At 39.7% G+C, this 72,089-nt stretch overlaps 1 protein-coding gene and 1 pseudogene across 1 annotated transcript; one reads left to right on the top strand and one right to left on the bottom strand.

Annotated features, from left to right (window-relative positions):
* Nucleotides 1-11,453: 11,453 nt before the first annotated feature.
* On the top strand, nucleotides 11,454-47,596 carry LOC114270267 (uncharacterized; annotated as a pseudogene).
* Nucleotides 47,597-59,394: 11,798 nt separating this feature from the next.
* On the bottom strand, nucleotides 59,395-59,706 carry LOC145819363 (uncharacterized). Its single transcript, XM_082913346.1, has one exon. It carries the CDS (start codon nucleotides 59,704-59,706, stop codon nucleotides 59,395-59,397), a length of 312 nt encoding a protein of 103 aa, XP_082769472.1.
* Nucleotides 59,707-72,089: the final 12,383 nt, after the last annotated feature.

The raw sequence follows: 72,089 nt of genomic DNA on the forward strand, positions 1-72,089 counted from the left end.
AGCTAGACCTACTTAAGCTTTTCATATAACCAAGCATGTACACTTGGTCATCACAGGTCTGACAGTGTTCTGCACAGGCGTAATTTGGCTCACCCACTTTCATCTCGAGCTCCTATCCCACTCTTCTACTAGACTCTACAATGTCTGTTTCACTCCTCCCTTGCATCTCTTTGTCTACCTCCATTCTGTTTAGTGGTCCATTTGTCATGTCCCCTGTTGCTGTGCCATCACTTTTTCCCAGCACCTTAGCTAACTCATCTGCCCTGTCAACATCATCATCTCATTCTCTGTTTCTTTCCTCCATAGGCTGATATACCTGCTCATTTGCACTGTAAACATCATCCAAGTGCATATGCTTCTTATAAACACATGTGTCTTTAATTGTTTGAATGACCACCCTCTATTCTTCACAAACTCTAACTGGGTAGATCACTCATTTACACCCCATATTTATCACTTGATTGATTGGCTCCATGCACTTAGTGGAGATCTTCATTTTTCCACAGGTGAACGATTGTGGGTGGAATAACTCTTTGTCAGTGCAGATAATCTCCTTCCATAAATTCCCAATTCGATTTAGATTGGTTCTATTCCACAAGTTTAAAGGGATTCCATAACAACTTATCCACACACACCGTTGTTGCTCCTGCACCTTCCTTGCATCCCCTATGACTATCTCTTCACACCAGTCCCAAAATCTTTCCTTTACAACTTTCACTTTTAAGTTCATCTCCTCTTTTGAATTGAAAGACAATATCATGTCCCGTCCTCCACTCTTCCTCACCACAACTTCCTTCATTCCTCTAGTTTCAAGCTCCATCTTCAGGTTAACATTTGCATACTTCACTTTCAAACGCAGGATCAAACTCTCATATAGCCATTCATTTCCTATTTCTTCAGCCTTTACTGTAACAGTCCCCATTCCATCAGTTTTCCCCCTTTTATTGCCTCCACATACGATCTCTGACCCATGTACTAATTCATTCCTTTACTTGATTCATGCCATTGTGGTCTTTGTACTACTTGTCTCTTTGTCTGTGGCTGCATATAGCCTTTCTCTTGCCTCTCCCTTCCAAAGTCAGCACTTTTTACCACTAGTACCTTGTCATCCACCCACAGACCATTAGCTTTTTGCATGGCAACATTTGCTGCTACTTGACAACTAAATCTCACAACACCAAATATTGAGGCAGTTATTCTTCTTCGCTTTTGTGGTATGATGACATCATTCACCACTCCAAACTTCTTAAACACATTAAACATGCCCTTAGGATCCATACTTTGTGGCAGATTATCCACAAACAGTGTGTATATACCTGGATGATTATCCTCTCTCCTTGATCCTTGCCCCCCTCTTCGCTTCACAATGGGGATCCAACCTCCTCAATCTCTTGACTCTATCCTATTCTTTTACTCTTACTCCTTAGTTGTTGAACAAGTGATGTCTTCCCTACTCCTTAATCTCTAACATTTACTACAATTATTGTTGGATAACCTAATAATTAAGAAAAAACAATTTTTGTTTCGATAACTACCCTAAATGTGAGGTGTATGGAGTAGATTTAAAGTTTGTGTGATGTGAGCTACACCCAGAGTGTTGTGGTCTATAAGTATACTTTTTTGGGTAATTTTTTAAAATATGTAATATTGTCACTACAAGAAATGCCACATTTAGTGACTAAAAAATTAGTTGCTAAAAGTATTATTTTAATCGCCAAAACCTTTTGCCGACTAAAAACATTAATTGCCAACACTTTGACGACAAAAGTATTTAATATTTGCCGACTAACATATTTTTACTAGCTAAAGTACAACCTTTAGCGACTAAATATTTAGTCACCATATATTTTTTAAAAAGTTAAATAAATTTTTATTTAAACTTTTAGCAACTAAATATGTAGTAGGTAAAAATTAAAATTTAAACCTTTGGCAATTAAAAATTTAGGAGATAAAAATCAAAACTTAAACCTTTGGTGACTAAGAGTTTAGTAAGCAAAAATCAAAATTTAAACCTATATCGGCGACTAAAAATTTTGAAGGCAAAAGTCAAAATTTAAATTTTTGACAACTAAAAATTCAGTAGACATTTGCCGACTAAAAATTTAATCGCCAAAAAATCTCTCTCTGTTTTTTTTCCCCCTAGACAATCACTACAACAAAAGTAACCTATGGTGACGAAAACTAGTGAAGAAAATAAATTTCGTCACTAAATAAGAATAATTTGTGAGGAATTTATAATTTTTTTTACATATAATAAAAAAATAAAAATAATAGGTGGTGAAATTTATTTTCGTCAATAAACACTTCCTTTTAGGTGAGAAAAAAATGAAGTTTCATCATCAAAAAGTTTCCCACTAATCTTTTTAGGTGGTGCCAAAATTTTTAGACTTTTGGTGAGAAAAAAATTTGTCACTAATTATAAAATTATTTGTGAGGGATATATTTTCATCACCAATAATTTTTAATATTTTTGAGATCTTTTGGTGAGGAAATAATGTTGTCACCAATTTTGGTGGGAAAATTTTGATATATTGAGCGGCAATGAAAAAACAATTGGGTATTAGTTTTTTATCCCCTTTTCTGTTTATCATCTCTCTCTCTCTCTCTCTCTCTCTCTCTCTCTCAAAATAGGGTATTAATTTTTTTGCCCGTTTTTTGTTTATCAACCTTCTCTCTCTCTCTCTTTCTCTCTCTCTCTCTCTCTCTCAAAACACACGCACTTTACCTCTCCGCCATCCCTCTTTGCCCTCGCTACTCCACCTTCAATGCCTACACTAATATTGGCCCTTTTTGTATACACAGGACCCCACTCTCTGCATCAAATGCAGGTTCTTTTTTCTTTATTTTTTTTCTTGTATTGCACCAATTTAATTGAGTTGTTTCAAAATTTTTATGGGTTTTCAATCTTCAAAATTTTTTTAGCTTATACTTTGTTGTTGATTTGGTAAATAAATTAGTGAAGAAAACAAATTTCGTCACTGAATAAGAATAATCCGTGAGGAAATATAAATTTTGTCATGTATAATAAAAAAATAAAAATAATAGGTGACGAAATTTATTTTCGTCAATAAATAATTCCTTTTAGGTGAGAAAAAAATTAAGTTTCATCACCGAAACTTTTCCTGCTAATTGTTTTGAATGGCACCAAAATTTTGGCACTTTTGGTGAGAAAAAAAAATTGTCACCAATTATAAACTAATTTATGAGGAATATATTTTTGTCACCAATAATTTTAAATATATATATTTTTTAGAAACTTGATTTTAAATAATTTAAGACCATTTGGTCAGGATTATATTTTTGTCACTAACCCTTTTTAATATTATAAGACCTTTTGGTGAGAATTATTTTGTCACTAATTTTGAAGGAAAATTTTTTAACATATTGGGCGGTAATGAAAAAAATAGACTACAATTTCCCCCCTAATTTTTTTTTTAAAATTTTGTGTTTATCAGTTTTTCTCTTATCTTTGTCTTTCTCTTTGTCAAAACGAAACATGGGTTAGCCCCTTGTCCTTCTCCTTCAGCGTGTTCTTTTCCAGTGCCGTCACCGACGTCGCCCGTTCTCCTCATTCAGTGGCGTCACCGACGTCGTATCTCCGAGCTCGTCTGCCCATCTCCTTTAGTGTCGTGTGTTCTCTTCCATTAGCGCCTCTTATTATTCGATTTCTCTATTTTGTATATTCAAGTATGGTCCCTCTCTCTCTCTCTCTCTCTCTCTCTCTCACACACACACACACACACACACACACACACACACACACTTAATTTCTCTATTTTTCTATCTATGTTTTCCTTAATTATCAGAATTAATGTTTTCCCTAATTTTCGAAACTAATGAGACACGTAGTGTCCTATATGTGATTTGTTAGGATTGTATTTTGCATTTAAAGGTTGTGATTTCTTCAGATTGAATGTTGGAGACATGATTCATTTGATTGTTAATGTTTATCTGTGGTAGGTAGGTAGACAATTACTTATTTGCTTGGTTGTTTTATGTGTATTCAACAAATGACTACCCAGTCGTATATAGATTCATGGAGATCACTTCAATCTCTTTGAAAATAGAGGGATTATTTAGAGTTAATCAATGCATGTTAATGTGCATGGGTTTCACCAAAAATGGATCTTTTAGCATGTTAAACATTCAAAATTCACTTTCAAATTCAATATAAGATCCCTTAATCATAGGCTATTAACTTTACCGGTTCAATTTTTGACATAGAACATTGTCATATTTCTAAATTGCCAGGAATTTCACTGAACTTTGGCAATATTGTCAAAATAGTGATAACCACCCAGGTCATAAACATAATAAACCTATTTACTAGTGTGAATGTGTGGTACAAATAATAGTTGAGGGAAGTGTTTCTCTATTGCAACCCTGTTTTCTTTCATTAGGAATAATGAGCTTCTGCATCTTTTCATTCAATCCAGAGGACATCCATTGGATACATTATCGCAGCTTTGTGTTAAATATGGTTTATACACTTCATTTTTGACCGCCCTTAAGACTTGGGCGCTACTGATTGATCACTCGATGATGAAAGTTATGCTATCCAATTGCTTAATTTCTTCAACAAGAAGAGCTTCTAACTCCCAACCTTACACCCTATTTTGGACAAAAATTATTTAAGACCTCAAAACCCTCTTTTTTCAAAATATTTTTCCTAAAAGTTTCTACGATGTACCGAGGCTTACATTTCGTTAAATATTGCACTTTTCGGTAAACTGAGTAAGGACAAAGTGGAAATAAATGAAAGGGAGGTTAACTCTTTGAAAAAACTTCAAAATATCTTATTTTGAGGTTTGGAGTTGAAGAAAATAGGAGGGGAGGGAGGAAAACTAGTTAGGGGAAAAGTTACGCATCAATCCGTTAGGACAAAACTGAGCAGCCTTCCCTTAAATAGGCATATCTCTTTTCACACTTAGAATTTAGATGTGAGGCCACCACCATTATAAATTATATTTCTGGGGCTTCAATTTAGGCTCAAGAATGACCTAAAACCGAGTTCGGATGAGGGAGATATGCTGATTTGAAATCGGATCTGGAAACAGATTTTTGGGGCCGGCCACTAATGGTGGCCTGCCGGCTAGTTGTGAACATTTTGGCCATTTTGAGTGTTTTGGCCTTCCAAGTGTCCCCCACTAGTGGCTTGTCGGCCACTTGTGTCAAAAGTCAATTTTTTTGCAGATATTTGTGCCAGCTGTTTCCACATTGCTCCACCTGTCTCTATATAGATATTTTCGATTGAAGCTCATATATTTTTATATGTAGAGGTCCTTCTCTCTTGGTTTTAAGGTTAGAAAAATTTAGGAGTGAGAAAATATTTTTGAAGAGCAAATTTTGAAAAATTCCTCTCTCTACAACTCTCTCTTTCTCTTGCAACTTGCCTAAACACTCTAAACTAAACCTAGAGAGCTTCTTGCTGAGGTGATTTGAGCTTGAATTTGAGCTCTTAAGGCACTTGAGAATGTAAAATTGGTGGTTTGTAACTCAAAGAAGTATTCCTTTTCAAGAGGTATACCTTCTAGTGTTTTTGCACCATCTCTACACCACTTGTTCTCAATATTTTCTTGTTGTTTTTGGACTGTTTTGGGACTTTTATTTTGGGCTGAAACTTGTGGTTTAAAGCCATTAAAGGTAGAGGTGTGGATCACCCTTCTTTGAACCTTGTTTCATAGACTTTTACCCTTGTGTTTCCCACCTTGTTATCAACTTTTTTTGAGCTTTTTACGACTGAATTCCAGAGTTTTTCAGAGGCTAAAAATCATGTTTTAAGGTCCCAAAAATGGAGGGGTTAGCCACCCCTCCTTTGGCTTGTTTACTAGCTTAAATTCTCTATTATTTTTGCTTAGTCTTTTAGCTATTTTAACCTAAATTCCAGCACTTTTTTTGCTTACTTTAGGACTATTTTGGGCTGGTTATGTCATTTATGCTTTATATTACATGCTTGTAGTGTAATGGTCCTCATAGGTTTGGTGGTTTAGGCCTTAGCTACCAACCTATTTGAGTTGATAATGTTTATTTTTGACTTTCCATACTTGTTTTCACCCCTAATCACTTCTGCAACCTTTCTCCATTCGTGGCTTTTTCTTTGCTTTGAAAGCTGGTTCAAACTAGTTTCTTGTTTAAAGCATGAGATTGAGGTCTTGTGCTTAATGGTTTAATCCCTTTGGGGATTCATTACCAACGGCATAACACTTCTCTCATGCCTAAAACAACTCTTGGTTTGGTGCTTCTTTCCATTAGAGGACTTAAAGCTCACTTTTGGACTCAATTGGTTAAAGAATGGAAAGGTAATTAAAATGGAATAATAAAACTTGGACTAAAATGATACAAGATAATAACTTGGTTTGGGTTCAATTGGACGTTAATTGAACCATTGAGTCTTGAGTTGTTTCATACTTGTTAGTGATGCAAATGGTTCAAGAGTCATTGTCAACCACTTCCCTTGATCAATCCATGATATGGAGGGGGTTTGAGAGTCTTTATTTTTTGCATTTATTGAACTTGCACCCTTGGGTTCATAGGCTATCATGCAATGAAATTGCATCGATTGATGGTTGTGAATCAAGTTTACTACTCCTTTGGGCTGTTTGATGATAAGGAGGGGTAGGTTGTGCAAACAACCCTTGAGAATACCCTATGCTTTCTCTATTTGCTTTCTGTTGTAGCATGAAAAACCAGGCATCAGTGGCCCACAAGCCACCTTTTATAGTCGGCAGGCCACCTCTTTTGGCCGACCAGCCACCTTTGTAAAACCCTGCAGTGTGCTTTTCTAACAGAACAGGGTTGGGTTTTGAGGTGAAAAAACAGTGCAAGTGTTCTAACTGTGCAACAAAGGCTTCCTGGCAGCAGAACAGTGGCTTTTTCGGGTGGGAATCTGTGCGCATGCATGAGCACTTCTCGCTTCCTGGGGTTGTTTAATCTAATTACTTAGCTTAGTTATTTGTTGTAATTAATTAGTTGTAGCTAGTTAATTTTGTCTTGTAAATATTTAGTTAGTTTTGTGTTCTAATTATTTCTAGACTAGTTATTTAATTTGTTGTAATAATTAACTAGCTAGTTTAGTTAATTATTTCATTCAGTTTGTAATTGTTAGTTAATTCAAAGTAATTAGCTTAGCTAGCCAGTTTATTCAGACCCTCTTGCGCGAGGGTATAATTGTAATAATGTGTATGTCTTCCAACCTCACGCCTTTCTCCTTTTTATTTACCTGCTTATGATGGTTAGTTTAAGGTATCATATTTCATTTAGCATCTCTCACGCCTTGCATCCATTATCTTGCATGCATTGGGCTCGACACATCATTCTAACTTGCATTGTTAGTTAAATACTTCTTTGAATACGTGCTTAGACCGCATGCTATCAAATTGATTCACATGTTATGTTGAGTAACTGAGCCTATTTAGATTGCATATTGTATGCGTTGAATTAATAATATTGCATAGTTGAGATCATGCATTTTTCTAACTCTTTTATCTCTTTTGGCTTGCCTCGGAGACCAGGTGAGCATTTCTATGTTTTAGCATATTGCATGAATGTGGTTGTTGCCATATCAAAGCATGTTCACCATGAGGCTAAGTACTTAAATGATAAATTGCTTGAATGCCTATGGATGAAGGTTAATCGCTTGAATTGAAATAATTTGAATAATGTACATATGCGATCACTCTTTCAAGTAGTACATATTCGAAATAATTTTCAAAACAAACATGAAATCAAAGTATTTCAATTTTTGCAAATTAGTCTATACTTGTGTGCGCATCACATAGTAAGTTAGTTTACACTACTACAAATATAGATAAAGATCACACTTTTTTGGTGTGATGTATGTTTTTTAATCACAGCTTTTAAGTTTTATTAAAGTGTGGTCTTTAGGAGTATGATTAAAAATGGTCATTTTTAATCACACTTTTTAAGTGTCATTAAAAAATGTTTTCATCACATCTTTTAAGTGTGATTAATAATATTTAGATCACACCTTTTAAGTGTGATTAAAAACATTTAGATCACACCTTTTAAGTGTGATTAAAAACTTTAGATCACACCTTTTAAGTGTGATTAAAAACATTTAGATCACACCTTTTAAGTGTGATTAATAACTAAAACCTGTGATAAAAAAAAAAAATTGACATATTTAAAGAATAATCAATATTATTTTTGCACGCGCATTTGAATAATATAATACACACTATATACTATATTTTGAATCACAACCATATATTGAATGAAATAATATTATATATTTCATAAATGAAAGTTAAATGTTTAAAAGTATATACAAAGAAATTAATAAAAAAAAAATTAGCTGTGATTACATACATTAAAAAATAAGAAACTTGAAAAAAGTAAGTTCTTGAATTCTTTGACCATATTTTGCATCTCTCCAAGAAATTGCTGACCTGAAAAATAAAAAAATAAATTAATTTAAAAACCGCCAGAAGCATATGAATAAACTTACTAATTAATTTATAAACTTACATTTAAATCACACCAAAAATAATGTAATTTATCCAGTTGTTAAACTGCCCCCAATCCTTTCCCCACAGCCACCAAAAATGACATAATTATTTTGATTCTCCACACAAATATCAGTAAAACAGCACCACAAAAGAAGACAATATGCAACAATGCAGAAAGGATCACATAAATGATAAAATGGAGTATTATATGGACAATCAAATCATATGATATCAACATATAACTCACTAAAAACTATAAAACAAATAAGGATCAATAAAGCTTATTGGTCTTAAAAGCAGAAACCACATAGCCTGAATAATTACAAATTGGTATGGGAGCAATCCAAGTAGAGGAAATAATAAGAGCCCAGTACACTAAATTAAAAAGAAACAACTTGCATACAACCCCCTTATCTAAACCTTCAGCTCCCTAATTTAATAACTTGAGATGAAGCACATCTTTATAAGAATAGGATCAGCCACAGATAGATACTTTGAAGATTGTAACTGTCAAAAATACGAGAATTATATGATTTTCAACCATGACAAAATACTCTATTGAAATAGCAAATTCTCCACAATTAAAGTTTGTCCATGTAAGTGACAAACAATAACAGGTCCTCACTATCCAGCACTTCTCTCTGTGCATGTCAATGAAATCCATCACATACAACATATAAAAGCAATTCGCAAAAATTGAAGTAGGAGACTTGTAATTATCAATTCATTCAATTAGTATATCTTAACTCTTATATAACCCAATTTTCTGTTGGACCATGACATTATTTGCTGAAATCATATTTTTTTAGGCAGAAAAAGTAGCTCATACGGATCTCATCAACGATATCATATCTTAGATTCTGCACCATGCACCTCAAATACAACTTAGGCCCATTTGTGAAACCAACTTTGGAAGTATACCAATGTCAAGAATTAACAATTATCTTGCTATGTTTTAATAGTCTTAGACCATGCAACCTTGCCCTTCAGTGGGGGCAGGATGGTTAAAATAGTATCCAAATTCACATGTTTTGAGCTCCTATGCTGCCTTGACAAATTCGCACTGCAGCTATGATGTGGTCAAATAGCTATACCTCTGGATGATTTGTTATGACATCAATTGGTCCAACAGTTTAAAGTATAGAAATACTGAAGCTCAAATTCCAGCAAAATTATAGTTTGCTTTTGAATTTGAGCCCTATCAAATTCTCGTCAGATCAATACAGCTAGTGCCTAGCCTTAACACTGAACAGATTTTAGGTAGGCATGCCAAACCAGCCATTTAAATAACTTATCTCAAAAGAAGAAAAATAGACATTCAAAGACTTTAATATATATATATATATATCTAGAACTTATTATTTGTGTTAATTTTCAGTTCAATGAGTTAAGGAGGCAACCTGAATCAAAACCTATTATGTTCAAAAGTGAGTAGAAGATTACTTGAATGCAGCCCACCCAAAAAAAAAGGTCAAACTACATGCTTACTTTAGGCAGTTCTACAGGTATAAAATAGTATTGCCAGCTAAACATAAATTCAATCCCACAATAGACACTGCTACTGCCATTTACATAAATCTAGTACATCACAAAAGTGACCAAAATGGAAATTGGGCTTCAGTGTTCAAGGCCTACACAAAATGCATTTACACCCAAAAGGTTGAAATAATGAACTAGCATAAATGACCTTCCCTTTTCGTCAGCAGAGTACTTAGTGCATTTGAAATAAAACCTGAATATTTGGATCCCCAAGTATGTCTGCAAATTGTTTTAACATTTCAGCCAGTTCACTGAACAATAGTAATACATATATCATAATCAAAGTCTGAAAAGGATGTATTTTACCGATCATAGAAACAAGGATAAATAGAGCGAAGATAACAATATTATAACCATAACAAGGGTATCCATCTTTCAAACAGCATAATGTTGAAATTTCATCCAATGTCACCTCATGCTGTTACATAGAATATGTTCGGTCAGGACATCATTTCATCAGGTTAATCCCTATGTGAAAGTAGAAAAGATAAGGTAGATGGTAAAAATCTGGCATCTAGAACAGTAGTAGATTTGTAGTGACAGTACTGGGAGTACATTGAATCCACATAAAAATATGGTTGCTCTACTTAGAACGTGTCTCTAGATTTATGATCAATAGTTGCCTTCTTACACAACTTGTGTTAATCCTCTAACCTCAATTGGAGACACCTACCATTTGTCACTAGTTAGGAAATAATAGGTGACCCACAGAAACAGGGGCAGAACAATAACTTCTAATAAAGACAAAACAGAGGGAGATCCTGAATTTTTGTGCAAAAAAACTTATAAGGGATGAACTATGACAATGTTTAACTCAAGGAAATTGAAAAGGAAAAAAACACTAGATTATTGATTTCATTAGCAAAAGAGAGGCTTGAGTAATTGAGCGAGTCATCACTACACATGTTTCAAACTTACTGTAAATGTATGTTGTTGTTTGGTAGCACCATAGCTTTCCTTAACAACTCTCCCAGTAATAGTTCTCTTTCCAAACCTGTTTGGATATAAACCTGTTCGGAATTAGCTCCTTCATTTACCGAGCAAATATGATTTACAAACTACGATGGAAATCAAGAGATTCATATACAGAAGGAAAACAAGAGCTGAAACCAGTGAGTTACTTCTTGTATACTTTCTGTGTAAACAAAACAACATCTCCTTTGCAGACATCACCTGAAAAGAGAATCAAAGAAGCTTTAAATTTTCAAAACCACCTTGAAGTGAACAAAAATAGTGCACTCAAAAGAAATGTATGTAAATAAACCTTTACCAGTACAATTGATGGCAAAGGATGATCTAGGATAGAGTGTTTCAGCATTTCCATCTTTTATCCTGAGGGTTAAAAATCATACAATAAGGATACTCTTATGCAAAAATAGTATAAAGCTACAAAAGATATTATCCATCTTCCACATACACAAAAAAAAAAAAAAGAAGCAATGTTCAATGTGGCAATATTGCAATTTTGATACTAAAAATCTTGGATCAGATGATGTTATAGGTTCACACATTAGCTTGTCACTGTTGATTCCAATTGGATCTACAGCATTTGACATGACTACAATTATAAATGGATATAAGAGGTTGGTAACTTTCTTAAACTGTTGTGCTTTAACCAATATATACTAACCAACATGAGAAATGAAAAGATAAAACAAGATAGACTTACCCAAAAGGCAATCTACAAGTTCATGGGATGCCTCCTCCTCTAAATTGTCCCTTGAAACTTTGTTTCTTAAGCAACTCCATGATGCTTGATGTCATCCCCAAATGCTCCTTACTCGACTCATTCATCTTCGTTATCCATTTCTCGAGGTCACATTCAGGCGGTGGGTGGCTTTTAGCATACTCCTCTCCCTTACCACTCTTAAGATTCGGGTATTTTTTTCATAGTCTGTAGGTATAAGCTCCATCTACATTTTGTGGCCACCGCTTTGTTAACATTCGTCGATTCACCTTGCATGTCAAATATTGATCCTTACAACACCAAACTAAAAAAACTAGAGCTACCCAAGAGAAACAAAAGCAAATAGACAAACTAAACTAAATAAATTACAAAGAAAATCATCCTAAAATAAACCACACAAAGAAATGTTCATTTGCACAAACAAGGGCTATCAACATCCAATAGACTAGCCAAAAACATCACAAAATACACTTGCACAACCCTTAACAGAGAAAAAGCAAGCAAAACTAGAGAAGAAACTCAAGAAAAGCCCTTTCACAAACCGCACTAGCAGTAACCACACAACATCAGCCACTCAGCATCAGCTCATGATCCAGCAAAGGCTAACACCAATACCCAGAGCAGCCCTTAAAGATGGCATGCAGAAAACCTAAGCAGCACCAACACAGGAGCAGCAAACAACATAATAGAAGTAGCATAGAAACTAGCAAACAAAGGAGAAGCCTCCAACATGTTAAAGCTCCACATATACAGCATAGGGCGGCTATTCCTATATATTACAAAGGTCCAAATACATTATATTTTGTACAATATTTACATAAACTTAACCTTTATTTAAAACTTTTTATTCACATTTTTTCGACAAAAATTCTAATCCAACAATAGATGGGGCCAAAAGAAATGCCTCAAATGTACCACTCATATCATATTTGCCCACCAAAAAGTATCACAAGAAAAGACATTCCCAACAAGTCCATTATTAATTTTTCACTTACTCGTCACAAGGGACAAAATGGGGTTGACCCTTCAATAATGTAAAAGTGCTTTTGAACCCGCACAAAAACAACTACAGTGACAGAATATATATACACCTAGGGATGATATTTTATCAATGTATATGTGGGTGTGCTTTTTTTCCCTCTTTGTTTCCAGATAAGATAAAACCAAAGCAAAAATATAGGTCTATTGTCACTCAACCCTCAACAAAAACCAAAGCACTAAATAAGGAAAAACCCATCAACCCACAAGAAGATAAAAGGAAAACACTCTAGAGAATTTAGAGCTAAGTTCACTCAATCCTCAACAAAAAGCTCATTAATATAAATAACTTTAATGTCTTACCGACACTAGAATGGGAGGCTGCCTCCTTCTGTGCCTCTACATTGACATCAAGAGGCTGTGAGTGTTGGGCCATTATGGCAACTAAACAGCATAAATTGATATATAAGACATAAAATATAACGCATAATATTTTCTTGAAAAGACAATGCAAAATATAACATAAGAAGGTAATGCATAAAAAACATATGTCCATATGGAAAACACAAAACAAAAACTACATATCATAAAACCATGAATACTCATTAACTCATCAGTTTTTTCTTTTTTTTTTTTTTGTGGACAATTACACAAAAAAAAAAAAAAAAAAAACTCTAAGTTTGAGCCACTAACAAAAAAAAATATTATATTTTTTATTTTGTCAATTTATAACTAGACCAGAAAAGCAGAAATACTATCCCATAAGTTATATCCAACCAAATTCTAATCACCCTTACAAATCTACAGCCTACATTATCAATACTCTCAATTATTCCGTTGAACTATGAGACATTTGGCAAAATAGTGATGGAAGGTGCCTTCATAAACATCTATAGATTTGATCAAATTGTAATTGATTTGATCAAATTGTACCCAATATTTGCTTAATTAAGTACATGATTTTGATTTTGTGAGATAGTATATTATCATAACTAATTAATATATCATCAATGAAGTGACAATAACATGATTTCAAAGTCGAATCAGTGTCTCCTATGATTCCATTTTCTAGTACTGATCTAAGAAAACAAAGAAATTCACTCCAGTTGCTATGCAAAACAGAAAACAATATTATCAAGTTAAGCAAAGTCCTAAATATTCAATCTTCTAATTGCGTCAAATATTAGACAGAAAATCATTTTACACTAGCAAAAAATTATTTCAAGCACTTCATTCCATTGAATTTGAGCATGATCAAAGGGAAACCGACTTCACCAAATATTTTATCCCTTGTTAACACTTGAAACTGAAATTTTAAACTAATAGAATGACTCATTTATCATACATATTTTTGGGTTATTTGTTCTTTACTAGAGAAATTATACTCACATTGACATTGTTAAATTTTCAGATTGTTGTATCTTGTTTTTAATGTATCTTGTTTGTCTTATAACTTAATTGATCAAAGTACCTATTCAACTACAAAAAATAAAAATAAAAATCACAAATCATCACAAACACAACTTTTTTTCATCTCATAAAGTAGCCAAAAAGTCAAAAAAACCAACTAAAATAACTAAGTTTTCAAACGAGAATGTTGTATCAATGAATCTGATTTCATCATTGATGCATGAGGTATGTGATTGGAATCTATGTCCAACAAATTTATTAATCCGTTGTCTCATGAAAATTGGATTGATAGGTAAATATATATCATTTTCAGCTAAATAATTTAAGAACAATTCATTCTAGAACTAACAGTTTATTATATTGTAGTTCTCTTTGACTCGTCCATCTAAACAAATATGCCATAAATGTAATGGTTATTATCTTATATTTAAACAAATAAAATGAAAAATAAAATGAATAGAGCTATTGGAGAGCAGTTCTAACTTATGGCTATGCCAGAGCAATATCTAATAGTTTAATGCTCTAAATGTTCAAATTTCATTAATAAATGCAAAAAAGAACAAAGCAAGTAGCTACACAATAATAAGATAATTCCCTTTCTTTTAAACCACAAAAAACAGAGCATTCCCAACCCTTTATATATTTGTTTTTTTATATGGTACATGATATGATATTATATCATATGATGATTCATATAAATAGTAAAATTAATAACATATAACATTGCTAGCATAGTTCAATGACAAAAAAAAAAAAAAAAAAAAAAAAAAAAAAAAACAAAACAAAAACAAAAAAAAAACAAAACCATCATCATCGTGTCTAGTTTTTTGCCATACATTTTACATAGTATACATGGCCATTCTCTTGATGTTAATCACTGAATTTCTGCTGATCAACTAATACAGAGGAAAACTAAAATTACCCAATCTCATAAACTACCTAAATTCTTACATAGCTATAAACTGGAAAAATTGAAAGGGGTACAAAATAGATGTTTGAATTGTGCCTTTGTTTTCATTCTTGCAATATGGAATCGTGTTTGGACTTTTCACGGTTTTAAATAAAAAGCCAAATCTCTGTTCGATCTGAGGAAACAATGCACAAATCACCAGAATCGAAACCTTAGTTTATAAATCTCATGGCTAACTACATACATTAACTATAGGGAAAAAAAAAAAAAACCCAAAAAAAAACCCAAAAAATACGTAAAACTTGAAAATTCAGATGATAAATCAAAGATTTTAAATCGCTCAATAAAGAAGACAATCAAAATATATTTACCATATCAACAATAAAGCCAGATTAGAAGCTAAAAAAATTGTGAAGATTAAAATCCATAAAAATTCTAAAACAACTCAACGAAATTGAAGCAATATAAGCTTAAATTAAAGAAACAAGAACCTACCCACCCCACGCCCACACCAAACCATCAATTATAACATGACTGAAATATTTTATTTAATAAACCATGATTAAAAATAAGATTACATCTTCAAATCTTGATTTCATACCAATCAACAAAAGTTCACCTTCTAAACTAATCACATCCAAACTACACTGTAGACGCGCCCGCGGAGGGGGCCTTATGCTACTACAGTTCGGACTCGCGATTTTGTTGTCGCGGTTCTTAATCTTGAACCAAAGAGTCCAAATCTGGCAAATCGTTTTGAGAAACAGATTTTTGAAAAAGTAGTGCCAAACATGGACTGCTTTTCCAGATACAGAGTCGCCACCTAAATATTTTTTAATGGGGAAATTTAGGAAACCCTGACTCGGTGCCGAAGGCCACATGTCCGTCATCACCGGAGTTGTCTCGGCTCGGGAGCTTGGGTACGATCGGGGAAGGTCAGCTATGAGCACCCCCTTTCGCCCGGTCCGAAGACCGGCCTCTACTAACCATGATATCCGATTTTGAAGACGTTATGTGTTCTTATTCCAGTTATTAGCCTAGAATTACTATGTTATGCGCGCAGCAAACAAGTATACACTAGATTGCCTAATTTGGAAATGAGCATTGCACATCCGTTTGTTTTGGAAAATGTTTTGGATTTTGCTACTTGCAGGTAGGCTGAAACACGGATTTCAACGAGTTTTCCCAACTCAGACAATCCAACCTCCACCCACAGGCATTCAAACAGTTTATCATATAAGTATTTAGCCGCATGGCAAGCATATTGTCATGGCAACATTCACACGCATGTGGGATGCTAAAGCGTAAATACTTACATCGTATTCCGTGCCAAAACAATAAACTAGTTAGCAAACATGCATGTCCTAGTTCATGTTAAAAATGGCTAATGCATCACATGCAAAAATGCAATCTAGGCAGGCTCGGCTAACCCTAAACATGGCATGTGAAATACGATTAATCGATGCACGTATTCAAATTGGAATTGAAGTACAAATGCAGTTAGCATGATGTACCGAGCCTAATGTGTGCAATACAAATGCATGAATGTACGCATGCGTAGCATAAGGTATGCTAATTTTAAAGATGCCCTAATCTACCATCATAAGCAGGTAAATGAAAGGGAAGAAAGAAGTGGGGATTGGAAGACATACACACACTCACCCACACTTATTACAAATTTGCCCTCACTCAGAGGGACCAAATAAATAATACAAATTAATTAACTACGCAAGCTAATTAAATATTACAAATTGCCTAATCAACTAAGCAAATTAACTTAAGCTAAGAAAACAGGGAATCGCCTCGGGAAATGCACCGCCATGCATAGGCTGCCTCTGTTTTCCTTCCTTCACTCCTCTGGAGGCTGCCAAAACCTTAGGACTGCTTCCTTGGATGCTGGGAGACATCACCGGCTGCATGGAATTGCCACCGGCAGTGGGATGTGGCCACCTGCACAAAATGAAGCTATCGGCAGAGAAATGATTGCCGGTCGGCACTTTACACTGCTGGTCGACAGGGTGTTCTTGCAGAATCTGCAATTGACAGCAACAGAGGGAAGGCAAAGCATGGCAGCACAATTCAAGGCATATATGCACCAATCATGTCCCTTATCATGGTAATGACTCCAAGGGGCATGTGTCTCGATTCTCGGACCACCAATCACGCATTTCTATGCATGATGGCCCAAGGGATCAAGTATGCAACTTTCATGTCAAATGAAATGCAAATCAATCAAACAAACTAAGGCCCAATTCCTATCATCAAGTCAAGGAACAAGGCATGCATGCAAGATGCAATGCAACCTAGACATACAAGCTAAGGATGCAACATGGCATGGCAAGGCAAGGCACTTACGCAAGCATACAAGCAAACATGAGGCGATGCTAATGGATGCAAAGGTGGTCCTAAACATGATTTGGGCAGCTCTAAATAGGCCCAAAACGGTGGCCAAAATGACTAAAATAAAGGACCAAAACACATGCACACATGCACATTATTAAGGGCCAACACTTAGGCACAAAAGAGGGACTCTCAAGCATACTTGAAAAAGGATGGCATGGGCTAATTAGTATGCAACATAAGCTCTGAAAATCATGTTGTAAATGGTGCCACGCCAAGTAAACAAAACAAGCAAAGCATGCATAAAAGCTTGGAATTAACCCAAGGACTTGAACCATGACCACATGGCGCATGAAGCAATTGATCAAGGTGAATCAAAACAGTCCCAAATCATGCAAAACAAGCCTCAAGAATCACTTAGATGGCATCTAAGCAACCTAATCCTAGAGGTATACATCATGGCACAAATATGAAGCATGGAGCATCAACTCTTGAAGCAACAAAAGGGCCACAAAATGCAAACATTTAGGTATGCTAAAAGGACTGAAATAACATGTAGGGTGGTTCCAAACCACCGAAATGATGCAAGCAACGCATACTACACATCCGCATACTTGAGGCCAGCAAGCCCGAATACAAAGGAGCTATGCTAAGCATGCCAAGATCAACCCAAACACTTATGGACAGACCTAAAACATGTCAAGATAAGCACAAAATCTTCACAAATGTAAGCCTAAAACATGCTAGAAACAAAGGCGCACAACCTAAGACATGTTAAGGGATCACAAGGCATTACATGGCAACTATGCTAAGCATGCATGGAGTACCAAAACCAATTTAAAAGCATGTTATATTATGAAAATATAAGCATGAAAAACAGTCTATACATACTCAACACACACTCAAACATAGGCTCCCTCAAGAGGCCAAAAAAAGGTCCATTTCAAGGACAACAAGGAGAGGGGGTGGCCCTCCCCTTTTGGAGACTTCAAGGCACCATCTCCACCACTGAAATCCCTCAAGATTTCAGTGGTGAAGAGGCCCAAACACCAAAGTCCCGAAACTAGCACAAAATAGCACAAAATGAGGCCTTTCAAGGCCTAAGAGGGGTCAAACACCCTCAAACCACAAAACACCCTTAATAAACAATCAAGAGGGGTAAAAAAAAAAACTTTTTTGTATTATACACTAAGCTCAAAAACGATTTTCAGACAGGTAAAAATACAATGCAAGATTGGGGAATAATGGGACTAGATTCTCACCCTTGAAGACCCCTTTACAAATGATGCTCCAATGGCCCTCCTTGGCTTGAATCCAACACCAAAACTTCAAAATCAGTCCCTTAGAACCTCTGTAGCTATAGGAAGGTGAAACACTAGGTGTTTTTGTGCAATAGTATGGACTAAACACACTAAAACACACACAAGAGGGAGATATAGAGATAGAAGGTGAATGGATTCTAACCCTAGAACTCAAAACCCTAAAAAATGGCTGTCTAAATATCTCCCAAGTGTTTCAAGTCTCTAACCCTAAGGCCAAGAGACAAGGCTTCTCTTTATAGAAGCTTATTGTCTTGTAAAGCTTACAAGACAAGCTTCCAAGAGAGAGATCCCTCCATACATGTGTATGGAGGGGAGCCAAAAGTAAGACAGCTGTCTTAAAATATCTACAAAAGCAGATGCACAGTAGTCGGCCGGCCAAAAATGCCATTTTGGCAAAAAAGAGTGCCGACCGGCAGAAAATAGTGCCGAGTTGCAACAAAATGTGCCGACCGGCAACAAATAGTGCCGATGGCAGCAAAAACCAGCCGGTGGCCTCTAGCCACTGCCGGTGGTGAGTGGGGATGCCTCATAAGGCATTCCCTGCCCCTCCAAGGCAAAACGCAAGTGTTTAGTGTAAAACCAGACACTAAACAGTCAAGTTCGAAGATCCTGAGGCAAGGCGCGTGAGCCGAGACCTCCGGGAACTCCAAACGAACACAAACATGGATGATCACCGAGTGTTCAAGCGGTGACGTCCAAGTCTTGAGGACGGTCAAAAATGGGGTGTCTACAGTTGCCCCTCTTTGACAGAACTCGAAAGTCATAACAATGACGGGAGTGAATGTCAAAGCCCAGAGACGACCCATTTTTGACAAGGCCGAAGACTTAGACAAACATGCAAGACAAACAAGATATGCGCCCGAAGGCGGGGGCAAAATGCAAGACAATGCACGAAGCCGAGCATAACTTATGATCATGCAAAGAAAGCTGTAACGAAGCACACATGCGACGGTTTTAAGCTACCATACACCAAACTACACTACAATGTAGAAAGGATGTAAGAGAATTATGCAATTCTCAAAACGTCTCACTCGGAGGATACAATACCTGTGCGGCTCGTCTGGTTGCACCAGCTTCAAATGAACCGTACATACAATATCGTGCCTGAAAAGAAAACAAACTTAACAGGTACGATATTGTTAGCAACATGCATGACAATGCAAGAATGGATGCAAAATGATATGCAATATATACAAAACAATGTATAAACAATGCAAATGAAGATGCAATGTAATTGAAACAATGCAAGCTATATGCAAGGCAATTGAATCATGATCCAATCACGAGTGGTTCGAAACCACACCTATGTCAAATAGATTGATGGAGGTAACGAGTCTGTCTACCATAGAATGGTCAACTGAACTATGAGCATTGTAGACAGACACAAGAACAAGTATTGGGTGGAATTGACACAAGTGGGGAAACGACCCGCTGGAGAAAGGACTACAATCCTAATGCCGGATGCAAAAATTATACTACAATGTAATGGAAATGAATATGGCACGCGGGCCAAACCAAATCTTGCCTAGGTAGGGCATGGACGCATACAAGCCACGTCTAACATAGAATGGTCTACTGAACTATGCTTCGACACGAGAAGTATGGGCACATACCAGACCAAGCTCAACAAGGAAAGGCGCAAGCCATAGATGGAAGGTGATGCAATGAATGCATGCAAACTACAATGCAATGGACATGGCACGCGGGCCAAACCAAATCTTGCCTAGGAAAGGCATGTACACAAACAAGCCGCGGCTAACATAGAACGGTCCACTGAACTATGCTTCGTCGTGAAAAGTATGGGCACATACCAAACCAAGCTCAACATGGAAAGGCGCAAGCCATAGATGGAAGTAATGCGGTGGATGCATGCAAACTACAAATATGCAATGGAAATGGATGGATATTTACAAAATGCATGACAATGCAGTATGATGCGATCTACTGGGGAAAATGCAATGGATGCATGCAAGCTATAATGAAAATGCATGACAATGCACTATGATGCAACGACTATGATTGCAACTTTCCCTATCTTACCAACAGGGCGATATACTAGGTTGGTTCAGTATCCAGGACTGAAGCGCCAACATGCTGCCTCAATCTATGGGGCTTCCATACAGATTTCAAGCTGAGGATACACCCCTGGGTATTTAAACCAGACTTTAGTCTCGGAACTCCCGAACCTTTACGTTCTAGGCATTAGCCGTTCGAACTCTAGTTTCCACCATCCCAGTTGGTCTTCTAGGAACTCATCGCAAACATAGGCAGGTGGCTTTACCAGACCACCGAAAGTCGTTCGGGCACGACAAACACCGAAGGAATTGCACCTTCAGAGGATTTAAGGTCTCCTAGACCGGGATGCAAAATGTATGCATGACAATGCACCGAAGGTTTCGCACCTCCAAAGGATTTAAGGTCTCCTAGACCGTGCGTGTTTAAGGTCTCGCCAGACCGGCGCACGTGTTTAAGGTCTCGCCAGACCGGCGCGTGTTTAAGGTCTCGCCAGACCACGGCAATGTACGGAATAATGCAAGAATGAGGCACACATGCCTATGCAAATGGAGCATGATACAAGATGATACAAATGAGACACGCGTGCCTCACAAAATGCAAAATGATACAAGTGTGACACGCATGCCACACGGAATGCAAAATGAAACAAATGGGACATGCGTGCCTCATAAGATGCAAAATGATGCAAGTGTGACACGCATGCCACACAGAATGCAAAATGAAACAAATGAGACACGCGTGCCTCATAAGATGCAAAATGATGCAAGTGTGACACGTATGCCACACGGAATGGAAAATGAAACAAATGAGACACGCGTGCCTCATAAGATGCAAAATGATGCAAGTGTGACACGCATGCCACACAGAATGCAAAATGAAACAAATGAGACACGCGTGCCTCATAAGATGCATAATGATGCAAGTGTGACACGTATGCCACACGGAATGGAAAATGAAACAAATGAGACACGCGTGCCTCATAAGATGCAAAATGATACAAGTGTGACACGCATGCCACACAGAATGCAAAATGAAACAAATGAGACACGCGTGCCTCATAAGATGCAAAATGATGCAAGTGTGACACGCATGCCACACAGAATGCAAAATGAAACAAATGAGACGTGCGTGCCTCATAAGATGCAAAATGATGCAAGTGTGACACGCATGCCACACAGAATGCAAAATTTTGAAAATTGGACTTATACGCTACGTGAAGCCGGTTCGTATTTAAAACAATGCAATGTACTAACAAGTACAAGCAAGGTGCGCAAAATAGCGCGATAGGATACATGCAAGATGCAAGTGAGGTGCACAAAACAGTGCGATGCGCTAAACAGCGCGATTGATTTTGAAATGCACAAGACAGTGCAATGCGCTAAACAGCGCGATTGATTTACAATGCACAAAACAGTGCGATGAAGGTGCGCAAAACAGCGCGAATGAAATGTAATGTAATGCACAAAACAGTGCGATGCGCTAAACAGCGCGACTGATAAACTGCACAAAACAGTGCGATGCGCAAAACAGCGCGAACGAAATGCAATGCACAAAACAGTGCGATCGATTGAAATGCACAAAACAGTGTAATGCGCTAAACAGCGCGATTGAAATACAATGCACAAAACAGTGCGATGCGCAAAACAGCGCGAACAATAAACTGCACAAAACAGTGCGATGCGCAAAACAGCGCGAACAATAAAACTGCACAAAACAGTGCGATGCGCTAAACAACGCGATTGAAATGCAATGCACAAAACAGTGCGATCGATTGAAATGCACAAAACAGTGCGATTGATTGCATGCTCTATGCAAATGACGACACGCATGCCAATGAAAAAGTGACACACATGCCGATGAAAATAAGGCACGCGTGCCAATGGAAATGAGACACGCATGCCGATGAAAATAAGACACGCGTGCCGATGCAAATGGGGCACGCATGCTGATGCAAAATGGGGCACGCATGCCGATGCAAAATAATACAAATGAAATAAATGAGACACGCATGCCTCATAAGATGCAAAATGATGCAAGTGTAGCACGCATGCCACACGGAATGTAAGATGATGCTAAGTGTGACACGCATGCCACACGGAATGGACTGAAATGCGTAACAACGCACGTGTTTCGGAATGCACGACAATGCACGGAATAAAAATGTAATGACAATGCATGAGAGATGTGCATGACAATGCAAGGGGTGCGTGTTATAACGCATGTAGTATGTGCATAACAATGCGAATGTGAGGTGCATGACAGCGCGATGTAATGCACCGAAATAGTGCGATGAACGCGTGTAACGCACATGGGGCAACTTTTGAATTTAAAAGGATACAAAAAGGATACACCTTGCACGAATTCGAGTGCCACGCACAGAAGACACGACCCGAGGTCACAACGGAGGCCGGTTGAGCGTCGGAGATGCACTTTCTTGCACTTTCTTAAGCTATGAAAACCACAAACTACTCATATGGCCTAAACAAGGCCGTGGGAACACCACCGGCCGAAAGGGGAGGCCACCGGCTGTCCACCGGCTGAAAAATAACTCCATCGGCACAATATACTGCCGGCCGGCACAAAACATTGCCGACCGGCAAAAAGTTGCTGAGTCGGGGCAGTTTCGACCATTCACCTCGGGTGTTTTAAAATAGGGTTTCAAACCCTATTTTCTCATTTCCTCCACTGCCGAAAACTCAAACCCTCTCTCTCTAGAGTGTTTTTCTCTCCTCTTTCGCCCGTTTCTTCGCGTTCTACGCCCGTTTCATTGTCGGATTCGCGATTTCCTTCGCGTTTCAAACATTTTCAACCGAACAAAACTTTGTTTCGGTGCCTCGTTTGGCGTTTCTGCCTTTTCGGGGTTTGTTCCCCTCACTTTCCTCTTGATTTCCGTGCCCTTCCACATCCCGACCTTTTCGGTCATTTTCGGCCTTTCCGGGAGTTGACTTTTTGGTTGACTCTTCGTATTCTAGCCTGGTTTTCCTTCTTCCGGCTATTTTCTTACCATTCTCTGCATGGCGGACGACATTCCACGCGGTGGGACTCCCCCAGACCACGAGATGGATCCCGAGGTCGAGCTTCTACCTTTGTGCGAGCGCCCGTTTGACCCGGCGACCTACCGGCCGGCGATCCATGTTCTGCCCCCCGACGGACTCCGCCAGTTTCGGAGCTTCGAGAGGCACGTGCCACCCGAGCTATTGCTGCGCGAGCCTACCTCTCACCTGTCCTTCGACGTTTCCGAGGTAACTCTCTTTCCTCTTCTTTATTTTCTGCAATGTAGGGCACAAAAACTGTCGTAGCTTATTTATGCTCTTTAACTGCTTGAATCTGATATGCTATACCGTAGTTGACTATAAACATACATACAACTTATATCTGCTTGAAACTGACACATGCACACACACTGCACTAGCCCTGAATCACCCAAACACACGGCGCACATTGTATTCCACTGTAAACACCGGCACCCGATATCTGCTTGAATTTGAACATATGCACACATGCTATACTGTACTGAACCACCCGAACACGCTGACGCATCACACGCTGTAGTTCACTGTAAGCACACTGGCACCCGATATTTGTTTAAATCTGTTAAACTTGCACACATGCTACATCTGTACTGAACCACCAAAACACGCTGACACATCACACGCCGTAGTTCACTGTAAGCACACCGGCACCCGGTATTTGTTTAAAAATCTGTTGAACTTGCACGCATGCTACATCTGTTCGGAACTACCCAAGCACGCTGACACATCACACGTTTGTAGTTCACTGTAAGCACACCGGCACCCGGTATTTGTTTAAAATCTGTTAAACTTGCACGCATGCTACATCTGTATGCTTCTTAAAGCTGTATTTTGAATGTTGCCTTGCAATTGTTATTTTCTGTTTACAGGAGGATTCCCATACCATCCGCGGGTATGGGAACACTGGCGCTCGGGAGTGGTACGATGAGCTCCCTGACGCGGTCCGACGCATAGTGGACCGGGCGGGCTTCGGCGCCTTCTGCCGAGGACTCTCCAGGCTTTCCACATGCAGACCTCTCCTTGCCGCTCTGGCGGAGAGGTGGTGGGACACCACCGATTCATTTCACTTCTCCACAGCAGGGGACATGATGATGACCCCTTACGACTTCTCGATGCTCACAGGCATCGGGGTAGGGGGTGATCCGATCCCCTTTGATATTGATATGGACGAGTGGACCGCCACTCAGGTCCATCTGCTAGGGGAGGCCCCACCTCTCGCCCGTCCAGGCTTCGTGCAGTACTCCTGGTTCGAGGTACAGTTTAGGGTCCAGCCCGTGTTGGAGGAGGAGGCGCAGATGACTCAGGAGGACGTGGAGAGGTACGCCCGCGGCTTCCTGATGTTCTTATTCGGGACGACCATCTTCGCCGACCGGGCGAACACCATGCCTCTCTGTCTTCTCAGCGCACTGGTGGACGTCCGGGACATTTTGCATTACGACTGGGGTGGCGCCGCTCTGGCCACTCTCTACGGGTACATGAGCTCGGCTTCGCGCGGCAGCGGCCAGTTGCTCGGAGGTTATTGGCGAGCTTGGGAGGTACATTTCTTCTCTACTTTTCATTTCTGCCCTATATTTTCTGTACTCTGTACACTGCACACACTGTAGTCTGCTCCATACTCGCTGTATACTGTACACACGGCACACACATACATTCTGCTTCACACTGACTGTACACTGCTCACACTGTACACTGCACACAATACACTGCACAACACACGGCTGTGCCATTTCTGCTTTATTCTGTATTCTGCTTTATCTGATAAATGCACTGGTATTTACCTTGCAGTTGTGGGTTTACGCCTACTTTCCTAGGCTTGCCCCCGTACCAGTCACAGAGACCCCTCTGGTTGTCCCCTTTTCACGCCGCTTTGACGGGAGATGCACCCAGAGGCCACGAGAGACATTCGGCTTTTTCCGCCGATACTTCGACACCATTACCCCGGCCGAGGTATGTTTTACTTGCAGTTCATTTAAGCTTCGCTTTCCCACTGCATATTTCAATAACAGTAGATAACAAACTGTCTGTCACTTTCAGATCACTTGGCGGCCGTGGGCTCCGTTGCCGGCGGCGACGCGGGATCGGTTTGCCGGTGCCGATGAGACCTCACGTTTCCGAATCTTGTTGGAGGGCCTGGTCTGTCGGGCTTGGTACCTGGGGGAGCGTTTCCTACGCCAGACCCTAGGGTTACCTGAGCAGATAGTCCCGGTTCACCCTCCTGCGGATATGAGGGAGATCGAGGGGCTCACGACCGAGCAGATGGATGATTTCACTATTGGCTGGGAGGAGGCCCGCTTCAGAGGCACCAGCGACTATCGGGAGTACGTACAGACGTACCTGATGCGACCTTTGAGCGGCGGCCGTCGAGCGGAGGGGGCCGGGCCCGTGGCGCCAGCGGCTGGGACAGGAGTAGGAGCTGGAGCGGGAGCTTCGAGGAGGGCCCGAGTCCGTGGCAGGGACGGAGCTCAGGGAGGACGGGGGGCTGGTGGGCCCGCCCTGCCTGCTGTACTGACTTTTCGGGGGCAGGGTGGGGCGACCTATCAGATCCCCTTCGCCCCTCCGCCAGCTGATCATGAGTTCATCGGTGTCCCCGACTTACCTCCGGTATGTATTACTGTATTTCTGTACAGCCATTTCATTTCGGTTTATTTGATATTCCACAGAATATTGATGCATCTGGTACTTTTGCAGGCTTCTTCTGAGTACACCCGTCAGTCATTGGCGATGAATGCCTCGATGATGGGGATGCTTCAGCGGACTTTTGACCTCTTGGCCCTCTACAGCATTCCGGTACGTTCTTCTGACACTGGCCTCAAACCATTCATATACTGCTTCACATAATCTAATACATGGCACAGCACCTGATACACTGATCCCACAGCATCTGACACACTGCATACACTGCATTCAGCACTGTACCCTGCACTGGTAAACTGCTCACGGCATTCTCACACTGTACTCATACATTGCATTCGATAAACTGTTCACAGTATACTGATACATTTCCCTTTTTATGTACTTTTTCAGCCTCCTTTCCAGATTCCTATGGCAGGAGGTGCTCCAGCTGGACCTTCCGTCCCTGCCCGGGAGAGAGATGAGGAGGGCCGAGTATTCCCCCGCTCCAAGGCGGGGCGCGCTCATGTTGGGAGCAGCTCACGAGCTCCAGTCCCGGATGATGATGATGATGACGAGGAGTCAGAGGCGGAGGCAGAGGCGGAGTCCGGGTCATCGGAGGAGGAGACCGGAGGCGGTTCTAGCTCGGGCTCTGATGACGATGCTGATGATGCTCCTGGACCCTCGTCCAGGAAGAGGACCAGGACAGACTGATGGCCCTTGGAGTCGCTTGACACAGATGCGGACTTTTGTTATTTTTCTTCTTTCTTGTACTTTTCCTTTTTTCTTTGGTAGTTAGATTACCTTGTACTGCAGCAGGCAGATTTTGTCTTCCTCAAAACTTTGTACTTGAAAAAGATTATGAAATGAACAGAATTTTTTTTTGCTTAAAAAGTGTTACATTTACATATCTCATGTATTGCATCGCATTCCATCATGTTACACCTCAATGTAAATGAAATTGATTGGTTATCTGAAAATTGAACACTTGCACTGTAATAATCAGATAACTAAACAGCCAACAACAAAATAAACCCAGGCAACCCACTGCCTGATTCTGGACACACAGCCCTTACTCTGTTGGGGATTAATCTGCATACAGCCCATAACACAGCATTCCGTTCATTCTGCACACAGCAAACTTGAGTGAACGGCCCAATCTGACAAGACGGAGCTCAAAGATGGAATCGGTTGGAGTTGAAGCATGCTCCAATGTAGAGAATGGCACAGCACTCCGAGTGTAAACAATTCTGAAATTAAACGAGGGTTTTTCAAACCAGGGTATCGAGCCTACAACTGAACACAGCGGGGAGGACTCGAACAAAAAGGTGCACGACCTAAACACAATGAGACACGCTCGAAAAAGACCTAAAACAAAGGTTGAGATAAACAACACAAAAGACACGACACATAGACGCGTTAGCGAAGATGGGGGACCTCAGATCACGAGGAGCCAGTTCAATCTGGGTATTGTTTCGCACCTCCTTCTGATTTGTGATTCTCACATCACTCAACTCTCGAGCTCGGATTTTCTCTCAAAACCCTTTTCCTCACTTTTCTCTCAACTTACGCCTCTCTATTCTTCATTCTCTCATTTTTCATCCCTCCTCGGGGTGATTGATGGATAAATAGAAAGGTGTGGGTTCATGCTCAACACCGTTAGCTCACAGCTATTTCTTCTGACGGGTAGAGCGCTCTTCTGGCAAGTACGTCGTTGACCGGGGAGGGGGGGGAGACAGAACGCCTAGCTCAACTGTGCCCCTAGTTCATCATTTTAACCATTCTTTTCGTTTTGGTTTTCTACTAAAACAAGTTTGATCAAAATGAGAGTCGGATTAACGTACTTGTTCGATTTTTGATTTGAAAAGCATGCAAGTTAGGCTGCAAGCACTGAAAATTTTTCTTTTTGGGTCCAAGACAATGGTCCAGTTTTGGAAAGTGAAATAGTTTTCGAGAAAATAGTCAACCTCAGTAAAAAAAAAAAAAACTATTTTTCAAACAGTCAATGCTCAACGGGCATGGAACTTACTCTTTGAGATGCGCAACCTCGGATCGAAGGCAATGGAAAATTGCCCCTGGTTTGAAGGGGGTGGATGGCAACGGAAAGTTGCCCCTGGTTTGAATGGCGGCTCACGGCGACTCGTGGCAACGGAAAGTTGCCCCTTGTTTGGGCGATGCCGCAGCAGTCCGCAAACAGTCTTCATTGGCGGTGGTCGAGCTCTTGGACACAGCGATGACGAAGACGGTCACAACAAATATATGGACACAGTCACCTTGGAAGCGTTGGCGACTAGACTTTGGGATGAAATCAAAACCATTGCATGGACCGAGACGCTATGAAAGCGTTGGGGGCTGGACTTCATGATGAAGTTGCCTACGTATCCCAAACATGGGAATCAAGCCTTACGTAGTTCCGGTTAAGGTACACTCGGGTATTAACCTTCACTTTTCCGGCTCTAACTTTTGCCAAGGCGCCCGATGCGGGTTTTCGACCTTGCGAGCTTCTTTTTATTTTCCTTTGTTCATTTCTTTTTCTTTCTTTTTTCACATTTTTTTCCTTTCTTTTCTTTTCTTTTTTTGTATTTTTGTATTTTTTGCTTTTTTGCTTTTTTGTATTTTTCTCTTGCTCTAACTTTTGCCTGAGTCGCCCTTCCGGGTTTTCGGCCCAGCGAGCCTCTCAAAGGGTAAAAGTGTAACAAGTCCATGCCAAATGGTTTTTGGAGTTGAAGCCTCTCTGTGTCTAGGAGAACGGCTATTGCACTGATTTGCAGAAGAATCCATCATGGTTGCTCTACGAGCTTCTTCTGATGAGATCTACTCGTTTTGATTCGGCTTTGATGCCTCCAGCTCGAGGGCTGCTTCTGATCTGGCCATGCGGGCCTTACATGACGTTTGACCGTTGAACTTTCTGAACGTTCTGAACGGGTTCAAAGTCGGAAAACGAACGGGTTGAATCTTGAGGCTGAGGGCTGCGCAATCTCAAGAGGGATTCCACACAAGTTTTCACAGGGCCGCGTAAAACATTTGTTTTTGAAAGTTTTTAAGAAAGCGACAAATCGCTCGCGCCAAAGATAGTGTGGAACCAATCTGGATCAAGCCAGGATCCTTCTCAGTACTCACGCCGACAAGCATGATTTCATTCATTAAAAGGCTTAGCACGCCTCTCTTTCTCTCAAAATGATCAAAATTTTACAAAACCCGAGGAATTCCTTCCCCTTCGTTTTCATCACCGCAGTGTTCAAAAGGTTTTTTTTTTTTTTTTTGAAAAACTTAGGTTAATGCAATGAGTTTGGCGCACAGGAGAGCAGGGGAGTTGTACTGTCAGCCCAATCAAATTCTCTGACACTTATGCTGAAAGCAAGCATAAAGTTGAGATAGCAACAGCTGTTTCATTCAGATTTGTTGGTGTAACTGGCCCCTCGGCAGAAACAGACTCAAAAAACAAAAACAGGTAATTACAAGACAAAACGGTGTTCGGGACAACAACCCCAGAATCACCTGGTATTATATACAAAGGGGACTGACTCGATACAACAAGGCAGACCCTTAAGCAAAAAGACTGACTCAAGACAAAGTGACAGACTCAAAACAAAAGACCGACTCGATACCCAAGCCAGGATTTACAAAGTTAGCATTCACAGCCACTCAAAAATGCGTGCCAGACGCTACATTCAAAACACATCCAGATGCCGCCCGCAGGTGGTTTACTTTCTGATTACATACTTGCAGTATCCTCAAAGTCCAACAGCTCGGTAGTAACAGACTTCGCTGAGGTGGGTGGGAGGATAACCTCATTGTCAATCAAATCTTGCACCTCATGACGGAGGCGGAAGAAATTGTCGGTAGCATGGCCTGTCTGCTGGTGGTACGCACAGTACTGAGCAGCATCATGCGTTGCAGGGAGATTCTTCGGAAGAGGTCGAGGCTCCAAGGGTTTAAGGTGTCCCTTCTCGGCAAGGATCTGAAGCGCCTTGGACAGAGGCATGTAGAGAGCATGAAAGGTCCTGCGCCCCCGGGGCAGGTACTTTGGAGTCTGAGCGCTCTTACTAGCCGCGCAAGCGAAAGGGTTGGCAGGCGCCACTTTAGCTTTCTGATCTTTCCCGGGTGCAGGGGTGGGAATAGGAGGAACTGTCTTGGCATGACGGGGCCTATCCCGATTTTCTGACTGGCATGAACTACCCTCAGGTGGAGTGGGGAAAGCATCCTCCACAGTCTTTGCCACAACTGCGGATATCTGTTGCTTGTTCATCCCTCCGGCTTTCAAAGCCTCGACTGCCCACAGCAGTTGTTCAATAGGATCGGCATCTGCCTTCATTTTGTCTTTTCCTCCGGCCTCAGCCTGGTCAAGGGTTTGGGTTGCTACTTCAGAGCGAAGCCCGGTTGTTGCTGACATGTCGTGGCTGTAGCCGGAAGCCACCTCTGGCTGGCTGAGCTCTATCACAATCCACCCCAGCAGCGGAGGCTCCTGTGGTATGAAATTCCCAGCATACGGTGCCGCTGGGGGTGAAGCTGACATTCCGTAGGCGAGATCTGCCACAGACCTTTGGAGATCACCTATCATCCCCATTAGCTCAAATGTAGTAGGCTCGCGAGCCTGGTATAACTAGGGTGCCCAGACCGGGTGCAGAATAGGTGACCTGGGTGGATGTGACACAACAGTGTTGGCCTCACCTTGTAGGGTGATCCCTTGCTCCAATGCGGCTGTCATAACCACGATCTCTTCTGAATTCTGCGTCATCACAAACCCTGCCGCGGCAAGGAGGGCGCTGGCTATTTTGTATCGGCTTTTGGACACTCTGAACTGAAAGGAGAAACAAACAGCATTTCAGCCCAAACAGATCAAACACTGGTGTAGCTGAACAACTGTATTCCACTACTGATCACTGTTCCCAGAAATCACTGTCCCCAAAAACTGAACCCGATACCCGCAGATAACTGATTCTTATAACTGACACTGATACTGGTGTCCTCAGATCTGATACTCAAACTTGCAAACTGATATATACTTTCCCTGTGGAAATACATTCTAAAAGCACATAGCAAGTAAAGAGAACCAAAACACCCCTATGTTGGGGTAGGGTTTCCCTGTCCTATTTTGTCAGGAGCTAGGGTTCTACTATGCACACAGCAGTTCTCAAACAACCTAACATCGGGTAAGCAACCTGTCCTAACTTGGAATGGTCACTATGGATCTGAATATGCACTAGGTCGAATGGTCGAAAAGGGTGCCCCGGTAAACCGGGGTTTGTGTTCCCATACTGTCAGAGCCCATAGCCGGTCAGCCTTATGGTCATGCCCTGACAAGACAAGCCTCCGGCAAACCGTTTAGGAATGGCAGATGGCAAACACTGTGTTCCTAGGCGCACCAATGCACATGCAATGCAACGAAACACATAAATGAAATCAAAACAGGATATCACGAGTTCGAGTCAAGCTCTCTAAAATCCCCAGCAGAGTCGCCAGAAACTGTAGACGCGCCCGCGGAGGGGGCCTTATGCTACTACAGTTCGGACTCGCGATTTTGTTGTCGCGGTTCTTAATCTTGAACCAAAGAGTCCAAATCTGGCAAATCGTTTTGAGAAAAAGATTTTTGAAAAAGTAGTGCCAAACATGGACTGCTTTGCCAGATACAGAGTCGCCACCTAAATATTTTTTAATGGGGAAATTTAGGAAACCCTGACTCGATGCCGAAGGCCACATGTCCGTCATCACCGGAGTTGTCTCGGCTCGGGAGCTTGGGTACGATCGGGGAAGGTCAGCTATGAGCACCCCCTTTCGCCCAGTCCGAAGACCGGCCTCTACTAACCATGATATCCGATTTTGAAGACGTTATGTGTTCTTATTCCAGTTATTAGCCTAGAATTACTATGTTATGCGCGCAGCAAACAAGTATACACTAGATTGCCTAATTTGGAAATGAGCATTGCACATCCGTTTGTTTTGGAAAATGTTTTGGATTTTGCTACTTGCAGGTAGGCTGAAACACGGATTTCAACGAGTTTTCCCAACTCAGACAATCCAACCTCCACCCACAGGCATTCAAACAGTTTATCATATAAGCATTTAGCCGCATGGCAAGCATACTGTCATGGCAACATTCACACGCATGCGGGATGCTAAAGCGTAAATACTTACATCGTACTCCGTGCCAAAACAATAAACTAGTTAGCAAACATGCGTGTCCTAGTTCATGTTAAAAATGGCTAATGCATCACATGCAAAAATGCAATCTAGGCAGGCTCGGCTAACCCTAAACATGGCATGTGAAATACGATTAGTCGATGCACGTATTCAAATTGGAATTGAAGTACAAATGCAGTTAGCATGATGTACCGAGCCTAATGTGTGCAATACAAATGCATGAATGCACGCATGCGCAGCATAAGGTATGCTAATTTTAAAGATGCTCTAATCTACCATCATAAGCAGGTAAATGAAAGGGAAGAAAGAAGTGGGGATTGGAAGACATTCACACACTCACCCACACTTATTACAAATTTGCCCTCACTCAGAGGGACCAAATAAATAATACAAATTAATTAACTACGCAAGCTAATTAAATATTACAAATTGCCTAATCAACTAAGCAAATTAACTTAAGCTAAGAAAACAGGGAATCGCCTCGGGAAATGCACCGCCATGCATAGGCTGCCTCTGTTTTCCTTCCTTCACTCCTCTGGAGGCTGCCAAAACCTTAGGACTGCTTCCTTGGATGCTGGGAGACATCACCGGCTGCATGGAATTGCCACCGGCAGTGGGATGTGGCCACCGGCACAAAATGAAGCTATCGGCAGAGAAATGATTGCCGGTCGGCACTTTACACTGCTGGTCGGCAGGGTGTTCTTGCAGAATCTGCAATTGACAGCAACAGAGGGCAAGGCAAAGCATGGCAGCACAATTCAAGGCATATATGCACCAATCATGTCCCTTATCATGGTAATGACTCAAAGGGGCATGTGTCTCGATTCTCGGACCACCAATCACGCATTTCCATGCATGATGGCCCAAGGGATCAAGTATGCAACTTTCATGTCAAATGAAATGCAAATCAATCAAACAAACTAAGGCCCAATTCCTATCATCAAGTCAAGGAACAAGGCATGCATGCAAGATGCAATGCAACCTAGACATACAAGCTAAGGATGCAACATGGCATGGCAAGGCACTTACGCAAGCATACAAGCAAACATGAGGCGATGCTAATGGATGCAAAGGTGGTCCTAAACATGATTTGGGCAGCTCTAAATAGGCCCAAAACGGTGGCCAAAATGACTAAAATAAAGGACCAAAACACATGCACACATGCACATTATTAAGGGCCAACACTTAGGCACAAAAGAGGGACTCTCAAGCATACTTGAAAAAGGATGGCATGGGCTAATTAGTATGCAACATAAGCTCTGAAAATCATGTTGTAAATGGTGCCACGCCAAGTAAACAAAACAAGCAAAGCATGCATAAAAGCTTGGAATTAACCCAAGGACTTGAACCATGACCACATGGCGCATGAAGCAATTGATCAAGGTGAATCAAAACAGTCCCAAATCATGCAAAACAAGCCTCAAGAATCACTTAGATGGCATCTAAGCAACCTAATCCTAGAGGTATACATCATGGCACAAATATGAAGCATGGAGCATCAACTCTTGAAGCAACAAAAGGGCCACAAAATGCAAACATTTAGGTATGCTAAAAGGACTGAAATAACATGTAGGGTGGTTCCAAACCACCGAAATGATGCAAGCAACGCATACTACACATCCGCATACTTGAGGCCAACAAGCCCGAATACAAGATCAACCCAAACACTTATGGACAGACCTAAAACATGTCAAGATAAGCACAAAATCTTCACAAATGTAAGCCTAAAGCATGCTAGAAACAAAGGCGCACAACCTAAGACATGTTAAGGGATCACAAGGCATTACATGGCAACTATGCTAAGCATGCATGGAGTACCAAAACCAATTTAAAAGCATGTTATATTATCAAAATATAAGCATGAAAAACAGTCTATACATACTCAACACACACTCAAACATAGGCTTCCTCAAGAGGCCAAAAAAAGGTCCATTTCAAGGACAACAAGGAGAGGGGGTGGCCCTCCCCTTTTGGAGACTTCAAGGCACCATCTCCACCACTGAAATCCCTCAAGATTTCAGTGGTGAAGAGGCCCAAACACCAAAGTCCCGAAACTAGCACAAAATAGCACAAAATGAGGCCTTTCAAAGCCTAAGAGGGGTCAAACACCCTCAAACCACAAAACACCCTTAACAAACAATCAAGAGGGCTAAAAAACAAAACTTTTTTGTATTATACACTAAGCTCAAAAACGATTTTAAGATAGGTAAAAATACAATGCAAGATTGGGGAATAATGAGACTAGAATCTCACCCTTGAAGACCCCTTTACAAATGATGCTCCAATGGCCCTCCTTGGCTTGAATCCAACACCAAAACTTCAAAATCAGTCCCTTAGAACCTCAGTAGCTATAGGAAGGTGAAACACTAGGTGTTTGTGTGCAATAGTATGGACTAAACACACTAAAACACACACAAGAGGGAGATATAGAGATAGAAGGTGAATGGATTCTAACCCTAGAACTCAAAACCCTAAAAAATGGCTGTCTAAATATCTCCCAAGTGTTTCAAGTCTCTAACCCTAAGGCCAAGAGACAAGGCTTCTCTTTATAGAAGCTTATTGTCTTGTAAAGCTTACAAGACAAGCTTCCAAGAGAGAGATCCCTCCATACACGTGTATGGAGGGGAGCCAGAAGCAAGACAGCTGTCTTAAAATATCTGCAAAAGCAGATGCACAGTAGTCGGCCGGCCAAAAATGCCATTTTGGCAAAAAAGAGTGCCGACCGGCAACAAATAGTGCCGATGGCAGCAAAACCAGCCGGTGGCCTTTAGCCACTGCCGGTGGTGAGTGGGGATGCCTCACAAGGCATTCCCTGCCCCTCCAAGGCAAAACACAAGTGTTTAGTGTAAAACCAGACACTAAACAGTCAAGTTCGGAGATCTTGAGGCAAGGCTCGCGAGCCGAGACCTCCGGGAACTCCAAACGAACACAAACATGGATGATCATCGAGTGTTCAAGCGGTGACGTCCAAGTCTTGAGGACGGTCAAAAATGGGGTGTCTACATACACCAAAAAAATTAGCATAGTAAACAATGAAATTCAAGTAGAAATATCATCAATCAATTTGACTTTCACAACTTTCAATAATTAAAACCCAAAATAAATAAATAAATAAATAAAAACGAACTCAGCTCAATGATGCATATTTTGAACTCACGGCGGTTTTGACGAGTTCGTCGAAGTACGATTTGGCATGGACGACAGAGACACGAGGAGAGACGAATCGACAGGAAGATCCAGGCCCTTGATTGAAGGATTGCTAACCGATCCACTGATTCACCAAGCTCGTACATGCCATGGCTAATTCAAAAACTACGGATTGATCGAGCTCTCTCTCTCTCTCTCTAAGAGTAAAGGAATTTGGAGAGAGAGGAAAACTGTTAGACAAAAGGAGGAAGAAATGAATAGCCCATTTGTTTTTCATTGCCGCTCAATTATCCCTCCAAAATAGATAAATTATTTCCCCAAAAGATCTCAAAAGACTAAAAAGTTATTGCCCACAAAAATATTTTTCTCACTAAATGATATTAAAATATTAAAAATAATTGGTGACGAAAATATATTCTTCGCTAATAATTATAAAATATTAAAAATAATTGGTGACGAAAATATATTCTTCGCTAATAATTTTATAATTAATGACAAATTTTTTTCACCAAAAGTCTCAAATTTTGGTGCTACCCAAAAAAAACTAGCGGGAAAACCTTTGGTGACGAAACTTACTTTTTCCTCACCTAAAAAGAAGTATTTGTTGACGAAAATAAATTTCGTCACCTATTATTTTTATTTTTTTATTATACGTGACAAAATTTTATAATTCATCACGAATTATTCTTATTTAGTGACAAAATTTATTTTCTTCACTACTTTTCGTCACCATAAGTTACTTTTGTTGTAGTGAATCTTTTTTTTTGGGGGGTCACAAATAAAATTTAAACAATAAAATAATACCGTTTAACTCTTTTTTTTTTTTTTTGTGACGCGGGTTGCTGTCGTTAAAAAAATTTATTTTTTGTTAAAATAATTTTTTTTTTGTAGTTAATGAAAAAAATTTCATTTTTTTTTGTTACTAAGATTGAAAATTTATTTGTTTCATTTTTATTTTAATTAAAAAGAATATTATTATTATTTTTTATTTGGTAGAAGTAGGGGTAATATTTTAATGAAAAATATTTTCCACTAAAATAAAAGTTTATTTTCTGTGGTCAATGAAAAATATTTTTCTACGGCCTATTTTTTTTGGTTAGTACAAATCATGAACTATTTTTTTGTGGTAGAGGAAAGGGAGCGACATTAGCGGTGGAGGTGGTGGATAAGAGATGATGGTGGTGGTGGTGGTGATGGCGAAAAATATTAGTGGTGAAGTTGTGGTAGTGGTAGTGTAGATGGAGTGGCAGGGGTGAAGGAGAGGTAATGGTAGTAGTAGTGGCAGTAGTGGTAGTGGTGGTAGTGGAGTGGTGGCGATGGTAGTAGTAATGGTAGTCGTAGAGGTGAAGTGGCGACAGTGGAAGTAGTGGTGGTGGTGGAATGACGTTTGCAGTAGTGGTGAAGGTGGTAGAGGAGATGGGTGGTGAGAGAGAGAGAGATGAGTGAGAGGCGGATAGAAGAGATAAAGAGAGAGAATAGAGCGGGAATGGAAAACAAAAACAGGCAGGAATAAAAAATATTTTTTTTTGTTAGAAATGAAATTTAAATAACAAAATAATGTCGTTTAACTTTCTTTTTTTTTTTTTGCGACGGGAGTTGCCGTCGTCAAAAAAAAATATTTTTTGTTAAAATATATATTTTTTTGTAATTAATGATTTTTTATTTTATTTTATTTTTTTTTGTAGAGGATAGAGAGTGGCAGTAGTGGTGAAGGTGGTGGATAAGAGATGATGGTGGTGGTGGTGGTAGCGGCGAAGGAGATTAATGGTGAAGTTGTGGTAGTGGTAGAGTAGATGAAGTGGTAAGGGTGAATGAGAAGTAATGGTAGTAGTAATGGCAGTAGTGGTGAAGGTGGTGGATAAGAGATGATTGTGGTGGTGGTGGCGGCGGCGAAGGAGATTAGTGGTGAAGTTGTGGTAGTGGTAGAGTAGATGAAGTGGCAAGGGTGAATGAGAGGTAATGGTAATAATAGTGGCAGTAGTGGTAGTGGTGGCAATGGTAGTAGCAATGGTAGTCGTAGAGGTGAAGTGGCGACAGTGATAGTAATGGTGGTAGTGGAATGGCGTTTGCAGTAGTGGTGAAGGTGGTAAAGGAGATGGGTGGTGAGAGAGAGAAAAATGAGTGAGAGACAGATAGAGGAGAGAGAAAGACAGAGACAAAGATAGAGTGATGAGCGAGAGAGAGACAAAGTGGTCGCTAAAAGTGTATTTTCTTGTAGTGGATAGATAAATCGAGAGGGAGCTCAGTAAATAGAGAAGACAGAAGGGAGAGAGTGTGCAACGCGAACATAGTGGGAGAGAAAGAGAGAGAGAAAGAGAAGAGAGAGAGAGGGACAAAAAGATAGAGAGTGAGAGACAGAAAAAAGATAGAGAGAGAAGAGAGATGAATGAGAGAGAGAGATAGAGAGAAGAGAGATGAGCGAGAGAGAGATAGAGAGAAGAGAGATGAGCGAGAGAGACATAGAGAGAAGAGAGATGAACGAGAGAGAGAGAGAAGAGAGATGAGCGAGAGAGACAGAGAACGATGAGAGTGATAGAGAGAAGAGAGATGAGCGAAAGAGACAGAGAGAGAAAAGAGATGAGAGAAGAGATAGATGAGTGAAAGACACAAAGAGAGAGAGAGAGAGAGACAGATAGACAAAAAGAAAGGAGTGATGAGTAAGAGAGAGAAAGAGAAAGAGAAGAGAGAGAGGAAGATGAAAAAATGGGTGAAAAGATAGAGACAAAGAGAGAGGGAGAGAAAAAAAGAGTGAAAAGAGATAAACGAGAGAGAGACAGAGAGAGATGAGCGAGAGAGATAAAGAGAAGAGAGATAGAGAAGAGAGACAGAGAGAGATGAGAGAGATAGACAGAGAGAAAGAGAGAGACAGACAGACAGAGAAGAATGATGAGTGAGAGAGAGAGAGAGAGAGAGAGAGAGAAGAGAGACAGAGACAGAGAGATAGAAAGATGAAAAAATGGGTGAAAAAGTTCCGTGTGTAAAGCCTCATTTTCTAGTAGTGAGTCATCTCTATCATTCATGGGTAGAATAGAGGCGCGGATTTGGGAATTGTATATTTTATATAAAAATCAAATTGAAATATTTTATACAATCACACCTATTTAGGGAGTGTGATTAAAAAGTAGTAATGTATATATAATCACACTTTAATTAAAATGTGTGATTAAAAAAAAATATATATATAATCACACTTATTTAAAAAGTGTGATTAAAAAGTAGTAGTGTATATATAATCACACTTTAATTAGAAGGTGTGTGTAGACGCGCCCGCGGAGGGGGGCCTTATGCTACTACAGTTCGGACTCGCGATTTTGTTGTCGCGGTTCTTAATCTGAACCAAAGAGTCCAAATCTGGCAAATCGTTTTGAGAAACAAATTTTTGAAAAAGTAGTGCCAAACGTGGACTGCTTTGCCAGATACAGAGTCGCCACCTAAATATTTTTTAAATGGGGAAATTTAGGAAACCCTGACTCGGTGCCGAAGGCCACATGTCCGTCATCACCGGAGTTGTCTTGGCTCGGGAGCTTGGGTACGATCGGGGAAGGTCAGCTATGAGCACCCCCTTTCGCCCGGTCCGAAGACCGGCCTCTACTAACCATGATATCCGATTTTGAAGATGTTATGTGTTCTTATTCCATTTATTAGCCTAGAATTGCTATGTTATGCGCACAGCAAACAAGTATAGACTAGATTGCCTAATTTGGAAATAAGCATTGCATATCCGTTCGGTTTTGAAAAGTGCTTTGGAATTTGCTACTCGCAAGTAGGCTAAAATACGGATTTCAACGAGTTTTTCCAACTCAAACAATCCAACCTCCACCCACAGGCATTTCAAACAGTTTATCATATAAGCATTTAGCCGCATGGCAAGCATACTGTCATGGCAACATTCACACGCATGCGGGATGCTAAAGCGTAAACACTTACATCGTACTCCGTGCCAAAACAATAAACTAGTTAGCAAACATGCGTGATCCTAGCTCATGTTAAATTGTCTAATGCAACACATACAAAAATGCGATCTAGGCAGGCTCGGCTAACCCTAAACATGGCATGTGAAATGCGATCAGCTACCACATATTCAATTTGTGAATTGAAGTACAGATGCAGTTAGCGTGATGTACCGAGCCTAATGTATGTAATACAAATGTATGGATGCACGCATGCATAGCATAAGGTATGCTAATTTTAAAGATGCCCTAATCTACCATCATAAGCAGGTAAATAAAAGGGAAGAAAGAAGTGGGGATTGGAAGACATACACTCCACTCACACACACTTATTACAGATTTGCCCTCACTCAGAGGGAATCGAATAAATATTACAAATTAATTAACTACGCAAGCTAATTAATATTACAAATTGCCTAATTAATTAACAAATTAAATAAGCTTAGAAAAGTAGTAAAACCGCCTCGGGAAATGCACCGCCATGCATAGGCTGCCTCTGTTTTCCTTCCTTCACTCCCCTGGAGGCTGTCAAAACCTCAGGACTGCTTCCTTGGATGCTGGGAGACATCACCGGCTGCATGGAATTGCCATCGGCAGTGGGATGTGGCCACCGGCACAAAGTGAAGCTGTCGGCAGAGAAATTATTGCCGGTCGGCACTTTACACTGCCGGTCGGCAGAGTGTTCCTGCAGAATTTGCAAATGACAGCAACAGAGGGCAAGGCAAAGCATGGTAGCACAATTCAAGGCATATATGCACCAACCATGTCCCTTATCATGGTAATGACTCAAAGGGGCATGTGCCTCGATTCTCGGACCACCAATCACGCATTTGCATGCATGATGGCCCAAGGAATCAAGTATGCAACTTTCATGTCAAATGAAATGCAAACCAATCAAACAAACTAAGGCCCAATTCCTATCATCAAGTCAAGGAACAAGGCATGCATGCAAGATGCAATGCAACCTAGGCATGCAAGCTAAGGATGCAACATGGCATGGCAACAAACTTATGCAAGCATACAAGCAAGCATGGGGCCATGCAAACCAAATAGAGGGTGGACTTAAACATGAATTAGGCAGCCCTAAATAGGCCTAAAACAGTGGCCAAAATGCCCAAAAATGGAGGCTAAACACACATGCACACATACACATGTTATGGTCCAAGCATCAAGCATTAAACAAGCAACATTCAAGCACACTCGCAAAGGGATTTCATGGACAATTAGCATGCAACATGAGCTCCAAAATCATGCTAAAACATGGTGCCAAACCAAGCAATAAATCAAGCCAAGCATGCAACAAATGGCCTAAGTGCTCAAAACAAACCAATGGAGTATTGAACTACACTTAGCAAGACCAAACATGGCATGAACTCATTGACCAAAAACAGAGTTTTAGGACATTAATACAAGGCCTAAGGATCACTTAGATGGCATCCAAATGACTAAAAAACAAAGGCATGCATAATCACCAAAACATGGAGCATGAGATGACAACCTTACAAGGCATTAAAGGGACAACTAAAGCAAGCATGCAAGCATACTATAAGGTCTGAAATGACATGGTGGATGGTCCCAAATCACCAAATCAATGTAAGAATGGCATGCTACACACTCATACACTTAAGGCCAACAAGCCAAAATGCAAAGGGGATATATGATGCGTGCCAAATCCGACCCATACAACCTAGGACAGACCTAGAACATGGCAAAATATGCACAAAAGCTTCACAAATGTAAGCCTAAAACATGCTAGAAACAAAGGCACACAACCTAAGACATGTTAAGGGATCACAAGGCATTACATGGCAACTATGCTAAGCATGCATGGAGTACCAAAACCAATTTAAAATCATGTTATATTATGGAAAGATAAGGATGAAAAACAGTCTATACATGCTCAAACACACACTCAAACATAGGCTCCCTTTAGAGGCCAAAACATGCCCTTTTCAAGGACAACAAGGAGAGGGGGTGGCCCTCTCCCTTTAGAGACTTCAAGGCACCATCTCCACCACTGAAATCCCTCAAGATTTCAGTGGTGAAGAGGCCCAAACACCAAAGTCCCGAAACTAGCACAAAATAGCACAAAATGAGGCCTTTCAAGGCCTAAGAGGGGTCAAACACCCTCAAACCACAAAACACCCTTAATAAACAATCAAGAGGACTAAAAAAAAGAACTTTTTTGTGTTATAAAATAAGCACAAAAATAGCTCTAAGATAGGTAGAAAATCAATGCAAAAATGGGGAATAAAGGTGTTAGTTTCTTACCCTTGATGACCCCTTCAACAATAGTGCTCCAATGGCCTCCCTTGGCTTGAATCCAACACCAAAACTTCAAAATCAGTCCCTTAGAACCTCAGTAGCTAAGTGAAGGTGAAACACTAGGTGTTTGTGTGCAATAGTATGGACTAAACACACTAAAACACACACAAGAGGGAAAAAGAGAGAGATAATGTGTATCTAACCCTAACCCTAGAACTCAAACCCTAACAATGGCTGTCTAAGCTCTCCAAAATATCTCAAGTGTCTAACCCCTTGCAACAAGAGTGAGCCCCTCTCTATATAGAAGCTTTTTTGTCTTGTAAAGCTTACAAGACAAGCTTCATAAGAGGGAGATCCCTCCATACACGTGTATGGAGGGGAGCAAAAGCAAGACAGCTGTCTTAAAATATCTGCAAAAGCAGATGCACAGTAGTCGGCCGGCCAAAAATGCCATCTTGGCCAAAAAGGAGTGCCGACCGGCACTAAATAGTGCTGACCGGCAACAAATAGTGCCGACCGGCAATAAAAAGTGCCGATGGAAGCAAAAACCAGCCGGTGGCCTCTAGCCACTGCCGGTGATGTGTGGGGATGCCTCACAAGGCATTCCCTGCCCCTCCAAGGCAAAACACAAGTGTTTGGTGTAAAACCAGACACTGAACAGTCAAGTTCGGAGATCCTGAGGCAAGGCGCGCGAGTCGAGACCTTCAGGAACTCCAAACGAACACAAACATGGATAATCACCGAGTGTTCAAACGGTGACGTCCAAGTCTTGAGGACGGTCAAAAATGGGGTGTCTACAGTGTGATTAAAAAATATATAAATAATCACACTTTAATTAGAATGTGTGGTTAAAAAATATCTATATAATCACACCTATTTAAAAAGTGTGATTAAAAAGTAGTAGTGTATATATAATCACACTTTAATTAGAAGGTGTGATTAAAAAATATATAAATAATCACACTTTAATTAGAATGTGTGGTTAAAAAATATCTATATAATCACACCTATTTAAAAAGTGTGATTGAAAAGTAGTAGTGTATATATAATCACACTTTAATTAGAAGGTGTGATTAAAAAATATATAAATAATCACACTTTAATTAAAATGTGTGGTTAAAAAATATCTATATAATCACACCTATTTAAAAGTGTGATTAAAAAGTAGTAGTATATATATAATCACACTTTAATTAGAAGGTGTGATTAAAAAATATATAAATAATCACACTTTAATTAGAATGTGTGATTAAAAAATATATATATAATCACACTTGTTTAAAAAGTGTGATTAAAAGTAGTAGTGTATATATAATCACACTTTAATTAGAAGGTGTGATTAAAAAAATATATATATAATCACACTTAATTGAAAAGTGACATAAAAAATAAATATTATCACACTCAATCAAATTAAGTGTGATTAAAATATCAATCTAATTTTTTTTTATCACACTTCCAATAAAAGTGAGATCTTTTTTTTTTTTTTGTCAAAGTGTGATCTTTAACTATTTTTGTAGTAGTGTTAATAATCGAAACAAGAGCATATAATATAGATACGAATCATATCATGATTAGTAGAGGCCGATCTTTGATCGGGCGAGCGGGGGTGCTCAATTCATGACCTTCCCCTCTCGTATCTAAGTTCTCGAGTCGAGACAATCTTGGTGATGACGGACACGTGGCCTTTGTCACGAGTCATGGGTTTCCTAAATTTTTCAAAAATATTTAAGTAGTGACTCTGTATCTGGCAAAGCAGTCCATTTTTGGCATTTTGCTTCAAAATCGATTTTTCAAAAGATTTGCTGGATTTGGACTCTTTTGTGTTTTTTATTTCACATTGCACTGTTGGAATCAGATTCAAAACCACGGGAGTTCGAACTGTAGGACTTACCGTCTTCTAAAAGGAGCACGAAAAGTCGAGCATGTCAAAGGTGGAGGGGAGTAGGTTTTTTCAGGAGATATTATTGGCAATCGTTAGTTACCATATCTGGCATCATTTTACGTTCTGTATTGTTCAAGGCTTGTACATAATATTTAAAAAGTTGGAGTTATTTACTTGAAGAAACTTTTATTTTACTTCTTTTGTTTCCTTTTATGGGTTGAAATATTGGGTTTTGGTAGATATTTCACTGTCCTTAATATATTTTACTAAAATTTAGATTCATCTTTCAAAACTTTTATGAGACATGAAAGAGTAGTTAACACATTTGATAATGATGACAACGAATACTTGGATGTTTAGCCTCATTCACTTCAGATATGCTAAATTGTCAAGCATTTATACTATTGAATCAGATTGAGCATCATGATGAAAACTAAAAAAATATTATTACCCTTCAAAACATCGAGATAGTATGATGATGCATTATCAATAAAAAAAGAAAAAAAGAAAAAGAAGTACATAGCTAATTTCCTAATTGTTTCTCCCAAAATCAATTAGAAACTTGCATAAATGGCCTGTATTTAAATTAATAAATTGTTTTGAATCATTTACATGGTCATCTTTGGGCAAAGTTCAGGATTTTTGTGAATTAAGTAGCATGAGAAAGAAAATGGAAGATGTGCTTTTCATAAGTTAGAAAAAAAAAAAAAAAATTACAAAAGGAAGAATAACAAGAAAAGTGTGGCACTTCACAATGAAGGGAATATCTGACTTTACTTTAATCTCTCAACTATCCTACTAGACATTCTCGTGAGTTATTATACCTCAACATATTGTTCAATGTGGATCACCTCATTCCATATATGCACCATATAAGCTTAGATGATTTTAAATTCACAAATCATAATCTAAGTTAAAACTACATTGTACTTAAAATTAACCAAGCAACCAAATCACAACGCTCTGCCCAATTGAATATTTTGTGAGAAATCTATCTATTCTTAAATTAAAAATAATAAATAAATAAATGCAACGATGTGATTCTGGTATTGAAACTTTCAAATAATTGTTGAAATTCAGCAGATCAAATTTTTATATATGTGTATGATCCATCCACTCAATATTGATTGCTGACTTCCATTTGTTCCACTTTTAATTCTTCATAAGATGAACTGATGTTCGTAAAGTTTTTGAAACGAAGTTTCAAACATTTTATGTTTCTGAATGGTTAATTCAGTTAAATAGAAAAAAATTCATTTTTTTTTTTAATCTTCTACCTCTTTCAGTTTGTGCCCTTCAATAGTTGGTGACAATGTGAAATGCTGTTTTGTAGGTGCATTGCATGTGCCTTGTTGGTAGTATACTTGGGGTTGTCATATGGCCTGTATGTTCCAGATTGGAAATTCGAGTTACTGAGCTCAACTTCTATGCCTCCCACAAATGGAAGCTTTGTTTACACTGTAAGATTATGCTCTATACTCCTTAACTTTCTTGCCAACAATCGATTTGTCAAGTTGACACTCTCTTGGAAATTTTAGGGATGTTGGTAGGGAGACAATTTTTTTTTTTTTTTGGTTGTTTTTTTTGTGTGGTTGTGTGTGTGCGCGTGTGTTTATTATGACTTGGTTGGAAGGTGAGTTTGTTGACTTTGAAGTGGAATGAATGTGTGAGCTTACTTTCATCTCCAATCACTGTTGTTGAATTTGAATATTCCAATCTTCATGCTTTTTCAGAGCATGTGATTTATTATGGAAACCATGTTTTGTAGTGTTCAAGTCAACTTAAGACAGAAGGATGTCTATGCCATTCTTAGTGATTATAGTGATTCTCAAATATTACTGCATTAAGCATTAATTCATTTCTTTCTTCTATTTGATATTGGGACATATATAATAGTAGAATACTGGCTAATATGTGAGAAATTACACAGAAGATAATCATCCATATTACAAAAACTTGTTAAATAATCTAAATCCTCCATTTATGGAGTTTGTCATATTAGGTGACATGTTCCACAAGAGGAGATCATGGACCTACCTGTAATGCTGTTGGAATGATAGATCGTTGTGTTCTTGGTCTTAATCATCTATATCCAAAACCTATTTATAGAAACTTCAAGGTAACTCTATTCTGAAAGTAAAATTTTGTAAAATTTCGGTTTACATTCTGCAATCAATTGATTCCTATATGGTATCCCCTTCACAGGAATTCAATATTTCCAACATTGGCCAACTTTCATATAATTCACCGTCATGGTGTCATGCTCCTTTTGATCCTAAAGTTATATTAAGCTGACCAATCTAATCCTTTATTTTCCTTCATGATGGTACTTCAAAACCTCTGTTCTATTATGTATCGTCTTATCATCGTTGTCTTCATTGTTATTACATGAAAATGCAATACACTTGAGATATTGGTATTTTGAACTGGTAATATGATGTCATTTATATTTGACTATGATTAAATGGTTCCTTAAATTGGATTAGTCATGAAAGCATATTTAGATTTATAACTTATATGATTCAGGAACATTTGTTTAATAGTTTGACTTTAGATATGCAGAAGTGACTGTACTTCATAGTTTATTAAACCTTCAAGGAGTTGTAATGTGCACTGTTGACACCCTGTATTTAAAGTTCCTTGACAGCTGCTGTGACGTGCATAATTGGACTTCGGTATGGCCACATTCTTGGACAATTACAGGTAAGACAACTTTGCACCAATTGATTGTTCCCTTGTTCTCTATTTTTTATCTTTTCTCTTAATTTTGGTGTTTACTGCTAGACTTTAATGGACATGTGTATTCTTAGAAAACTCAAAGAGTAATGCTACGCTTCATGAAACAAATATCAACAAAAACTTCATGAAACTAATCTAAGGGTGATTGCATGACATACAATAAAACACTACAAACTAATCTAAAGATGGAGAATCTTCACGAAGCTTTTTTTTGATGTTTTTTCACGAAGCCTAGCATTTCACAAAACTCAATCGATGAGTTTACTTTGTAAAAAGATTAATGCCAATACATGCAGGATTTACGAATTAATCTAGATGAATGGCCATCTGTCATTGCTGTTAAGTTAATACTTTTGCGCATTCCTTGGATGAAAATGAGACAGTTTCCAAGAATATTATTGCTTAATGCCTTATATTACACTTTTAGAATGTAAGCATTCCCTTTATTAGAGGACTCAAAAGACAATTCATTCACGGAGGCACAATTTTATTTCAAAGATACATACTGTGAATGGTCGAAATCATCTGTTGTGTTCCTATTAGTTACATAAATAAAGGGAATCTAACGTGTCTGAAATGTGTTGCAGGACCATAAAGAGCGGTTATACAATTGGTGCATATTTTCATTTTTATTTTTGGGAATTGGATTATTCCTTGCCCTAGTAGGTATGCTTAATGATGACTATCCTTTTTCTCCTTACTTATTATTTTTACTTTTTAAGAAGACAAGGTATTAGTAGGAAAAGTAAAAAATTAAGGGAAATAATGATAATGCTATATGGGATTTTCTACACTGCCAATGTTAGATTTTTTGTTTTTTTATACTTGGCTAAAATTGACCTTGGGTGCTCCTGTTCGTTTGAGAGGGATGCCAGGAAATTAAAATCTGGTTTTAAATCCACAAATTTATACGCTTCAAATAGCCAAGATACTGATATTTGACTTTTTCTTTTCCTTTCAGGTATATCTTTGAACAAACCTCTGTACACAATCAGTTACATGCTGGTTACATCTGCACCTATAGGAATAACATTTTCTGCTCTGTATATATTGGTGAGTTCTAAACAATAACATTAAATTGAATGGTTGAAAACTTTTAGACTGCACTTCGTGGATTTGTTGTTAATATTTGGACAACAAAAAAACTTTTACTCCCCTTTCAAAAAAAAAAAAAATAAAATAAAAGAAGGAGAGGAAAAAACTTGATTAAAGTAATATTTAGTAAAGAAACAATTTATCTTCCATTGCCATCTATTCACCTTTCCCAAAAAAAAAAAAGAAAAAAAAAAAGTAAGGAAAGTTTATAAATTATAATCCTCTATTTTTCCTTTCGTGGGCATAATTTTAAACCTCAGGCTTATTTGACTGATGAAGGAAAAACAACATGACATAGCTTATATGTGCTTTTTTGTTCTTTACTTTTCCTCAATTAACGGGACGACAGATGGAGTAGTGTAGCTTGACTTTTCGCACTCCTTTCAGAAGACGAATAAGCCCTACAGTATCGGACTCTCGCGGTTTCGAATCTGATCTCACAAATGCAATGTGAAATAGATAAGCGCCAAAGAGTCCAAATCCGGCAAATCTTTTGAAAAATCGATTTTGAATCAAATTACCAAAAATGGACTGCTTTGCTAGATACAGAGTCGCTACCTAAATATTTTTGAAAAATTTAGGAAACCTATGACTCGTGCTAAGGGCCACATGTCCGTTATCACCAAGATTGTCTCGGTTTAGGAACTTAGATACAAGAGGAGAAGGTCATGAATTGAGCACCCCCGCTCGCCTGATCAAAGATTGGCCTCTACTAATCATGATGTGATTCTTATTTGCATTATATGCTTTTGTTCTGATTATTAGGCTAGTATTACTATGTGATGCGCATACACACAATTATAGACTAACTTGCAAAAATTGGAACACGTTATTTCATGTTTGTTTTGAAAAGAATTTGTAAATGTGCCACTCGAAAAAGTGGGCTTAAATATACATGAATCAAACCATCCCAATTCAAGCAACCAGCTTTCATCCACAGGCATTTAAACAGTTTATCATTTAAGCACTTAGCCTCATAGTGAACATGCTAAATATGGCAACATCAACGTACAATGTAATATGCTAAAACACAGAAATGCGTACCTAGTACTCCGAGGAGAGCCAAAAAGAAACAAAAGAGTTAGAAAAATGCATGATCCTAACTATGCAATATGATTAATGCAATTCACACAATATGCAATTATTAGGCTCGGCTACTAATATGGCATATGAATCAATTTGATATCATGCGGTCTAAGTACGTATTCAAAGAAGCGTTAAACTAACAATGTGTAGACACCCCATTTTTTACCGACCTTAAGACTCAAACGTCATCGATGGAGCGCTCGATGATTGCGCATGTTGTGCTTGTTTCGAGGTTTTGGAGTTCTTGGCTGAGAGCCTCGCCTCCGGACCTCGGGACTCTTTGTACTTTGACTCGGTCTGCGGACTAAGTTTTGTTTTCTCTTCCCGGAGGGAGGGAGAGGTCTTGTAGACCATCTCTCAGTGGTCGTAGACTACTTTTCGTGGTCGTAGGCCACTGTTCCCGTTTGGAGACTAGTTTCTAATTTTCGGAACCGTCGGCCATGTGCCTCGGTTCGGAACCGCTTAACATTCTCCATTTGGCACAGTTTTTGGAACACACCTTGTTTCCTCTGTCTAGAGGGACACTGTGGTCCGGGAGACCACTTTTGTGGCTGTACGCCACTTTTGGTGCTCAACAGTTAGTTTTTGGGGCACCCAGTCGCGCGCTTTGCCCCCTCGAACTCTCGTTTTGCATCCGTGTTGGTTCATTTTTGGCATGAACCTTGTTTTTCTTGTTTGGGAGGTGGTATAAGGGTGGGAGACCACCTTTTCTCCTTGGAGACCACTTTCTCCCCGCTAGTCGGTTTTCTTGGTCTTTGGGCCACATTTGTTGGTCTCCCACCACACCACTAGCTTGCTTTCAAAGTGGAGACCACCATTTGCCCTGGCCGACCAATTTTTATTTGGGAGACCACTTGACCTGGTCGGCCGACCAGGGAAAGTGGTCAGCCGACCACCTTTTCTGGTCGGCCACCTCCCTCCTGTTTTGTCTGTTTGTGTGGATGCCAGCTGTGCCAGCTGGAAGGCACAGACTGTATCCTCCATATGGAGGATCTTGAGCCAAGTTTTTAGCTTCTTGGAGAAGCTTTGGATTTGAAACTCTATAAGAGAGGCCCTCTCTCTCCTTATACTAGGTTGAAAGATTACTCTAAGGAAAAAGCTTATATCTCTCTCTTTGTTTCTATATTTTAGGCTGAGAAAGTGCTTTGTTCTTGGCCTATTGCACACCATCTCATAACCATACACCTCCACCCTTGTTACTGAGTTGCTGGAGGGTTTTGAGAGGTCTCAAAAGTTGGGTTTTGGTTCAGAAAAGTTGCTGGTTTTGCTGAGCTTCAACGGTAATCACTTTTCCCTCTTTTAAGCATTATTTTGATCCTTCTCTTAGCCTCATTTGCATGCTTATTTGAGCTTTGTTTTCAAATGAAAAAAGGTTCATATTTAAGTGATTTTCATGTTTGTTTAAGGCTCTTTTGGTGTTGGGGGTCATCTACGCTCTTGCATGCTCTATTTAGCCTTATTTTGTGACATGCCATAAGGCATTCGAGCTAGTCTTTGCTTGGCCTTCCTACCACTGAAATCCAGTAGATTTTTAGTGGTGAGAATGTGGCTTTGAGGGCCTAAATCAGAGAGGGGTGACCCTCTCTCTTGTTGTCTTGTTTACTAGCATTTTTGGCCTACCAAAGGAGCATATGTTTATACCATTTGGAGGGCTAGTTCAGGCACTTTTTGGTGACTTCTAGGACCTTCCTAGGCTCTAACCATGGCTGGTTTGGTCTCCTTTTGCTTGCTTCTTGCATGTGTAGAGTAATCCCTTTCATGGCTTATCAAAGGAGCATGTCATTCTTGCATGTATTGGTTTTGTTTCAGTGGGTTTTTGGCCATCATTTGGCATGCCATGACTCTGTTTTTTCTTGGTTTGGTAGTCCTTCACATGCTTCGTATGCTTGTAGTGTAACTCATGTTCACTAGCTTACAATGCATGTTGTTTTAGCCTGCTATTCTAGCATGTTTTGGCCACACTTCAAACTGATTTTGTTCCTATTTTGGGCTGCCTTAGCTCTATCTTGAGGCCTCTTGGTCAAAAAATGCTAGCCATGCATACTTGTTGTGTAATAGCATTGACTAGCTTTGAGTTTGGAGGTCCCTTGCATGCTTAACTTGGGGTATTTACATGTTTTGGCATCATTGGGTATGATATTTTAGAGCTTATAGGGGTGCTACAGTTCCATATTTTCAATGCTTTAGGTGCTTTTTAGAGTTGTGCATTTATGCCCTATTTGCGAGCCATTGCATGAGCTTCACTTTTGTACTGTTTAAGCCATCATCCTAACCCATTTTGCTACTGTTTTGGGCCTGCATAGGGTCCATTTGGGGTTGGTTTCATCATTTGAGTATCGCTTTTCTTGCCTATAGTGTAATGCACTTCACTAGTTTCAATGCTTGAGCCATTCAACATGCGTTGTGTGAGTTGTTTGCATGATTCGGAGTCATTTTGGAGTCATGTTATATGCCATTTCTGAGCTGAAATATATGCCATTGTACTCCATGTTTAGTCCTTTCAATGTATGTGCAAAGTTGTGTTTTTTGTGCCTTGGGCTTAGGTCCTTGCATTGTGTATGCTAGCATGAGTTTTGGAGTCTTGTTTTCATCATGTTTGGCCACTGATTTGGGTGTGGCTGAGGCCCATTCATTTTGGTTTAAGTCCATTTTTGCATTGAGTATGCCATGTCGTCGCGTGATTGATCATTGCATTGTGCATGCCTTGTTCATCTCATTGTGTATGTTAGTTTCTACGTGCATTATGTATGCTAAGTGTCATGTGCATTGAGTGTGCCATTGTTAGTTCATAGCATTGTGTATGCTAGTTGCATGTTTACATGTTATCCCATGCATGTTTGTATGACTTAGTTTCATCACATTTGGATTGTGCACTTGGAGTCGCATTGAGCATGCCATGTGTGTTGCATTGTGTTTGGAATAGGAGTTAGCCGACATTCTTGACTACCCATGATAGAGTTGTTGGCTTTAGGTGTTAATATGTGCATTCATTTCACATTGAGTTGTGCAATTTGACTCCTCAACCATCATGCATTGAAATGCGTGATTGGTGGCCCGAGGGTCGAGGACTACACTCCCAAGAGCTTATGCACTGACGAGGAGAGTGGTCATGCACACATGTGTTGCAAATACCTTGTCGTGCCTCTCTCTTCCCCTTTGTTGTAGAAAAAAGGAATCCAGGAGAAGAAACTGGTCGGCCGACCAGGTTTTCTGGCAGGCCGACCACCTTCTTTGGTTTCCACCACAAAAGGTGGTCGGCAGGTGGTCTCCCATGCCCCTAAGCTAGTTGGTAGCCTTCCCACAGATTCCTAGGGTGGTGTTTCATCTCTCTGGAGCTTTGTGCAAGTTTCTGAGACCAATTGCAAACAAAGGCGAGTTGGGGCATCGCGATGGATTTCCCGACAAGGCAACTCGAGCAATGCATGCATCTTTTATCATTCAAGGCAAAGTTGAGGCAGTCCACATTCATGCAGTTTGCATGCTAGTTTAATCTCTTACTTAGTTAGTTTGTTAATTAATTAAAGTTATGTAATAATTAGCTGTAATTTATTATTCATTTTGGTTGTGTAATAACTAGCTTAATTAGATTAACTTAGATTAGCTAGTTGGTGTTGTATTATTTATTCGAACCCTCCGTCGAGAGGGCCAACTGTTGTAATAAAGTGTGCGTGTGTGTGATGCATGTCTTCCAACCCCACGTCTTTCCCCCTTTTATTTACCAGCTTATAATGGTTAGTTTTAGGGCATGTTTTAATTAACATCCTTATGCTCGCATGCTGCATCCATTCATCTGTCTTGCATGCATCGGGCTCGGCGCATCATACTAACCACATTGTATTTCAATTCCAAGTTGAATACTTGTTATTTGTAACATCTCATACGCTATTTTAGAATAGCCGAGCCTATCTTAGTTGCATCGCATGTGTTGCATTAGGCATCTCAGCATAGTTAGGATTCATGCATGATTTCTAATTAGCTTCTCTCTTTGGCTCGGAGTACTCAGTGATTGTTTATGTTTTAGCATCCTTGCATGTGTGTGAGTGACTGTCATGATAGCATGCTTGCCATGAGGCTAACTGATTAAGTGATATACCTACCTGAATGCCTGTGGGTGAAGGTTGGATTACTTGAATTGGAACAATTTATCGATTACAAGTTTTAAACCCACTTGAGAGTGGCAAATCACCCTGTTTTCTAAGCCCACTTGAGGGTGGCAAATCCACGTCTTAGCCTACTCGCGAGTAGCACCATCAAACCATTTTCAAATAAACAAACATGAAATGTTTTGTTCAAACTCAGACGATCTAGTCCATACTTGTATGCCGTGTGCATCACATAGTAATCCTAGGCTAATAAACCGGAATAAGAACGCATGTGTTTTCAAAAAAACTCGACATCATGTTTAGTAGTGGCTGATCTTTGATCGGGCGAGTGGGGCTGCTCATTGTATGACCTTCTCCAATCGTACCCAAGTTCCCGAGCTGAGGCAACTTTGGTGATGACGGACATGTGGCCTTAGGCACGAGTCAGGGTTTCCTAAATTCCCCCAAAATAAAATATTTAGGTGGCGACTTTGTATCAGGCAAAGCAGTCCATGTTTGGCACTTCTTTTCTAAAATTCAGTTTTTCAAAACGATTTGCCGGATTTAGACTCTTTGGTGATTTATCAATCTTGCATTGCACTTTGTGAGATTAGATTCAGAATTGTGACATTGAGTCCGAACTGTAGTGGGCCCAATGAACAAAATGGGATTTTCCCGGGACGTTCGGGCGCGTCTACACAATGCAAGTTCAGAATGATGAGCCGAATCTCATGCATGCAAGTAAATAAAAGGAAGAAAGATGATGCCTTAATCTAACTATCATAAGCAGGTAAATAAAAGGGAGAACGATGTGGGATTGGAAGACATACACATTATTATAACTGCTTGCCCTCGAGTAGGGGGGTTTGAATAAACTAACTAGCTAAACTAATTAACTAGTTATTACAAAATGAATTAACTATCTATGCTAGCTAGTTATTACAACATCATAACTAATTAACTATTCTAGCTAATTATTACAAATTGAAACTAACTAATTAATTACACTAATTAATTAATTACAAAATTCTAACTATTTAACTAATTAATTACAACATGAATACAACATGAAATAAAGTTGCTAAATTAACTAATTAGCCTCGGGAAGCGAGGGATGCTCATACATGTGTAGATTTCCACCTGAAAAGCACATTGTTCTACTGCTAGAATGCTTTTGTTGCACAGTAGAACCTCTTTTACCTTAGCCACTGCTCTGTTCTGTTCCAAAAACACTGTTGCTTAATTTTACAAAAGTGGCTGGCAGGCCAAAAGTGGTGGCTTGCCGGCCACAAATGATAGCCTGCTCTCCAGAAACAGTGGCCTGTTGGCCACTGATGCTTGGTACTTCCTGTTGTAACAGAAGGCATATAGAGAACAAACAGGATATTCTCAAGGGTTGTTTGCACACTTACCCCTCCTTATCACCAAACAACTCAAAGCAGTGGTAAATTTGATTCACAAACTATCAATCAATGCAATTTCATTACATGATGGCCTATGAACCAAAATGTACAAGTTTAATAAATGCAACAAATAAAGACTCTCAAACCTCCTCCCTATCATGGATTGATCAAGGGAAGTGGTTGACATTAACTCTTGAACCATTTACATCACGAACAAGTATGAAACGATTCAAGACTCAAGGGTTCGATTAACGTCCGATTGAACCCTAACCAAGTTATTATCTTGCATCATTTTAGTCCTCATTTTATTACTCCATTTTAATTACCATCCATGCCTTAGTCAATTAAGTCCAAGAGTGAGCTTTAAGTCCTCTAATGGAAAAAAGTGCCAAACCAAGAGTTGTTTTAGGCATGAGAGAAGTGTCATGCCGTTGGTAATGAACCCCCAAAGGGATTAAACCATTAAGCACAAGACCTCAATCTCAAACTTAAACAAACAAGTAGCTTGAAACAACTTTCAAAGCAAATAAAAAGCCAAGAAAGGAGGGAGGTTGCAGAGGTGATTAGAGGTGATCATAAGCATGGAAAACAAGAAATAAACACTATCAACTCAAATAGGTTGGTGGCTAAGGCCTAAACCACCAAGCCTATGAGGACAATTACACTACAAGCATTCAATATAAAGCTCAAATACAATGAACTACTAAAAACAACCATAAAAAAAAAATGCTAAATTAGTCCTAAAACATGCTGGGATTAAGACAAAAGTAACTAAAATGATAAGCTAAAACATGGAGCTATGTAAGCTAGTAAACAAGCACAAGGAGGGGAGGCTACCCCCAAAACATTGTTTTAGCCTCTGAAATAACTTAAAATTTAGTATTAAAAAGCTCAAAAAAGGTTGACAACAAGGTGGGAAACACAAGGGGAAAGGCCTTGGAAGCTAGGTGGAAGGAATGGTGAGCCACCCCTTATTGGCCTTAAACTGAAAGTTTCAACCCAAAAATTCAGAGTTTAGACAGCCCAAAAAATAGTAGGAAAAATAACAAATAAAGCAAAATAACAAGCCAAGATTTATACCTCTTAAAGAGGAGAACCTTTTCCAAGCATTAAACCAATACTTACACACCCTCAAGAGCTCAAAGTAAGCTCAAAAGTGTCTCAGCTCAAATACCACAGGGTTTGGTTTAGATTGTGTAGGCAAAAGCTTAGAAATTTGCAAGAGAGAGAGAGAGAATTTTGCTCCAAAATGTTCAACCCTCCAAAATGGAAGGGGAGGTCCTTTATATATAGAAAAATATCAAACTCCCTCAAAAACATCAATACATATACGTGTAGGCAAGTGCATGTATCTGTACAAACAAATGGCCGAAATATCTGCCAAAACACACTTGTGGCCGGCAGGCCACACAAGTGGCTAGCAGTCAATAATAGTGGCCAACAGCCCAAAGAACGGGGCCTACATGTAACAACCCTACTCTGTGTTATGCTGATTAATCTTAATTATACTTATAATTATGAGCTTGATATGATTTTGAATGCTAATTATATGTGTTTTTGAATTTTTATCTATTCACCGTAGGAAAATTTGTTTGATTCTCTATTATAAAATTTAAATCGAAGACCGTAAAGGTGTCAGAAATCGAAATTGACTGTGTTATTGCAGTTAGCCTAATTTTTAGAGTCTACGATGAAATTTAATTAAAAATTGATTCGGATCAAATTAATTAGATTAAATTGATTAAATTAAGCACAATTAATTAGTTCTAATTAAAGTTGATTAGGGAAGTATATATATAGAAGCTAAATGTGCTTAAGCTCATTACATGAGCTCAAAATCTGAAAATAAAGACTCTAGAGAGAGAGTGAGCTGATTCTAGAGAGGGAAGAAAGCATCCTTGAAGATTTTGCTAGAGAATTCAACAATTGGGAGAATTAGCTCAAGAACTAGCTAGAGTTTGGAAGCTTGAAGCCTTTAGGTAAGTAATTGAACTCACATTCATGAGTTTAAATTCATAGCTAAGTGAATTCAAAGAGGATATGATGTTAAGAACAAGATTTGAGTTGGAATGATGAAATTGAGATCAATATGTACATGCATGTGACAAATTGCTATGAATCTTCATGTTTGTATATAAGACATGTTAAATAAGTAGAATTGGTAGTCATTTGAGACATGCATCCTTGAATAATGAGGTTATGAGGCTTAATCACATGTTTTGGAGATAATGAATTCATGTAAGATCATACATACATGAGTCTCAAAGTTATGAACATGAAACGAAATGATTTGAGCATGTACGAAGAACTTTATGGCGAATTGAACTTCAATTCTTGTAAAATTAACTTTTATTTTCATGTTAGAAGTTATTTTCCTAAGATATGGAACTTAACATGCAAGAAAAACAAGTTGGAATCAAGTTTTGAATTTCAAACACAGTTTTGGAAATTTCAGAATTCGTCATGTCCGCTTAAGCGGGAAAAGTGTTGCTAGAGTAAAAACGAAGCTCCCAGAAGTTTTGTAGACATTGATGTCTGCTAGAGCGAGAAGAATTGCGCTTGAGCACCCACTCGCATGTTTTGACTCTTGGCTCGAGCGACCAAAGTTATGCTTGAGTGCAAAAATGAGGCAACCAGTTGTCACGACCTAAACCCGCCCCTATAGATTTAGCGTCATAACTGGCTAGTAACCCTTGGATTACCGAAGGCCTCTTAACGGAATAACATATAATTAGGGGCTACGGAAGCAAATACATAAAATATACATAGCCTATCGAGCAATGGAGACATACATGGGACAAATAATTTTAAACTTTAATAAAGACACGTGTGACGTCAAAAGATACCATTGATACACGTCACAACAAGTATAGTACATATTAACAGGAATTTTTCCGTAACCAAACAAAAGAACCAAAGTCTTAAATACAAAAACGTGGCCACGGGACTTGACATGATTCGGAACCTCCTCGGGAGGCACAACGGGTGGTTGACAAGCACAAAACCCTTCAGGCATCATCTTAAGCCTGGTCGCGTGCTTGGTCACCTATATATATAATATAAATAGTGAGTGGGAGCCTAGTGAATAATAACAAAGTAAAGGGGTTTTAATGAATGATGTCCATCATAGAATTAGAAATCAGAGTTTATATTAGAAACAGATTCATATACTTGTTTATATTCATTTTCAAAGTTCATACATTTCACATCATAGTTCGTGGCACATCCATTAGCGTTAACAAATCCGATGACCCACAAAGGGACAGCTGTGAAGGCATTCTGATGACCCATAAAGGGATGGCCATAAGGCATTCCGATGACTCGTGTGCACAGAGACATTTCTGATAACCCATAAAGGGATGGCTGTAAAGGCATTGCGATGACCCATAAAGGGACCTGATAACCCATAAAGGGACGCAAAATATCACATGATGCTATGGATGCCACGAGTACATTTCAGAAACTTGGACGATCATTCATTCACACAAAACATAGCTTTTTAGAAAACTAATCATGTCGTATCATCAGAAAATAATCAAAATCTAACATAACTTATAGAGTTATTACTCACAAATAATAGATGGCTCCAAATAGATGAATAGAGTAGGCAATTCAAATATCTTGCGGCGCTTGACCTATACAGATACAAAACGAATGTATACTAAATTACCCACCTAGAAACATTTACCTTGTTCTTTTCTTATCTTGGTGTGTCTCTACTTTTATCCTCACTATTGTGCCTTAATCTTGACCTAGGTATGCCTAGGATGGAATGAGGATGCAAAAATGCACTTGAAAATACTTGACAAAACTTGCTGAAAATAGAGTCCTCGCTCGAGCGCAACTTCCTACACTCGAGTGGACATGCAAAATGTGAGTGGTCACTTAAGCACAAGATCTGTCGCTCGAGCGGTCTGTAAACTTTTGCAAAAGTGCTAGTTGTTTGATTTTTCCGCTTGATGCTCGCTCGACTCTCGCTCGAGCCTGAGAGACACGCCCTAGCTCGAGCGCAACTTTTGTCGCTCGAGCAGACTGCAAAACATAAGAACTTCTGGGACCATGCATTTCACGCACAAGAAGACTTCTGGTCGCTCGAGCGGAAATGTAAAATCACAGAGTGGTCGCTCGAGTGGAGAGGCGAAATCTGGGATTTCCATATTGCTCTTCTCATCTTCAAATTCAAATCCAAGGCTATAGTTCACATCTTTTTGGGCCTAAAACTTGAGACAACATATGTAAGCTTGTACAATATGGATGTTTAAAGATCATTTCATGAAATCAAGGCCCAAAAGTATGTCAATTGTGCAACATTCAACTTAAAATGTAGAACATGATGTGAACATGTCATGCATGTATTCATTTGAGTTCATAACTCCCAAAACATGATCAAATGAGATATTCTACTTAAAAACATGGTGAATTCTTAGACTACAATCAAAATATGAACATGCATGGGACAATTTCTTAGACAACATGCTCTAAATGCAATGTAATGCACATACATGTGTGTATACTCTTCGCTTCTACTTCATTAAGCTTAATTCTTGCCCTAACTCACTAAATTCTTTTTGAATGCATGAGTTAAGCACCCTAATTACATAACTAAAGGCTTGGTTTCATACCTTAGGTTCTCAACTCCTTGAATCCTAGTGCGTTCTTGCTCAATTTCTTTAATTCTCCTTATTTCTGTAGCAAATTCCTTGCTTGAAGACTTCTCTTTAGCCTCTCTCTCTCTCTCTCTCTCTACACGTTTGTGTGTGTGTGAGCTCAAAATATGTTGATATGAGAGAAAAGAATGAGTGGGAGCACATAAGAAGCCTTATATAGGCTTGTCTAATGAGAGTTAATTAAGGCTAATCAAGTGGGCATTAAATTAATCTAATTTAATCGTTCTGAATCGAATTTTAATTAAACCTACCATAATTTTTCATAATTCCCAAATAACACATAAATCAAGTCAATTTCTAAATCGGATGCCAATAAGGCTTTCAATTCGCAAACAAAATGGAAACATGAATATATATTTCTACGTTGAACAGATATAAACACACACATAAGGAAACATATGATACAAAATTTCACTTTAATTTTTTATTTGGCATAATTAAGCATGGATTAACGTTAATAATGGGTCAGGGTTGTTACAGCCTTCCCTCCTTAAGGAGTTTGGTCCTCCAGACTCAAATTACCTTCATTTTGGAAGAATACTGGATTCAAAGGAAACAACTCAGGGTATCTTCTCCTCATGTCTTATTCTGTCTCTCAAGTTGCATAGGTTCCCCCATGATTCTACCAATCAATCTTCACTAACGGGATTTCTCTGTTTCTCAATCTTTTGATTCGACGATCAACAATTTGCATTGGCCTCTCCTCATATGTGTAATCATCTTTCAGAAGCACATGAGTCGGTTTAATCATATATAGTGGAGCTCTTAAATAATCCTGAAGCATAGAGCTATGAAAAACATTGTGCATATGTTCCATGACTGGTGGTAAAGCTACCCGATACATCACCGAATTAATCTTCTCAAGGATTTCATAGAGTCCAACATATCTTGGTGCTAATTTGCCTTTCACACCAAACCGCGTTTGTCCTTTCATTAGAGTCACTTTTATGAACACATGATCCCCGAATTCATATTCTCTGTCTCTCCTGCGGACATCTGCATAACTCTTTTGGCGGCTTTGTGTGGTTTTCAATCTTTGTCAAATTAATTTCACGTTTTCAGCGGTTTCCTACACAAGTTCTGGGCCCAACAATGGTTTGTCACCTACTTCAACCCAACAGATAGGAGAATGACACTTCCTTTCGTACAAAGCTTTATAAGGAACCATCCCATTACTTGAATGAAAGATGTTATTGTATACAAACTCGACTAATGGAAGATAAGTCTCCTAACTCCCTTGGAAGTCTAACACACACATCCATAGCATATCTTCCAATGTCCGATTAGTTCTTTCGGATTGACCGTCTGTCTATGGATGGTAGGCACTACTCAATCGTAATTCAGTTCTCAAAGCCTGTTGCAAACTCTGCCAAAATCTTGACGTAAACTTTGAATCTCTGTCAAATATAATAGATACTGGTACACCATGTAATCTCACAATTTCATTCACATACATATTAGCTAACTTATCCGCATATAAATAGTTTTAACAGGCAGAAAATGGGCAGATTTAGTCAAACAATCAATTATAACCCCAATAGAATCCATATCTCGAGAAGAGCGAGGTAGTCCCACAATGAAGTCCATGGTAATGTGCTCCCATTTCCATTTCGGTATTGGAAGCGGCTGTAACAAGCCAGTGGGTCGTTGATGTTTGGCTTTAACTTGTTGGCAGTGTAAACATCTAGCCACAAAATCTGCAATACACTTTTTCATTCCTGGCCACCAGAAATTCAGTTTCAAATCATGATACATATTTGTATTTCCTGGATGCATAGCAAATTTCAAGTTGTGAGCTTCAGTCATGGTGCGTTTCCTCAAGTCAAAATAGTCCGGTACGCAAAGGCGATTTTGAAATCTCAACACATCATTATCAAGTAAAAATCCCAGTTTTGGTTTTGAAGCAATTTCATTAACAATTTTCCTAAAAAATTCATCTTCGAATTGTTTCTCTTTAATCTCTTCAATAATTGCAAGCTGAACGGAAATGGCGGCTAAAATCTCGCCTTGTTTGCGTAACACAACTTCAATCTCATCCTTTTCCAAGTCACATAACAACTCTCTCTGATCGGTGAGCAAACATGACAAATTGGCAGTAGATTTTTGGCTCAATGCATCTGCAACGTTATTTGCCTTCCCTGGATGATACAAAATTTGGAAATCATAGTCTTTGATCAATTCTAACCATCTCCTCTGTCTCATGTTCAATTCTTTTTGGGTGAAGAAATATTGGAGGCTTTTATGGTCTGTGTATACCTCACAAGTCACACCATACAGATAATGTCACCAAATCTTCAAAGCAAAAACCACTGTGGTGAGTTCAAGGTCATGGGTTGGCTTATTTCTTTCATGAGGATGGAGTTACCAAGAGGCATAAGCAAGTACCTTTCCATTTTGCATTAGGACGCACCCCAAACCTTTGTAGGAAGCATCACTGTAAATCTGAAACTCATCAGTACCATTAGGTAAAGTCAAAATTGGTGCAATCACTAACCTGGTTTTCAACTCTTGAAAAGTTTATTCACGCTGATCATTCCAATCAAATGGTACATTTTTTTGTGTCAACTGTGTCAAAGGCATGGCAAGTTTTGAAAAATCTTTCACAAATCTTCTGTAATAACCAGCAAGCCCTAGACAATTTCTAACTTCTGACACGTTGGTTGGTCTTGGCCAGTCGACAATGGCTTCAATTTTTTGTGGGTCTATTGATACAACATCCTTGTTGATCATGTGTCCCAGAAATGCTACATTGTCAAGCCAGAATTCACATCCAGAGAATTTTGCATACAATTTCCTTTCCGTTAGGGTCTGTAAGGCAATTCTCAAATGATTCTCACGTTCTTCCCTGTTTTTAGAATAAATCAATATATCATCAGTAAACACAACAATAAACTCATTAAGGAATTGTTTGAACACTCTGTTCATTAAGTCCATAAATACTACAGGTGCATTAGTTACCCCAAATGGCATGACTAGGAATTCATAATGCCCATATCTAGTTCTGAATGCAGTTTTCTCTACATCTTCTGCCTTGACTTTTAACTGGTGATAACCGGATCTAAGGTCAATTTTAGAAAACACTTAGGGTCCTTGAAGTTGATCAAACAGGTTATCTATTCAGGGTAATGGGCACTTGTTCTTGACAGTTACTTTATTCAACTCACGGTAATCAATACATAACCTTAAGGACCTGTTTTTCTTTTTGACAAATAACACTGGAGCACCCCAATTTGAAGTGCTCGGACGAATAAACTTATTGTCTAGCAGTTCTTGGACTTGAGTTTTTAATTCTTTTAGTTCAGAAGTGGACATTCTATAAGGAGCCTTAGAGATAGGTTGTGTTCCAGGTATTACATCAATAATAAACTCAATTTTTCTATCAATTAAGTTCCCGGGTAGGTCAATAGGAAATACATTAGGAAATTCATGGACTATAGGTATTGTTTCCACTTTGGTACCATCCGAAGGCTCTGCCAATACACAACACAAGTAGCCCCGACAAACCTTATTTAATAATTTTTTGGCTTTCATAAATGAAATCAAGCATGGTAGAGGAACTATCCCATTTCTAGTAAAAACAAATTCAGGTGTACCAGGTGGTCTAAACACAACAGATTTGCTTGCACAGTCAATGGTAGCACAGTATTTAGTCAACCAATCCATACCTAGAATACAATCAAAATAATCAATGTTCGGGGGCAACAAATCAACATATAATGTCATTTCACCAATTACAATATCACATGTTGGATAAACATAGACACATATCATAGAACCCCCAGTCGGTGTAGACACACATAGTAAACAGTTCATTGGTTCTAACGGTCTAGTTAATTTTTGAGAAAAAGCATGCGATACAAATGAATGCGTGGACCCAGAATTAATCAGCACATAAGCATTCTCAGCACATATAGAAATTATACCTGGCACCATAGATTCGGTGTTCTATACATCACCAGGCACACGAGCAAATACTCGATCCTGCTTTAAGGTTTCCTCTACGGTGTTAGCTTTTGTGTTCATTCTTGATGCTGAGGCGGACTCCGCTGAACTTGTTGCGGGGTGATTGGTATTTTCGAGCCTGATAGGACAATCTCTTATCACATGGCCAGTTTTACCACACCTGAAACAGACACCTGATGCTCGATAACAAACCCCCTTTGGTTTCCTACCACATTCTGAGCAAGTCGGTATAGATCCACCACTTTGGCTTGAGCTAATGTAAGATCCCATATTTTTCTTCTTTGAGAATGACTGACCTCTTTTGAAATTAGACCCTGATCTTTTGAGTGCCCGAAGGCGTCGGTGTGACGCCGTGTCTTTGAGCCTTTAAAGCTTGTCCACTTTGTCCTTTGTTTTGAACCAAAACCTTGTTGTTTCAAGCCTGGAACTTGGGGTGACCTATCGGCCACCACCATAGGCATTCGGCTATGGCTCGTGGTTGTCGGCCATTGGTGTGGTCGGTCGGCTACTAGTGGTGGCCGACGGCCACTAGTGTCTTTTTCCAGATATTTGTTAACAATTGTGACAACTATTAGCACACTGAGCTGCATCTGCCTACACGTGTATGGTGGGATGTTTCTAAGCTCAAGGCTTGTTTTTCTATATATATGGGGGTTCCTCTCCCATTTTAGAGGGTTAGAAAATTTGAAATTTTCTCTCGCTAGACTTCTCTCTCTCTTGCAATTTTATACACATTTGCTTACAAATCCTATACTTTTGCTTATACACCCTTGATAGAAGTTGCTAGTCTTTGGGCTAAGGTGGCTTGGGACTTGTTTTAAGCTCTAGAAGGTGTGTGTGACGTGAATTTGTTGGCCAAATTGTGTCTTCTCTTCAAGAGGTATAACACTCTCTCTTTATACATGTTTGTACCCTTGCTTTGCCATCTTTTCAATTGTTTTGAGGTTGATTTTGAACTATGAAAAGCTCTATTTTTATGGCTTAAAAGTGTTGGTTTGAGGCTATTTTTATTTAGGGGGTGGTTCACCCTTTTTGCTTCTTTGCTTGTAAAGTTTTTGTGCCTTTGTTCATCACTTTCAAATCAATTTTTTTTGGGCCTTTTAACCATTGAATTTCAGAGGTTTTTCAATGGTAAAAAACTCATTTTGAAGTCCAAAATTAAAGGGGTTAGCCTCCCCTCCTTGTGCCTTGTTAGCTTAATGTTTTAGCTTTTTGTGGTTCAAGTTCAGCATGTTTTACACTATATTTTGAACTATTTTGCCACTATTTTGGCTGTTTGGGGCCTTTTGAGTCTTGTTTTGCATAGTTGTAGTGTGAGTTCTTTCACTAGCTTGGTGTTTTAAGGATTTAATCATCATTGGTTTGAGTTGATTACATGTTTTAGTGCATTTTCTCACCTAATTTCAGCACTTATAATCTCTGCAATCCCCCTCATTTCTTCACTTTGTCATTTGCTTTGAGGGTTGTTTCAACCTTAGGGTTGTTTAAGCTTGAGATTGAGGCTCATGCTTAATGGTTTAATCCTCCTTTGAGGGTTCATTACCAACGATATGAAGCTTCTCTCATGCCTTAAACTATCCCTTGGTGGACACTTCTTTCACCTTAGAAGACACTCACCAATGGACTAATTGATTAAAGGATGGTTTGGTAATTAAAATGTGTAAACAAAATTGGCAAGTAAAAAAAGGCAAGATAAGCATTATTTGTGTTGTATTGCATGTGTTCAAATCAGACGTTAGTCTGAACACAAGGAAAATGAGACATTTCATACTCAAAAGTGATGAAACATGCCATTTTCCTAGGTTTCTATTGCCCTTGATCATGCATGATAGGGTGATGGTCATTTGAGTCTTGTTCTTGCATTTATTAAACTTGCACAATTGGTTTCACAAGCCATCATGCAATGAATTGCTTGATTGATGGTTTATGAACCAAATTTTGTCCCTCCTTTGATTTCCCCATGAAAAGGAGAGGCAAAGTGTGCAAAAAACCCTTGAGAAATACACTGTTTTGCTTTGTTTGCTCTCAGATGCAGCAAGGAAGTCCAGACTATCAGTGGCTGACAACCACCATCAGTAGTCGATCAGCCACCATTGGTAGCCGACCGGTCCCTTGTTGGCCATCAGTGAAATTTACACAATGTGTTGGTAAGGTGGAGCAGAGGTGTTCTGGAAGTGGACAGAGTTGTTGGTGTTCAATGTGCAAATAGAGACATTTAGCAGCAATGTAGTGGCTTTTCGGGTGGAAACCAAGCATGCATGCATGGATTAGCTAATTGGTTTAATTAGCAATAGCTTAACTACGTGTTTGTAATTAATTAGTTGTAGCTAATTACGTGTTGTAAATAATTAGTTAGTTTAACTAGTTTCAAGTTTTGTAATAATTAGTTAGCTTATTCATTCGGACCCTCCTTCGCGAGGGTGTAATGTTGTAATAAGTGTGCGTGCATATGTGTATGTCTTCCAATCCCACGTCTTCCTCCCTTTTGTTTAATCGCTTTTGATGGTTAGGTTAGGGACATGTTTTAATTAGCATATCGCATTGTAGACCGCCCGAACTTCCTCTGCATGCCTCCCTTTTCGGAAAGGGCGCAGATTTGGGTTCTTGCTACTACAGTTCGGACTCCTATCACGGTTCTGAATCTAATCTCACAAAGTGCAATGCGAGACTGATAAACACCAAAGGGTCCAAATCCGGCAATTGGTTTTGAAAAATCAATTTTGAATAAAAAAGCGCCAAACATGGACTGCTTTGCCAGATTACAGAGTTGCCACCTAAATATTTTGTTTTTGGGAAATTTAGGAAACCTTGACTCATACCTAAGGCCACGTGTCTGTCATCACCAAAGTTGCCTCGGCTCGAGAACTTGGGTACGAGACGGGAAGGTCCTGAGATGAGCACCCCCGCTCGCTCGATCAAAGGATCGGCCTCTACTAAACATGATATGTTGTTTTTGAAAAAACATGTGTTCTTGTTTGATTATTAGCTATCTTTATTACATGATGCGCACAACATACAAGTATAGACCAAATCGCAAAAATTGGAACAAAACAATTCATGTTTGTTTGTTTGAAGATGGTTTCAAAAGTGCTACTTGCAAGTAAGCTAAAGCGCGGATTTGCCACCCTCAAGTGGGCTTAACAAAACATGATTTGCCACTCCGCAAAATGGGCTTAAAACTCATAATCAATGAATTGTCCCAATTCAAGAAATGAAGCTTTCATCCACAGGCATTCATGCAATTTATCAATTAAGCAAATAGCCTCATGGCAAGTATGCTATCATGGCAGTTGTAGACACTCCGTTTTTGACCGCCTTTAAGACTTGGATGCGACTGATGGTTTTGGAAGTTGTGCAGTGCAAAGGGTCGGTTTCTTCGGTAAGGAGAGAGTCAAATCTCAATTTCATACCCTTTTTTTTGGACCGAAACAATCTTGATCAAAATATTTTAGACTTGAAACCCTCTCTTTCAAAACGTTTTGAAAATAAAGTTTTTACGATGTTCCGAGGCTCGCATTTTGTCAAATGTTGCGCTTTTCGGTAAACTGAACAAGGACAAAGTGGAAATGAACGAAAGAGAGATGAAATCTTTGAAAAATCTTTCAAAACACCTTGTCTAGGGGTTTGGAGTTGAAGAAAAGAGGAGAAGAGAAAGGAAAACTAGTTTGGGAGAAGTTCGGCATGAATTCAGGTAGGACCAAATCTGCGCGGCTTCATCGAAACGGGCATAACTCTTTGCACAAGAGGAATTTTGATGCGAGGTTGGTGCCATTGGAAAGCTAACTTTTGGGGCTTCAATGTGGACACATGGCTGACCAGAAAATCAGATGGCAGATCAGAAAAATCAGGTGGTCCAAAGTGGCTCAGCGTGAATCCGAAAGGACAAAAAACTGCGCGGCTTCACCGAAACGGGCATAACTCTTTGCACAGGAGGAATTAAGATATGAGGCCACCACCGTTGGAAAGCTTACTTCCTGGGCTTCATTTTTTACTCAAGAATCTCCTAAGGACAAGTTCGGGTGGGGCAGATATGGTTGGTTGAAGTCCGTTTGGTCCGAATCTGCGCGGCTTCATGAAAACTGGAATAACTTTTTGCACAGGAGGAATTTTGATGCAAGGTTTGCGGCATTGGAAAGCTAACTTCTGGGGCTTCATCCTAGGGGGTGGCCGGCCACTTTCACCCTTTTGACCTGGTCAGCCAGCTACCTGAACTGGTCGGCTGGCCACCTGAACCTTTTGAGCCTGGCCGGCTGGCCACCTGAACCTTTTGAACCTGGCTGGCCATTTTTGCCCTCCTGAGTGTGTTCTAGTTGTGCCAGCTATTCTGCATTTAACCCACTGTCCGAAGTCTTCCCTTTTGGGAGGAAATTTGAATTAGTTTTTCCCCCCTTTTCTCCACCCCTCTCCCTCTATATAACCAGCCTCTCCCCTTCATTTCTAAAGGTTACAAAAATTTGTTTGGAGCTCTTGCATTAAATCTCCCTCTCTCTCTATTCCAACCCTCAAAACACCCTTGGTTCTTGGCCATTTCTACATCAATCCATAGCACCACCCCTCCACCTCCATTCCAGCAACTTGAAGGCTATCTCTAGAGGCTAGGAGCATCATTTCTTGGACCAAAAGCTGTTGAAGACCTAGGCTACAAGGGTAAGTCTCTTTTCCCTCACTTTTGCCTTTTTTTTGCATGCTTTCTTAGCCTTTGTTGCTTGCATTTTTGGGCTCCGACCCAAACTGTAAATAGTCATATTTTGAGCTCATCTCCATGTTTGATTAAGGGTCTTTCTCTGTTTGAAATCTCCACCTCACCCTTTGTGTTTAAACTCTCTTTTAGGCCTATTTTTGCATGATATTTTAGGCTTATTTGTGAGCTATTTTGGACTTGGTCATAAACTGTGAAATGTCTTTTTTTGAGCCCCTTTTCAACTTTGCTAAAGGGCTCTCCTCTGTTTGAGAACAGAAGCTACCACTTGTCTCTTTACCCCTCTTTTAGGCCTTTTCTTGCATGATAGTTTGGCCATATTTGTGATTATTTTCGTGGCTTGATGTAAACTGTAAAGTGCCTTTTTTTGAGCCCCTCTTCAACTTTGTTGAAGGGAACTTTTCCATTTGGGGCAAGCTTCTGTCCCTTTGTGTTTAATCTCTCTTTTAGGGCCATTTTTGCATGATAGATTAGCCCTATTTGTGTTCATTTTTGAGACTTGTTATAAACTGGAAATATGCATGTTTTGGGACTTTCTTGCATCTGTATTCATGCTTCATGATCAAATAATGCATGCTTTGTATAGCTGTAAGTCATTCCATGTGCCTAGTTTCGAGTTTCGGGGTTCATTCCATGCATCGGGTGCCATGTTTCCAAGTTTCGGGGCTGTTTTGTATCACATTTCAGTGCTGAAATTTGCATGTTTGCATACCATATTCCATGCCTTGCCATGCTTTGGTAGAGTGGCATTTGTTGCCTTAGGTTCGGTCCTCGATTTGCGTGCATGCGTGCACGTATTTCGAGAGTCTCATTTCCGTCTAATGGCTACTGATGTGAGTGTGGCTGAGGTCCACTTATGTTGATGTAAGTCCATCATGCATTGTGTATGCCATTTCAATTCATAGCATTGCGTATGCTAGGTTGTATGTTAGAGCGTCGTGTATGCCATGTTACATTGCGCATTGTGTATGCCATTTCATAGCATTGTGTATGCTAGGTTGCATGTTAGAATTGCATTCATGCATGTCATGCATATTGCATTGTGTTTGGGATAGGAGTTAGCCCGAGCACAGGAAACGAGGGACGTTTCGTACTTCGAGTGACGGAACGTGTCTCAATTCCCAGTCACTGACACTCCGGATTATCCATGATGGAGTTTAGGTCTTGTTGTGTTTATATGTGCATTCATTTCATATTGATTCATGCAATTCGGCTCCTCAGCCATCATGCATCGATATGCGTGATTGGTGGCACGAGGATCGAGAACTACACTCCCTGAAGAGTAGTCATGCATACATATGTGAAAATACTTTGCCATGCCTCTTTGTTGCTCTCTGTTGCAGCAAATCAGAAATCGGCAACCTTCCGGAGCTTGGCACGCATTCCAAGAACAATTGCAAACAGAGGCAAACCGGGGCATCACAAGGGATTTTCCGACAAAGGCAACCGGAGCATGCATCATTCATCATTCGGAACAGAGCCGAGGCAGTCCATGGCTTGTATGCTAGTTTATCGCTTTCCTAGATTAATTTGTTAATTAATTAGGATTCTGTATTTATTCGGGACTGTATTATTTATTCGGATCCTCTGCACGAGGGCACAATTGTAATAAGTGTGGGTGTGTGTGATGTATGTCTTCCAACCCCACGTCTTTCTCCCTTTTATTTACCCGCTTATGATGGTTAGGTTAGGGCATGTTTTAATTAGCATACAGTATGATAGCATGTTTGCATTCATTCATCTATCTTGCATGCACCGGGCTCGGCGCATCATAGTAACTGCATTGTATTTTCAATTCCAAGTTGAAAACATGTTAGCTGTAGCATTTCATATGTCATGTTTAGAATAGCCGAGCCTGCTATAGTTGCACTTTTGCATGTGTTGCATTAGACATTTCTGTATAATTAGGATCATGCATGGATTTCTAATTAGCTTCTGCTTTGGCTTGGAGTACTCGGTAAGTTTTATGCTTTAGCATCCTTGCATGCGTGTGAGTGACTGCCATGATAGCATGCTTACCATGAGGCTAATTGCTTATGTGATATAACTGCCTGAATGCTTGTGGGTGAAGGTTAGATTATTTGGATTGGAACAATTCATTAATTGTGAGTTTTAAAGCCCACTAGATAGTGGCAAAATCATGTTTTCTAAGCCCACCCGAGGGTGGCAAATCCATGTCTTAGCCTACTTGCGGGTAGCACCATCAAACCATTTTCAAAATAAATAAACATGAAATGTTTTGTTCCAATTCAGACGATCCAGTCTATACTTGTATGCTGTGCGCATCACATAGTAAATCTAGGCTAGGAACCGGAATAAGAACGCATAATGTTTTCAAAAATAGATATCATGGTTAGTAGAGGCCGATCTTTGATCGGGCGAGCGGGGGTGCTCACGAAGTGACCTTCCCCAATCATACCCAAGTTCCCGAGCCGAGGCAACTTTGGTGATGACGGACACATGGCCTTAGGCAAACGAGTCAGGGTTTCCTAAATTTCCCCAAAATAAAACATTTAGGTGGTGACTCTGTATCTGGCAAAGCAGTCTATGTTTGGCACTTCTTTCAAAATCTGTTTTCTTAAAACGTTTGCCGGATTTGGACTCTTTGGTTCAGATTTAGAACCGTGACAATTTAAGAGTCCTGAACTGTAGTGAGCCCAATACGAACGGGGGGACCCATCCCTCCCGGGGCGTTCGGGGATGTCTACAGTTTCTAGCGACTCTGCTGGGGACTTAGAGAACTTGACTTGAACTCATGATATCTTGTTTTGATTACACTTATGTGTTTCTTTGCATTGCATTTGCATTGGTGCGCCTAGGACACCGTGTTTGCCATCTGCTATTCTTGAACGGTTTGCCGAAGGCTTGTCTTGTCAAGGCATGACCATAAGGCTGACCGGTTATGGGCTCTGCCAGTATGGGAACACAAACCCCGGTTTTACCAGGGCACCCTTTTTGACCATTCGATCTAGTGCATATTCGGAATCCATAGTGACCATTCCAAGCTAGGACAGGTGGCTTACCCGATTTAGGTTGATTGAAACCGCTGCGTACGTAGTGAAATCCTAGCTCTTGACAAAATAGGACAGGGAAATCCTACCCCAACATAGGGGTGTTTTGGCTCTCACTTGTTTGCTATGTGCTTTTAGAGTGCGTCTCTATAGGAATGCATGTATCAGTCTACAAGTTTGGGCATCAGGCCTGCGAGCACCAGTTTAGTAGTTTGGGCATCAAGCCTGCGGGCACCAGTTCAGTACTTTGGGATTCAGTTCACCTAAGGGTATCAGTTTACAGGCAGAATTTTGGGCAGAATTCTGTAGGAGGCACAGTCATTCAGCTCTACTCATATGGGTTATCATGAAATCGGGTTGAGATGCTGCATGTTTTCTCTTTTACTAGGTAGTCTGGGAACCATAGCTTCAGAGGGCTCCAATATCCCTCGGGTACACCGAACTTGTGTTGATAGACTTTGTCGGGTCAGAGATTCAGTTCAAAGGCAATCAGTGTTCCTTTACCAGAGGCAGGGTGAAAAGGCCGGTCAAGCACAGACCACCAGTACAGCAGCTACCAGCTCAGTGGTCTTTAAACAGCCAAGTTGAGATTTCTGAGCCTACTGCAGACACAGATATACCAGTTACTCTGTTAGATCAGGAAAATATGTCGGGTCTGGAAGAGATGGTGCGCCAACTCCAGGATAGTATGAAAGCCATGCAGCAAGATACTGTCTGTCAAGCGGAATTCACCAAGCAACAGGCCGTGGTCATAGCCCAACAGGCAGAGACAATTGCCAGGTTAGAGCAGCAAACTGGAGTATCTACTTCACACCAGGCTCTTCCCCCACCAAGAGTTCCCATACTCGGGGAGGCAACCCACGTCCAGGATGATACGGACATTCCAGGCGGGCCAGCTCCGCCCCCGGTGCTACCCCAGCTGTCTAAAACACCCACCAACCTACCAGACTCCCCCTTTGAGTTCGAGACGGACCCCATAGCATTGAAAGTGAGCAAGCTTGAGAAATTGTTAAAAAAGTCTCAGGGGGCCCGCTCTATTCCTGATATAGAGGATGGTTATATCGACTCAATGGTGACCTTGCCGGAGCAGTTTAAAATGCCGTATATCGATCGATTTGATGGCTCTGAAGACCCAATGGTGCACCTCCAACTGTTTTCTGATATCTTGAGGCCAATGGGTTTGACCACAGCCTAGAAATTGTCACTATTCGGCCAAACCCTGTCTGGGATAGCCGCAATTTGGTATGCAAAATTGAAGAACTCTGTGAAACAGAACTGGGAAGGGCTGGCTGAGGCCTTTATTGCTCAATACTCCTACAACACACAGATCGAGGTCACGACTCATGATCTCGAAGTCACCCGCCAAGAGCCAAAGGAGGGTTTCTCAGAGTTCGTGACAAGATGGAGAGCAAAGGCCTCAATGATGACTACAAGGCCTTCCGACAAAGATCAGATCAGGATGATTGTTCGGAATCTGCATGGCAAGTTGCTGCAAAAGATGGTCATTCTACCTCTGTTTACCTTTCCAGCCCTTCATGAAATGGGGGTTCAAATCGAGGATGCCATCAGACAAAGGATCTTTGCAGAAGATAATGAGCCTTTAAAGAGGAATGTTGCTCGCAGTTCCAATGCTACTACTGATGG

This window comes from Camellia sinensis, chromosome 2 (genome assembly GCF_055761805.1).
Source record: "Camellia sinensis isolate YWXY chromosome 2, ASM5576180v1, whole genome shotgun sequence".
Classification (NCBI taxonomy): domain Eukaryota; kingdom Viridiplantae; phylum Streptophyta; class Magnoliopsida; order Ericales; family Theaceae; genus Camellia; species Camellia sinensis.

What these genes read in the sequence shown, in the direction of transcription:
- LOC145819363 (XM_082913346.1), bottom strand. Translation starts at nt 59,706, where the DNA reads ATGAAAGGACAAACGCGGTTTGGTGTGAAAGGCAAATTAGCACCAAGA.